Source organism: Petromyzon marinus (genome assembly GCF_048934315.1).
Source record: "Petromyzon marinus isolate PM22_M1 ecotype Great Lakes invasive population chromosome 70 unlocalized genomic scaffold, UKy_Petmar_22M1.pri1.0 chr70_unloc.1, whole genome shotgun sequence".
Classification (NCBI taxonomy): domain Eukaryota; kingdom Metazoa; phylum Chordata; class Hyperoartia; order Petromyzontiformes; family Petromyzontidae; genus Petromyzon; species Petromyzon marinus.
The window spans coordinates 1123612-1195700 of NW_027422603.1; the positions used below are offsets into that span (position 1 = coordinate 1123612).

The window sequence follows — 72089 nt, forward strand, 5'->3', positions numbered from 1 at the left end:
TAACATCTATTTTGACCACGTAGTTCGTGAAGCCTTCAATAGCTGTACCGGGGGAATCTCCATATGGGAGGCTGATCGATGCCCGCGTGCGGTCAAGGGATGGCTCCCTATTGCTCAACCACGTTATGTATGCTGATGATTTGCTAATAGCAGCTCATTCAGAGGAGGAGTTGGAGACGCTGCTGCTGAGAATGGAACGTGCCACTAAGAGGTGGGGCCTTACCATCAGCCCCACCAAAACTAAGCTCCTGCCTGGGTATTTTGTACCATCGGACACTCCACCCCCACAACTCCCAATCGGTGATGGGGCAGTTGTGGAGAGAGTGGAGAGTTTCCCATACCTGGGCAGTGTGCTTATGACTGGCTCCAGTTTAACAGCAGAGGTCTCACTCCGAATCAGTCGAGTGGCAATAACTTTTCATCGGTTGCGTAACGCTGTGTGGAAGCTACCTGGTCTGTCGCTCCGCACTCAGCTTCAGGTCTTCTCAGCCACGGTCATTCCCTCCCTTCTCTACGCTTGCGAAACGTGGACCCCCCTAATGGAACATCTTCGCCGGTTAGAAACATTTAGGCTGGCCTGCCTACGATCCATTCTGGGTTTAACCAGACTGGATTGTGTGAGGAGCTCACAAATCCTTGAAAGATCTGGGCAAGGTCCCATCGGTGAGCTCCTCCGGCGGGCAAGGCTGCAATGGCTGGGTCATGTAGCCCGTATGCCCAGCCACCGCATGCCGAAACAGCTTTTGTTCGGCCGGATCGAGGGGGCTAAACGGGCACGGCACGGACTAGAGAAGAGATGGAGTGATGTGGTACAGGAGGACGTGGAGCTGAGTGGACTTGTCGATGACCGGTACCAGCGGTGTCAAGATCGGCCTCTGTGGAGGAGGCTCGTGAAGGACGCTACTGGGCAGTTGGAGGCAGTCGCCCTCCAACAACAACGGAGGGCGGAGGAGCGACGCTCACAACAACGAGCGGAGTGCTGGGTGGCTAAAGCACAGCAGGTTGGCACAGTAGGGGGCACAGGTGGTGCATCAGCCAGTCATCTCAGTCATCTCAGTCGACCCCCTGGGTCTGCCCTGTGACCTCCTGCCAGCGTGCGTTCGACACTTCACGTGGCCTCAGGGTGCACATAGCCTGGCACAAGCGTCATGGTGACGTCACCGCCACTTAGTGGCAAATGGCGGTTGTTGTTGTGTGTGTGAGTGTGTGTGTCAGTCAGTGTGTGTGTCTGTGTGAGTGTGTGTCAGTGTGTATGTTTGTGTGAGTGTGTGTGTCAGTGTGTGTGTGTGTCAGTGTGTGTGTCTGTGAGTGTGTGTGTGTCTGTGTGTGTGTGTCAGTGTGTATGTCTGTGTGAGTGTGTGTGTGAGTGTGTGTGAGTGTATGTGTGTCAGTGTGTGTGTCAGTGTGTATGTCTGTGTGTGTAAGTCTGTGTGAGTTTATGAATATTCATGAACCTCCACTCCACGTCTCACTTCACTTCGCCAGACTCTCGGAGAGCCGCGCCTAAGGTGATGGTGGTGGTGATGGTGGTGATGGTTGTGGTGATGATGGTGATGGTGGTGATGATGGTGATGGTGGTGATGGTGATGGTGGTGATGGTGGTGGTGATGGTTGTGATTGTGGTGATGGTGGTGGTGATGATGGTGATGGTGGTGGTGGTAGTGATGATGGTGGTGGTGATGGTGATGGTGGTGATGGTGGTGGTGGTGATGATGGTGGTGGTGGTGATGGTGGTGGTGATGGTGGTAATGGTGGTGGTGATGGTGATAATGGTGTTGATAGTAGTGTTGGTGATGGTGATTAATGACGGTGGCGGTGACAGTGATGGTGGTGCTGACGATGGTGCTGATGGTGCTGATAGTAGTGTTGGTGTTGGTGGTGATGGTGGTGGTGATGGTGGTGATGGTAGTGGGGATGTTTAACACGTAAGCTTTAGCGACCAATAATATTCATTGGTTGGATTATCCAACCCAAAAATAAACTTGTGGGGAGTGGGGATTGTGATGGTGGTGATGTTTGTAATAATGGTGATGATGGTATTAATGGTAGTGGTGATGGTGGTGATGTTTGTAATAATGGTGGTGATGATGGTGGTGGTGGTGATGGTAGTGATGTTTGTAATAATGGTGATGATGATGGTATTAATGGTAGTTGTGATGGTGGTGATGTATGTAATAATGGTGATGATGATGGTATTAATGGTGATGATGATATTAATGGGAGTGGTGATGGTGGTGATGTTTGTAATGTGATGATGATGGTAATAATGGTGATGATGATGATGGTATTAATGGTAGTGGTGATTGTGGTGATGTTTGTAATAGTGGTGATGATGATGGTAATAATGGTGATGATGATGATGGTATTAATGGGAGTGGTGATGGTGGTGATGTTTGTAATAGTGGTGATGATGATTGTAATAATGGTGATGATGATGGTATTAATGGGAGTGGTGATGGTGGTGATGTTTGTAATAATGGTGATGATGATGGTAATAATGGTGATGATGATGATGATGGTGGTGATGGTGGTGGTGATGATGGTATTAATGATGGTGATGATGAAGGTAGTGATGGGAGTGGTGATAATGATAATAACCGCAACGATGATGATAGAAATAAGGGTGGTGGTGGTCGTGATGATGATGGTGGTGGTGGTGGCGATGTTGATGGTGGTGGTGGCGATGTTGATGATGGTGGTGGTGGCGATGTTGATGGTGGTGGTGATGGTGGTGTCGATGTTGATGGTGGTGGTGATGGTGGTGGTGGCGATGTTGATGATAGTGGTGGTGGCGATGTTGATGGTGGTGGTGATGGTGATGGCGATGGTGGTGGTGATGGTGGTTGCGATGTTGATGATGGTGGTGGTGGCGATGTTGTTGGTAGTGGTGATGGTGGTGGCGATGTTGATGGTGGTGGTGATGGTGGTGGCGATGTTGATGATGGTGGTGGTGGCGATGTTGTGGTAGTGGTGATGGTGGTGGCGATGTTGATGATGGTGGTGGTGGCGGCGATGTTGATGGTAGTGGTGATGGTGGTGGCGATGTTGATGGTGGTGGTGGTGGTGATGGCAAAACAACCCCCTACCTCCTTGTGGTGCCGGATGGGCAACGCTGTCGTGGTCAGTGCTGTGGTGGGAGGGCGAATTCAGATTGGCCTTTCTCCTCATGGCGCTTGTGACTACAACAGCGGCTAAATGGGGGCTCTGGACGGGTGCGTGGGGCTGGTAACCCCTCTACCTTCAATTAACTTACCGTTAAACCACGAAGACTACATTTTATTAATAAGCTTGTGCCGGAGGCCCCGGGGGGACAGGGGTCTATGATGTATCCTGGCCAAACCCCATTTGGCGGAGCCAGGAGATTGAATATCTACCCTCGGGGCTCCTCCAGAAACAACAACAAACCACTACGTGTGGCCACGTGGAATGTTCGAACGCTCACTGTGGAGGAGAGGCTGCCACTCCTCTGTCGGGAGCTGGACCGGTACTGCCTGGATCTCTGTGGCATTCAGGAGGTCCGGTGGACCGGCTCTGGCTGCTGCCACCATGAGGTGTGGACAGTTCTCTACTCGGGGCAGGAGACTGCCAAACAACTGGGAGTGTCTCTTCTTCTGAACAAAAGAATGAAGGGGGTGTGGGAGTGTGGCGGTGAGGTGTGGGAAGCTGTAAGCCCCAGGCTACTTTGGGCTCACCTTCCCATCAACCGGAGGCGAGGAGTGGTGGTCGTGGTTACTAATGCCCCCACCGAAGACGAACATCCGTGGAGGGATGCAGGCAAAGCCGATGCGTCAGATGCCTTCTATGACCTCCTGTCACAGGTGCTGGCTAAAGTGGCACCTCGGGATAGAGTCATCATGTTGGGTGACTTCAATGCCCGAGCTGGTCATGATGCTGGTACCTGGTCTGGAGTGATTGGAAAGCATGGGCCAGATCAGCTCAATAACCACGGTAGGAGGCTACTAGATTTTTGTGCAGCCCATGGGCTTGTAATTACCAACATGCTGTTCTGGCATCGGCGCATCCACACAACATCATAGATGCATGCCAGGTCCAAGCAAGAACATATGCTGGATTACATAGTGATGGAACAGCGGATGCGAACCCATGTCCTTGACACCAGGACCTACCGTGGAGCTGATCTGCCCACTGACCATCGACTAGTCATCTGTAAGATGCGCCTGCCATTCTTCCACTCCGGTGATGGGTGTACACCCAGGACTCCATTCAAACCCTTAGTGGCATGGTCTCAGCTAGCTGTTGAAAGTTGCAAGCGAGAATTTCATCATAGCTTGCGGCTGGGGTTGGCATCGTCCCCAACTCCTGCTGATGTGGAGGGGAAATGGGCGAGGTTTAGGACTGTGGCTCATGCAGCTGCAATGGCTGCTTTTGGTATACAGTTCAGACCACCCCAGAAACCCTGGCTGACAGAGGAGGTGTTCAAGCTGGCTGAGAAAAAGCGACAGGCCCACTCTCATCGGCTACAGCATCCCACGTCAGAGAATGAGGAGGCTTACCGCAGCCTTCGCTCGGAGGTTCGGAGAGCCGTGAGGCGCTGCAAGGATGGGTGGTGGTGGCGGGTTGCTGAGGAGATGGAGTCTGCCTCAGTGGCCCGCGATCACACATCGCTCTTTAATTTCATCAAATAGTCACCTGCAGCGCCACACCTATTACCATCATTAGGGGAAGGAACAGTGATCCAATCTCCGACCCCCAGGAACAGGTTTGCAGATTTGCTGAGCATTTCTGTGAGGTCCTGGGGGAGGGGACATCTTTCAGCCTGGATAACATCGTGGGACAAAATGGAGATGGCCCTGCTGAGGCTGCGGTGCCTCAAATATTGGAAGAAGTTACCCCCTGTGAGTGGCTGGCTGAGGTGCCATCTGTTGCGGAAGTACTGAAGGCGATCCAGAGTCTGAGACCAGGAAAGGCAGCGGGCAGAGATGATCTCCCAAGCAAAATTCTGAGGGAGGGTGACGTTTGTGCACAGACTGCCTTACATGGCATCATAACAAGTCTGGACCACTGGACGGGTTCCACAGGAATGGAAGGATGCCCTGGTGGTCCCCCTCTTTAACAAGGGGGACCGCACAGACTGTATCAACTATAGGGGCATCTCACTCAGTGTGCCGGGAAAGGTCCTGGCAAGAATTCTTCAACATCGCCTTGCTAGGCACGCTGAGGAGAGGCTTGCGGAGCCCCAATGCGGTTTCAGGAAAGGGCGATCCTGCACGGATGCCATATTTTCTCTCCATCTGCTACAGCAGAGGTGTAGGGAATTCCAACAAGACCTACATCTCTGCTTTATTGACCTAATCAAGGCCTATGATACCATCAGTAGGCCTGGGCTCTGGGTTGTTCTTCGTGCTTTCGGAGTTGGAGGCTGCTTAACCTGGAGCGTGCCACTAAGAGGTGGGGCCTTACCATCAGCCCCACCAAAACTAAGCACCTGCGAGGGTATTTTGTACCATCGGACACTCCACCCCCACAACTCCCAATTGGTGATGGGGCAGTTGTGGAGAGTGGAGAGTTCCCCATATCTGGGCAGTGTGCTTATGACCGGCTCCAGTTTAACAGCAGAGGTCTCACTCCGAATCAGTTGAGCGGCATTATCTTTTCATCGGTTGTATAACGCTGTGTGGAAGCTACCTGGTTTTTTGCTCTGCACGAAGCTTCAGGTCTTCTCGGCCACAGTCATTCCCTCCCTTCCCTATGCTTGCGAAATGTGGACCCCCCTAATGGAACATTTTCGCCGGATAGAAACATTTAGGCTGGCCTGGGTTTAACCAGGCTGGATTGCGTGAGGAGCTCACAAATCCTAGAAAGATCTTGGCACGGTCCCATGGGTGAGCTCCTCCAACAGGCAAGGCTGCGTTGGCTGGGTCATGTAGCCCGCATGCCCAGCCACCGCATGCCGAAACAGCTTTTGTTTGGCCGGATCGAGGGGGCTAAACGGGCGCGGCACGGGCTAGAGAAGAGATGGAGTGACGTGGTACAGGAGGACGTGGAGCTGAGTGGACTTGCCGATGATTGATACCAGCGGTGTCAAGATCGGCCTCTGTGGAGGAGGCTCGTGAAGGACGCTACTGGGCAGTTGGAGGTAGTCGCCCTCCAACAACACCGGAGGGCGGAGGAGCGACGCTCAGAACAAAGAGCGGAGCGCCGGGTGACTGAAGTACAGTGGGTTGGCACAGTAGGGTGCACAGGTGGTGCCTCAGCCAGTCATCTCAGTCATTCGACCCGTGGCACCTGGGTCTGCCCCGTGACCTCCTGCCAGCGGGCGTTCGACACTTCACGTGGCCTCAAGGTGCACATAGCCTGGCAAAAGCATGGTGGTGACGTCACCACCACTTTGTGGCAAATGGCGGTTGTTGTTGATGGCAACGATGATGTTGATGATGATGGAACTGATGATAGTGGCGATAATGATGTTAACAATAATAATGGTGGTGATGGTAACCACCTATACCCGCCCCTGCCCCTTCCACCACCCCCCAACCCCCATCTCCTCCAACCACAGCGATGGGCACCACTCGGTTCACCTCTCCTCCACGCTCTCCACCCTCGCGCGCCCGACCAGCCATGCCAACATCGCTCCTGGCAATGGTGGTGATGGTGGTGGCGGTGGTGGTGGCGTTCGGACCTCAGCCAGCCCTGGGTTACCCCTACGATGAGGACTACGACGCCTATGACGACCGTGACGGTGGCGGTGGTGGTTCCTACAACCCCTACGACCCCTACGGAGGTGGTGGAGGAGGTCACCAGTCCCACTGGACGAACGTCTACCGACAAAGGTTCTACTTCCAGTGTCCGCCCGGGCAGGTGAGGGGATGAGACTCGGGGTCGAGGGTCTGCGGTACGACAAGTGCCTCTGCACTTACAAATATCTCACACTTACGAACGTTTCACACATACGAACGTCTCGGACTTACGAACATCTCCCACTTACGAACATCTCCCACTTGCGAATGTCTCCCACTTACGAATGTCTCCAACTTAAGAACGTCTCCCACTTACGAACATCTTGCACTTACGAACGTCTTGCACTTACAAACACCTCGGACTTATGAACGTCTCACACTTACGAACGTCTCGCACTTACGAACGTCTCGCACTCACGAACGTCTCGCACTCACGAACGTCTCACACTCACGAACGTCTCACACTCACGAACGTCTCACACTCACGAACGTCTCACACTTACGAACGTCTCACACTTACGAACGTCTCGCACTCACGAACGTCTCGCACTCACGAACGTCTCGCACTTACGAATATCTTGCACTTACGAAAGTCTCACACTCACGAACATCTCACACTCACGAACGTCTCACTCTCACGAATGTCTCACACTTACGAACGTCTCACACTACGAACGTCTCACACTCACGAACGTCTCCCACTCACGAACGTCTTGCACTCACGAACGTCTCACACTTACGAACGTCTTCCACTCACGAACGTCTCGCACTCATGAACGTCTCACACTTACGAACGTCTCACACTCACAAACGTCTCACACTCACAAACGTCTCACACTTACGAACGTCTCACACTCACGAACATCTCACACTCACGAACATCTCACACTCACGAACGCCTCGCACTCATGAACGTCTCACACTCACAAACGTCTCACACTCACGAACGTCTCGCACTCACGAACGTCTCACACTCACGAACGTCTCACACTCACAAACGTCTCACACTCACGAACGACTCGCACTCACGAACGTCTCACACTCACAAAGGTCTCGCACTCACGAACGTCTCACACTCACGAACGTCTCACACTCACGAACGTCTCACACTCACGAACGTCTCACACTCACGAACGTCTCGCACTTACGAATATCTTGCACTTACGAACGTCTCACACTCACGAACGTCTCACACTCACGAACGTCTCGCACTTACAAACGTCTCACACTCACGAACGTCTCACACTCACGAACGTCTCACACTCACAAACGTCTCGCACTTACGAACGTCTCACACTCACTAACGTCTCACACTTACGTACGTCTCGCACTTACGAACATCTTGGACTTACGAACGTCTCGCACTTGTGAACGTCTTGCACTTACGAACATTTCACACTTACTAAGACTCCCACTAATGAATGTCTCACACTTATGAACGACTCGCACGTTCGAACGTTCGCAGTTACAAACATCTCCCAATTACGAACATCTCGCACTTATGAATGTCCCGCACTTAGGAACGTCCCGCACTTACAAATGTCCCGGACATACGAACATTTTGCACTTACGAATATCTCACACTTGCGAACATCTTGCACTTGCGAACTATTTTCTGTAGCACTGACACTCTGATACGACTGGCGTAGCCAAGCCAGGAGGGCTACCGCGTGGCCACGCTGACGGGAGGCTTGGCTACACCCTTCATGAGGCGTCTTCATCCCGGACCCGGGCAGCCCCGCACCTCGTGCGGAGCCTGCGAATATGCGCCTGGGCGTGGCCAGGCAACACCCAGGCCACGCCCACCTTCGCGGACCCTCGAGAAGGTGGGCGTGGCCTCGGCGTGGGCAGGCCACACCCAGGCCACACCCAGGCCACGCCCACCTTCGCGGACCCTCGAGAAGGCGGGCGTGGCCTCGGCGTGGGCAGGCCACGCCCACCTTCGCGGACCCTCGAGAGAGGTGGGCGTGGCCTCGGCGTGGGCAGGCCATGCCCAGGCCACGCCCACCTTCACGAACCCTCAAGAAGGCTCTGCTTCTGGCACGTGGCCCACCTTCGTGGACCCTCGAGAAGGTGGGCGTGGCCTCGGCGTGGGCAGGCCACGCCCAGGCCACGCCCACCTTCACGGACCCTCGAGAAGGCTCTGCTTCTGGCACGTGGCCCCCAAGGTCCCCTTGGGGCCCCCCACCTTGATCCGGTCACGTGTCTGGCCGGGTTCATCCAGAGTGCCACGGCCTCACACAACCCCCGTGGCACTGACCGACGGCGTCCAGACTCCCCGACTGTGACGTCATTCACACATCCACACGTAGAGACGTCACGTGTGTGTACAGACTCACACGGTAGTGATGTTACAAGTCACTACACGAATGTCCTGCACTTACAAATGCCCAGGACTTACAAACGTCTCACACTTACAAAAATCCCCCACTTATGAACTTCTCCCATTTACGAACATTATGCAATCACGAATATCGCCGACTTAAGAACGTCTCCCACCCATGAACGTCTCCCACCCATGAACGTCTCCCACTCATGAACATCTCACACTTGCGAACATCTCTCACTTACAAACTTCTCCTACTTGTGAACATCTCCCACTTAAGAACATCTCTCACTTACAAACATCTCACACTCATGAGCGACAGGCACTTACGAACGTCTCACACTCACGAACATTTTGCACTCACGATCGTCTCGCACTTACAAACTTCTCCCACTTACGAACATTTCCCACCCTGGACCCCCTGACCCCCTGGACCCCCTGACCCCTGTCCCCGCCGACCCCCCCTGGACCCCGCAGGTACTGAGCGAGCTGCGTAGCGAGCACAGCCCACATCGGGACCACGTGGACCGCCTTTGGGGCTTCCAGTGCCGGGTGGAGAGCCCAGCCATGGTCATGGGGGAGTGCTTCTGGGAGGAGTACAACCGGGCAGGGCTGCCCTGGTGAGGGGTGGGGCAGGGCTGGTGAAGGGGGGGGGAGGAGGGGGGGCAGGGCTGGATTCTACCGTCCGGGTCTCATCAGCAGTACAGCCAGGCTCCGCTTGAACCCATCCAGTCGGTATTTAGATTGAACTCCTTTTGCAGCCTACCGTAGCCCAACGTGCTACGGTAGGCACGGGGGTGATCTTTGTGAACTGCTCAGTCTGGAGGTGAGGACCGGTTCTTACCTTCAGTGTCTGCAGCAGAGTCAGACTTCGCTCGAACCTATGCTCCCCGGCTATTCACGGGGCGAGGGCCGGTTTTGACATTCAGCGTCTCATCCGGAGTACCACTTCAGCAAACTTTGGACAGGCTTCAACGTTCGGGGTCGCATCGGCCGCAGAGTCACACTCGGCTCGATCCGACCCCGAGGAGCTGCCCAGCTGCCGTCGAGGACCGTTTTCTACCGTCGGTGTCTCATCGGCTCCCCTCGTGTGTGGCGAGCGGCAGGTACCAGCTGTGCTCGGACGGAGCCGTGGTGGCCGGGGTGCAGAGCAACTACTTTGAGGCGGTGTTGGACCGCGAGTGGCAGTTCTACTGCTGCCGATTCCTCAAGCAATGCCCCTACGGCAGCTGGTGCGTGTACACACTCACCACACTGTGTACACACTCACCACACCGTGTACTCACTCACACATCGTGTACTCACTCACCACACCGTGTACACACTCACCACACCGTGTACACACTGACCACACCGTGTACTCACTCACCACACCGTGTACTCACTCACACACCGTGTACTCACTCACACACCGTGTACACACTCACCACACCGTGTACTTACTCACCACACTGTGTACTCACCACATCGTGTACTCACTCACCACACCGTGTACACACTCACCACACCGTGTACTCACTCATACACCGTACACTCACTCACACACCGTGTACACACTCACCACACCGTGTACTTGCTCACCACACTGTGTACTCACCACATCGTGTACTCACTCACACATCGTGTACTCACTCACCACACCGTGTACTTACTCACCACACTGTGTACTCACCACATCGTGTACTCACTCACACATCGTGTACTCACTCACCACACCATGTACACACTCACCACACTGTGTACACACTCACACATCGTGTACTCACCACATCGTGTACTCACTCACTCACACCATGTGTAAGGACAGTACGGGGTGATGAAGGGACAGTACGGCTGCCCGTGGCCATGGTTACTAATTAACGTACCGGGAACAGACAGGGACACGGTAGGGTAACGTGAGACCTAAGTGGTCGCTAATGATGATTGATGCGAGAAGCGTTGACAGGGTCACGTGAGGGGAAGCACGTGACCTAACGGTCGTCAATTGTAAGAGACAGACAGGGCCAGGTGCGGTGAGAGAGGGTTCGGGAGTAGGGGCGTGGCCGGGCGTGAGGGGGATAAGAGCCGGGCCGAACCGGGGCTCTGGGCTGCTGTAGTGGGGGCACTGCCGTCGTCACCTCGGAGCGGTCGTCTTCATCACCCTGGAGTGGGCATCTTGTAGTCTTGGAAGGCGAGAGTTACGTTGTCTCAGAATAGCGTTATCTACGTTACCCAAGTGTCTCTGCGCCTCAGCAATGACACACGTGTCGTGTGTCATTACTGAGGCGCACGCACTACTGTATTTAGCGGAGGCAACGCGTTTAATAAACAACTCACTAATCACTGTATTCTATTGCTAAGTGTGGCTATACCGTCCTAGACTGTTGACGATGTGCGTGTGAGTTAGCCAGCGAGCGGGGCTGTAGCACACATTGCTCCCTGACCCACGATTCCCAGCTCAAGCTCCACGACCAACAAAGAGCAGGCAGCGAAGAGCCCCAAAGGGAGCCCCGAATCCCCTCGGTGATCCCCCTTTAGGGGCCGTCCATAAATGACGTCACGCACCTGGGGGGCGGGGTCAGACATTTGTGACGATGTTGTGACGAGGGGGGGGGGGGGTTTGAGGAAATGTGACGTCACATCAAAATGCGCAACTTTAAATCAAAATACAAGCTTCTACTTAATTAAATAGAATTGACTTGAAGCGTTCGTGACTGCAGGGATTCATATTCTTGGGTCTCTTGGTAAAGTCACCGCCGCGTAGAAAGCTTCAAAGAAAATAAGAGAAAACTACGACTTGTCGATCGTAAGCGGTCATCTTTCCCTGAAGGCGACCGCTTGCGGTGAAACTGGCATAGTTTTCTGTTTTTATTATTTTCTTTGGACCTATCGACGTGACTTTGCCGAAAGACCCAAGAATATAAATATAATTGTTATAACGACATGAATTTGGATTTTGATTTAAAGCTTTCGTGACTGCAGTAATTCATATTCTTAGCTCTTTCGGTAAAGTCACGTTGAAGGGAAACAATAAAATAATAAAATATATATAACAACAAAAATTCTCACGACGTTTCGACCATAACACAAACGGTCGTCATCAGGTGTTGATGACGACCGTTTGTGTTTCCCTTCAACGTGACTTTACCGAAAGAACTAAGATTATAACATGAATTTGGATTAATTTTAATTATTAACTTTTTGATTATTTAAATGTGTGAAGGTCACCTTTTATTTATAGTATAGATCGTAGTATAATGTTAAACATAAGAACCGGAGGTCAAACTACATCACACTTTTATAGAGAATAATACTTCGTCAGGAAAAGGAACTGCAATTACATTTTTAAAGCAGTCGTATTAAAAACGCTTGATAGTTTCGAATAAGAATTTTAAAAACGTAAGTACTATTATTCCTGTCGTATCAATCGACATAATTTTAAATCACACACATTTGTTTATTAAATATACATTTTTCACATCAGTATTCAATTTGCATACTATTATGTTATGATAACATAATAATTTAGGGAGAAAAGTTTTTGGGGACAGATATCAAAGAGACATTTTTGAGCATGGAGGGATAATGAATGATGGAGTGCTTACTGAATGCACGTCATTCGGCAAGCGTACAATGGCCAACGCGTCCTCCATGATTCTTTATTCCCCCATTACATTTGAGTTTTTTGTACCCAGAAAATGGCATGATGCTTCTGTTCACCATTGCCCTGCTATGAACCATGAGTGACTGAATTTAACCATTTAGGATCTTTGATTTAACTACGGAGTTCCCTTATGGAAATGAAAACAAAAATATTAACCGCTCACGATTCAGTATATCGTGTGCACGATTTAGTATTTTATGTGCAAAAAATAATGAATTGTGCACAAGAACTAATCATTCGCACAAATAAAATAAATTGCGCATATAATTTAAATGTAGTTTTTTACATGTTTCCATAAAGGTGCTCCGTACTAGCTCATGTTTTTTTTTAAATACTTCGTATCAGTTTCAGTTTGAGTTAATTGAGTAATCATAGTAATCAAATAATCATAGAATAGCTAATCAAATAATTCAATAATTTAACGCGATCTATTTAGAATATTCAGGCTGGCCATTACTTTCAACTCAAATCATCATTAAAATATAAAACATTTATAAAATGTAATAATTAAAGTTTATATTACGCCAATTAAATCTAAAAAAAAATGTTGAAGCGAATTGACCGCTACGATGGATAAAAAATAAAATGTACCGGTGTCTTTTTTGACGCGCACGTGCTGGCATATCCTACAAAGAGCAGAAAGGTTTGCCAAGAAGAACTGGTTAAAAAGTGGAATGAAATAAAAAATTATACAGATTTGCAAGTTAAAGTTGATCATTGGTTGCAAGAATTAAAGGGGATTTCCAGCACAAGAAATTGAGAACTTCTTACGTTTAGGGCTAAACAAACATCATCTGCCAATAAAAAAAACCCCAAAAATGTGCCTGTCGAAATACCTCAGAATTCTGCATCGCAGTCTGATGGACAAGTGACCGATGCTCAGGCTGATGATTCAGCGCCGAGTTCGAGCAATTCAGCAACATCAAGAATTGCGACAGCCCATGCTGCATTTGTAGTCACAGATTGACATTCTGAATTCTGATCTGGCCGGCTTGTACGAACGCCAAAAACGTGGAATGCTTACATAGCGACTGGATGTGGAACTGACAGAGAAGAAGAAGAACTGAATTGGAAAACCAGTTGAAGAAGAAAAAGGGTGATCAAAAAAGAGAACAGAAAGGAAGAGATGAGAAGAAAATAAAATAAAATTATCTGTTTGAAGATAATCCAGACCTACGCACATCTCTGAACGTCAGGGCAAAGTCTGGTAGGCCGAACATTGAGGAAGATAAGCCTTCATTACTGGAAGCTATTGTGGATATTGCTATGCATGGATCGGCATCGCATGAAAGAAGGCAGAGCGATGTGTACAGAAGCATAAACACATTACATCAGCTGACTGAACAGTTGAAGATGTAAGGCTTTACAATCCGTAGAAGTGGGCTCTACCTTCGTCTTTTGCCGTCTTGAAGGGCAGCGTCACGTGTCAACGCTCCCTGTGAAACTCATTAGAACACAGAACGATCACCATGCCAAACATACCGACGGTTTGTTTTGTACGGCAACAGTACGGCACTTGGGAGAGTTGGCGTCCATGCTAGGACCGAACGATGTTTTGCTTTGTGAGTCAAGATGAAAAAGCTCGTGTTCCAACGGGGTTGACCGCTGCTAACAAGCAAAGTCCACTGTGGATGCACGTCGAGTACAGAGTCGGTCTGCCTGACCATGGCTGGGTTGTGGCCGCAGGACATAAGCTAATTCCTTCGGTCTATGCCGGAATCCAAATTCAGTCTAATGGTCTAGGAAACACACAAGTAGCTGTTGGTTATTCGGGACCGACCTACACTGCAATCAGATCTAGTAAACACTCGTCATCAACAGCTTTCAGCCATGGGTTTGATTTAGGAACATTGCTTACTCTCGAGGAGTTTGACTTCATTACAAGGAGTGGTATTGATCGATTGGTCAAACCAATTTTAGTGTCGACAGTTAATGGTGGCCCAGACCGAGAACCTGAGATACCACAAAGTGATTTCGGTTGAAGTCCACTGCTTTCTTCAGCCCAACTTCGACGCTCTATTCCTCGCTACCAACGCTCCAGGAAGAAGCGAGAAAAATGGCGCCACTCAGTAAGGAACTTACTGGATTGATATTACCGCATCACCCCTACGGTAGTCATTTGAACAAAAGAGGTATTACCCATCGACGTTGATTTAGAGAAGAAGAATTTTAAGTTTGCAGGAAACACTCCAGCCGAAATTTGGTCACAGTTGATTGTCGATAATTTTCCGACAGTGGCTGAATACATCGAGCCAACAGAGTCTGAGCGCCAGCAACAAAACCTCTTGTCCAGAGATCAGAAATGGTTCGACGTCCACGTATGAACAAGCCACCACTTGACACACATTGTAAAATGCACCGACAAGAAGTGCTGTTTGAAACCAAGAGGCTCCTATTTGAGTGTGGTAACAGACAGATTTCTTCCTCCTCCTTTACCAGTTGTTCAAACAAGCGAAGGTCTTAAAATTCCAGCTTGGACAACAGACGGAGCATCGCATAAGTTCCCATCTCTGTTTGTTGCACAAAGTTTGAAAGTGGATGGCATCCTTCCTTGCACCTTCAAATTCTCATCGGTCGATTCCATAAAACTTGTACATCATTAGACCTTATACATCAAAAACCCTATTATTATCCATATGACTTGTACATCATTAGACCATATACATCAAAAACCCAATTATTATCCATATGACTTGTACATCATTAGACCATATACATCAAAAACCCAATTATTATCCATATGACTTGTACATCATTAGACCTTATACATCAAAAACCATATTATTATCCATATGACTTGTACATCATTAGACCATATACATCAAAAACCCAATTATTATCCATATGACTTGTACATCATTAGACCTTATACATCAAAAACCATATTATTATCCATATGACTTGTACATCATTAGACCATATAAATCAAAAACCCTATTATTATCCATATGACTTGTACATCATTAGACCTTATACATCAAAAACCCTATTATTATGCATATGACTTGTACATCATTAGACCATATACATCAAAAACCATATTATTATCCATATGACTTGTACATCATTAGACCATATACATCAAAAACCCTATTATTATCCATATGACTTGTACATCATTAGACCTTATACATCAAAAACCCTATTATTATCCATATGACTTGTACATCATTAGACCATATACATCAAAAACCCTATTATTATCCATATGACTTGTACATCATTAGACCTTATTCATCAAAAACCCTATTATTATTATCCATATGACTTGTTCATCATTAGACCTTATACATCAAAAACCCTACTATTATCCATATGACTTGTACATCATTAGACCTTATACATCAAAAACCCTATTATTATCCATATGACTTGTACATCATTAGACCTTATACATCAAAAGCCCTATTATTATCCATATGACTTGTACATCATTAGACCTTATACATCAAAAACCTTATTATCCATATGACTTGTACATCATTAGACCTTATACATCAAAAACCCTATTATTATCCATATGACTTGTACATCATTAGACCTTATATATCAAAAACCCTATTATTATCCATATGACTTGTACATCATTAGACCTTATACATCAAAAACCCTATTATTATCCATATGACTTGTACATCATTAGACTTATACATCAAAACCCTATTATTATCCATATGATTTGTACATCATTAGACCTTATACATCAAAAACCCTATTATTATCCATATGACTTGTACATCATTAGACCTTATACATCAAAAACCCTATTATTATCCATATGACTTGTACATCATTAGACTTTATACATCAAAAACCCTATTATTATCCATATGACTTGTACATCATTAGACCTTATACATCAAAAACCCTATTATTATCCATATGACTTGTACATCATTAGACCTTATACATCAAAAACCCTATTATTATCCATATGACTTGTACATCATTAGACCTTATACATCAAAAACAACATTATTATCCATATGACTTGTACATCATTAGACCTTATACATCAAAAACCCTATTATTATCCATATGACTTGTACATCATTAGACCTTATACATCAAAAACCCTATTATTATCCATATGACTTGTACATCATTAGACCTTATACATCAAAAACCGTATTATTATCTATATGACTTGTACATCATTAGACCTTATACATCAAAAACCCTATTATTATCCATATGACTTGTACATCATTAGACCTTATACATCAAAAACCCTATTATTATCCATATGACTTGTACATCATTAGACCTTATACATCAAAAACCCTATTATTATCCATATGACTTGGACATCATTAGACCTCATACATCAAAAACCCTATTATTATCCATATGACTTGTACATCAATAGACCTTATACATCAAAAACCCTATTATTATCCATATGACTTGTACATCATTAGACCTTATACATCAAAAACCCTATTATTATCCATATGACTTGTACATCAGTAGACCTTATACATCAAAAACCCTATTATTATCCATATGACTTGTACATCATTAGACCTTATACATCAAAAACCCTATTATTATCCATATGACTTGTACATCAATAGACCTTATACATCAAAAACCCTATTATTATCCATATGACTTGTACATCATTAGACCTTATACATCAAAAACCCTATTATTATCCATATGACTTGTACATCAATAGACCTTATACATCAAAAACCCTATTATTATCCATATGACTTGTACATCATTAGACCTTATACATCAAAAACCCTATTATTATCCATATGACTTGTACATCAATAGACCTTATACATCAAAAACCCTATTATTATCCATATGACTTGTACATCATTAGACCTTATACATCAAAAACCCTATTATTATCCATATGACTTGTACATCAATAGACCTTATACATCAAAAACCCTATTATTATCCATATGACTTGTACATCATTAGACCTTATACATCAAAAACCCAATTATTATCCATATGATTTGTACATCATTAGACCTTATACATCAAAAACCCTATTATTATCCATATGACTTGTACATCATTATACCTTATACATCAAAAACCCTATTATTATCCATATGACTTGTACATCATTAGACCTTATACATCAAAAACCCTATTATTATCCATATGACTTGTACATCAGTAGACCTTATACATCAAAAACCCTATTATTATCCATATGACTTGTACATCATTAGACCTTATACATCAAAAACCCTATTATTATCCATATGACTTGTACATCAATAGACCTTATACATCAAAAACCCTATTATTATCCATATGACTTGTACATCATTAGACCTTATACATCAAAAACCCTATTATTATCCATATGACTTGTACATCAATAGACCTTATACATCAAAAACCCTATTATTATCCATATGACTTGTACATCATTAGACCTTATACATCAAAAACCCTATTATTATCCATATGACTTGTACATCAATAGACCTTATACATCAAAAACCCTATTATTATCCATATGATTTGTACATCATTAGACCTTATACATCAAAAACCCTATTATTATCCATATGACTTGTACATCATTAGACCTTATACATCAAAAACCCTATTATTATCCATATGACTTGTACATCAATAGACCTTATACATCAAAAACCCTATTATTATCCATATGACTTGTACATCATTAGACCTTATACATCAAAAACCCAATTATTATCCATATGATTTGTACATCATTAGACCTTATACATCAAAAACCCTATTATTATCCATATGACTTGTACATCAATAGACCTTATACATCAAAAACCCTATTATTATCCATATGACGTGTACATCATTAGACCTTATACATCAAAAACCCTATTATTATTATCCATATGACTTGTACTGTCCGTCAATACAACCCGTGCTTAGCGAGAGGATTTGCAAGAAATGTGGCGCATACTTAGCCTTGTTAGTCATGCAGTCAGTGACTCTGTAACACACAAGCGGGGATCAATTATTATTCCGCTCCAACGCATCAGGCCACAAAGAGTCGCTGCATGTCGACAACGTGAACTTACTGTTGTGTCGTGATTACATGGTCACACAGACAGGACGGGTTATCTTGGGCAGTCTGTAGTGAAAGCGAACGCTACTGTTGTAACCGCGAACGAAGAAAATGGAGATTAGCTAGACGAAGAGGAGCTTTTTCTGAATAGAATATCCATTCCACAGGATGAAGAGATCCATGATCTCCCTATTCATCCCCTGAAGGAGCATTTTGCTTCTCCATGGGAGGACGGAGAAGCATACATTTTGGTAATTTTTTTGAACGATTGTCATTGAGCATTTTGATTCTAATGATTCTACCAGGGCTTTTCATTCTGTGGAATGAATATGTGATCGTTATAATTGTACTCTTCATTTTGCTTCGTTCGACTACAGAGTTTAAAGTAAATTGTTTATATAGTTGTAATTACTTTTAATATGTTGATTTCAAGCTTCCGTGACTGCAGGAATCCAAACTCTTTGGTTCTTTGGGTAAAGTCACCACGTGGGCAGAAAAATTCATAATAGATCTCGACATTTCAATCGCAACGCAAGCAATCGTCATCAGGCGGAAGAAAGAAGAATTAATAACTTTTAATATTTGATAATTATGAGAGAATTTCAATATAATATTCTGAAGTTATACAGTTTTAGTTAGACGATTAATATTTTCAAGTGAATTGAATGCTAAATTTCAACTTTCCAACGCCTCATTTTTAATACATGTTGTCTACTACAACATCAGAGTGCAGAGCCACGTGAAATATGCACTGCTATGTACCAGCAGGTAGCTGTGTGTAGCTGTGTGTAGCTGTAGGTACTGCTATGTACCAGCAGGTAGCTGTGTGTAGCTGTGTGTAGCTGTAGGTACTGCTATGTACCAGCAGGTAGCTGTGTGTAGCTGTGTGTAGATGTGTGTGTAGCTGTAGGTTACCTGTAGGTACTGCTATGTACCAGCAGGTAGCTGTGTGTAGCTATGTGTAGCTGTGTGTAGCTGTAGGTTACCTGTAGGTACTGCAATGTACCAGCAGGTAGCTGTGTGTAGCTGTGTGTAGCTGTAGGTTACCTGTAGGTACTGCTATGTACCAGCAGGTAGCTGTGTGTAGCTGTGTGTAGCTGTAGGCACTGCATGTACCAGCAGGTAGCTGTGTGTAGCTGTGTGTAGCTGTAGGTACTGCTATGTACCAGCAGGTAGCTGTGTGTAGCTGTAGGTACTGCTATGTACCAGCAGGTAGCTGTGTGTAGCTGTGTGTAGCTGTAGGTACTGCAATGTACCAGCAGGTAGCTGTGTGTAGCTGTGTGTAGCTGTATGTACCTGTCGGTACTGCTATGTACCAGCAGGTAGCTGTGTGTAGCTGTAGGTTACCTGTAGGTACTGCTATGTACCAGCAGGTAGCTGTGTGTAGCTGTGTGTGTAGCTGTGTGTGTGGCTGTGTGTAGCTGTGTGTAGCTGTAGGTTACCTGTAGGTACTGCTATGCACCAGCAGGTAGCTGTGTGTAGCTGTGTGTAGATGTGTGTGTAGCTGTAGGTACTGCTATGTAACAGCAGGTAGCTGTGTGTAGCTGTGTGTAGCTGTAGGTTACCTGTAGGTACTGCTATGTACCAGCAGGTAGCTGTGTGTAGCTGTGTGTAGCTGTAGGTACTGCTATGTACCAGCAGGTAGCTGTGTGTAGCTGTGTGTAGCTGTAGGTACTGCTATGTAACAGCAGGTAGCTGTGTGTAGCTGTGTGTAGCTGTAGGTTACCTGTAGGTACTGCTATGTACCAGCAGGTAGCTGTGTGTAGCTGTGTGTAGCTGTAGGTACTGCTATGTACCAGCAGGTAGCTGTGTGTAGCTGTGTGTGTAGCTGTAGGTTACCTGTAGGTACTGCTACGTACCAGCAGGTAGCTGTGTGTAGCTGTGTGTGTAGCTGTGTGTGTGACTGTGTGTGTAGCTGTGTGTGTGGCTGTGTGTAGCTGTGTGTAGCTGTAGGTTACCTGTAGGTACTGCTATGTACCAGCAGGTAGCTGTGTGTAGCTGTGTGTAGCTGTATGTTACCTGTAGGTACTGCTATGTACCAGCAGGTAGCTGTGTGTAGCTGTGTGTAGCTGTAGGTTACCTGTACAATGAGGGAAAAAAGTATTTGATCCCCTGCTGATTTTGTACGTTTGCCCACTGACAAATAAAAGATCAGTCTATAATTTTAATGGTAGGTTTATTTGAACAGTGAGAGACAGAATAACAACAACAAAATCCAGAAAAACGCATGTCAAAAATGTGATAAATTGATTTGCATTTTAATGAGGGAAATAAGTATTTGACCCCTCTGCAAAACATGACTTAGTACTTGGTGGCAAAACCCTTGGTGGCAATCACAGAGGTCAGACGTTTCTTGTAGTTGGCCACCAGGTTTGCACACATCTCAGGAGGGATTTTGTCCCACTCCTCTTTGCAGATCTTCTCCAAGTCATTAAGGTTTCGAGGCTGACGTTTGGCAACTCGAACCTTCAGCTCCCTCCACAGATTTAACATGGGATTAAGGTCTGGAGACTGGCTAGGCCACTCCAGGACCTTAATGTGCTTCTTCTTGAGCCACTCTTTTGTTGCCTTGGCCGTGTGTTTTTGGTCATTGTCATGCTGGAATACCCATCCACGACCCATTTTCAATGCCCTGGCTGAGGGAAGGAGGTTCTCACCCAAGATTTGACGGTACATGGCCCCGTCCATCGTCCCTTTGATGCGGTGAAGTTGTCCTGTCCCCTTAGCAGAAAAAACACCCCCAAAGCATAATGTTTCCACCTCCATGTTTGACGGTGGGGATGGTTTTCTTGGGGTCATAGGCAGCATTCCTCATCCTCCAAACACGGCGAGTTCAGTTGATGCCAAAGAGCTCCATTTTGGTCTCATCTGACCACAACACTTTCACCCAGTTGTCCTCTGAATCATTCAGATGTTCATTGGCAAACTTCAGACGGGCATGTATATGTGCTTTCTTGAGCAGGGGGACCTTGCGGGCGCTGCAGGATTTCAGTCCTTCACAGCGTAGTGTGTTACCAATTGTATTCTTGGTGACTATGGTCCCAGCAGCCTTGAGATCATTGACAAGATCCTCCCGTGTAGTTCTGGGCTGATTTCTCACCGTTCTCATGATCATTGCAACTCCACGAGGTGAGATCTTGCATGGAGCCCCAGGTCGACGGAAATGGACAGTTCTTTTGTGTTTCTTCCATTTGCAAATAATCGCACCAACTGTTGTCACCTTCTTACCAAGCTGCTTGGCAATGGTCTTGTAGCCCATTCCAGCCTTGTGTAGGTCTACAATCTTGTCCCTGACATCCTTGGAGATCTCTTTGGTCTTGGCCATGGTGGAGAGTTTGGAATCGGATTGATTGATTGCTTCTGTGGACAGGTGTCTTTTATACAGGTAACAAGCTGAGATTAGGAGCACTCCCTTAAAGAGTGTGCTCCTAATCTCAGCTCGATACCTGTATAAAAGACACATGGGAGCCAGAAATCTTTCTGATTGAGAGGGGGTCAAATACTTATTTCCCTCATTAAAATGCAAATCAATTTATAACATTTTTGACATGCGTTTTTCTGGATTTTTTTGTTGGTATTCTGTGTCTCACTGTTCAAATAAACCTACCATCAAAATTATAGACTGATAATTTCTTTGTCAGTGGGCAAACGTACAAAATCAGCAGGGGATCAAATACTTTTTTTCCCTCACTGTAGGTACTGCTATGTTCCAACAGGTAGCTGTGTGTAGCTGTGTGTAGCTGTATGTACCTGTCGGTACTGCTATGTACTAGCAGGTAGCTGTGTGTAGCTGTGTGTAGCTGTAGGTACTGCTATGTACCAGCAGGTAGCTGTATGTAGCTGTGTGTGTAGCTGTGTGTGTGGCTGTGTGCGTAGCTGTGTGTGTAGCTGTGTGTAGCTGTGTGTAGCTGTAGGTTACCTGTAGGTACTGCTACGTACCAGCAGGTAGCTGTGTGTAGCTGTGTGTGTAGCTGTGTGTGTGGCTGTGTGTGTAGCTGTGTGTAGCTGTAGGTTACCTGTAGGTACTGCTACGTACCAGCAGGTAGCTGTGTGTGTAGCTGTGTGTGTAGCTGTATGTGTGGCTGTGTGTAGCTGTGTGTAGCTGTGTGTAGATGTGTGTAGCTGTAGGTACTGCTATGTACCAGCAGGTAGCTGTGTGTAGGTGTGTGTAGCTGTAAGTACTGCTATGTACCAGCAGGTAGCTGTGTGTAGCTGTTGGTTACCTGTAGGTTACCTGTAGGTACTGCTACGTACCAGCAGGTAGCTGTTTGTAGCTGTGTGTAGCTGTGTGTGTAGCTGTGTGTAGCTGTTTGTAGCTGTAGGTTACCCGTAGGTACTACTATGTACCAGCAGGTAGCTGTGTGTGTAGCTGTGTGTGTAGCTGTGTGTAGCTGTGTCTGGCTGTGTGTAGCTGTATGTACCTGTAGGTACTGCTATGTACCAGCAGGTAGCTGTGTGTGTAGCTGTGTGTGCGGCTGTGTGTGTAGCTGTGTGTAGCTGTGTGTAGCTGTAGGTTACCTGTAGGTACTGCTATGTACCAGCAGGTAGCTGTGTGTGTAGCTGTGTGTGTAGCTGTGTGTGTGGCTGTGTGTAGCTGTGTGTAGCTGTGTGTGTAGCTGTGTGTGTAGCTGTGTGTAGCTGTGTGTGTAGCTGTGTGTGGCTGTGTGTAGGGCTGTGTGTGGCTGTGTGTGGCTGTGTGTAGGGCTGTGTGTGGCTGTGTGTAGCTGTGTGTAGCTGTGTGTGTAGCTGTGTGTAGCTGTGTGTGTAGCTGTGTGTGTAGCTGTGTGTGTGGCTGTGTGTAGCTGTGTGTGTAGCTGTGTGTAGCTGTGTGTGTAGCTGTGTGTGTAGCTGTGTGTGTGGCTGTGTGTGTGGCTGTGTGTGTAGGTGTGTGTGTAGCTGTGTGTGTAGCTGTGTGTGTAGCTGCGTGTAGCTGTGTGTGTAGCTGTGTGTGTAGCTGTGTGTAGCTGTGTGTAGCTGTGTGTGTAGCTGTGTGTAGCTGTGTGTGTGGCTGTGTGTGTAGCTGTGTGTAGCTGTGTGTGTAGCTGTGTGTAGCTGTGTGTAGCTGTGTGTGGCTGTGTGTGTAGCTGTGTGTAGCTGTGTGTGTGGCTGTGTGTAGCTGTGTGTAGCTGTGTGTGTGGCTGTGTGTGTAGCTGTGTGTAGCTGTGTGTGTGGCTGTGTGTGTAGCTGTGTGTAGCTGTGTGTGTGGCTGTGTGTAGCTGTGTGTAGCTGTGTGTGTGGCTGTGTGTGTAGCTGTGTGTAGCTGTGTGTGTGGCTGTGTGTGTAGCTGTGTGTGTGGCTGTGTGTGTAGCTGTGTGTGTGGCTGTGTGTGGCTGTGTGTAGCTGTGTGTGTGGCTGTGTGTGTAGCTGTGTGTGTGGCTGTGTGTGTGGCTGTGTGTAGCTGTGTGTGTGGCTGTGTATAGCTGTGTGTGTAGCTGTGTGTGTAGCTGTGTGTAGCTGTGTGTGTAGCTGTGTGTGTAGCTGTGTGTGTAGCTGTGTGTGTGGCTGTGTGTAGCTGTGTGTGTGGCTGTGTGTGTAGCTGTGTGTGTAGCTGTGTGTGTGGCTGTGTGTAGCTGTGTGTGTAGCTGTGTGTGTAGCTGTGTGTGTAGCTGTGTGTGTGGCTGTGTGTAGCTGTGTGTGTAGCTGTGTGTGTAGCTGTGTGTAGCTGTGTGTGTAGCTGTGTGTGTGGCTGTGTGTAGCTGTGTGTGTGGCTGTGTGTGTAGCTGTGTGTGTAGCTGTGTGTGTGGCTGTGTGTAGCTGTAGGCGACCTGTATCTGGCATGAGGCTCGCCCGTGCCCTTTCCTTTAGTGGCAAGGGCGGGGGAGGGGGTGGGGGGGACTCCCCCCCACCCCCTCGTGTCGGTGACCTCTCGTCCCAAGGTGACTCGAGACCCCATGAAGCCCCTCCCCTCCGTGTAGCCCCTCCCCTCCGTGTAGCCCCTCCCCTCCCCACCGTGTAACCCCTCCCCGCCGTGTAGCCCCTCCCCCCCCCCACCGTGTAGCCCCTCCCCTCCCCACCGTGTAGCCCCTCCCCACTGTGTAGCCCCTCCCCACCGTGTAGCCCCTCCCCACAGTGTAGCCCCCCCCCCCCACCGTGTAGCACCCCCCCCACCCTGTAACCCCCACCCCTCCCCACCCTATAGCCCCCCCCCCACCGTGTGACCTCTGTGGCCCAGCAGCCCCCCACCACCCGACGGGTCTCCTTGCGTCCCCTCCCCCCTCCGTGTCCCTCCCCCCCCCGTGCCCCCCGTGCCCCCCCTGCCCCTCCCCCCTGCCCCTCCCCCCTGCCCCCCCTGCCCCCCCCGTGCCCCCCCCCGTGCCCCCCAGGATGACCCAGGACGTCCCTGACTACCCGGGCCAGGAGCTGAGATTTTCCCTCCTTCCGGAGTTTTACATCCGGGGTGCGGCCACGACCTTCAGCCCCGTCGAGAGGTCAGAGTGTGTGTGTGTGTACACGTGTGTGTGTACACGTGTGTGTGTACACGTGTGTGTGTACACGTGTGTGTGTACACGTGTGTGTGTACACGTGTGTGTGTACACGTGTGTGTGTACACGTGTGTGTGTACACGTGTGTGTGTACACGTGTGTGTGTACACGTGTGTGTGTACACGTGTGTGTGTACACGTGTGTGTGTACACGTGTGTGTGTACACGTGTGTGTGTACACGTGTGTGTGTACACGTGTGTGTGTGTGTACACGTGTGTGTACACGTGTGTACACGTGTGTGTGTGTACACGTGTGTACACGTGTGTGTGTGTACACGTGTGTACACGTGTGTGTGTGTACACGTGTGTACACGTGTGTGTGTGTACACGTGTGTACACGTGTGTGTGTGTGTACACGTGTGTACACGTGTGTGTGTGTACGTGTGTGTGTTTACACGTGTGTACACGTGTGTGTGTACACGTGTGTGTGTACACGTGTGTGTGTGTACACGTGTGTGTGTACACGTGTGTGTGTGTACACGTGTGTGTGTACACGTGTGTGTGTGTACACGTGTGTGTGTACACGTGTGTGTGTACACGTGTGTGTGTGTACACGTGTGTGTGTACACTGTGTGTGTGTACAATGTGTGTGTACACGTGTGTGTGTGTACACGTGTGTGTGTGTACACTGTGTGTGTACACGTGTGTGTGTACACTGTGTGTGTGTACACGTGTGTGTGTACACGTGTGTGTGTGTGCACGTGTGTGTGTACACGTGTGTGTGTGTGCACGTGAGTGTGTGTGTACACGTGTGTGTGTGTACACGTGTGTGTACACGTGTGTGTGTGTGTGTACACACACACACACGTGTACACTGTGTGTGTGTGTGCACGTGTGTGTGTACACACGTGTGTGTGTACACGTGTGTGTGTACACACGTGTGTGTGTACACGTGTGTGTGTGTGTGTACACGTGTGTGTGTGTACACTGTGTGTGTGTGTACACGTGTGTGTGTGTACACGTGTGTGTGTGTGTACACTGTGTGTGTTTGTACACGTGTGTGTGTGTACACTGTGTTTGTGTACACGTGTGTGTGTACACTGTGTGTGTGTGTACACTGTGTGTGTACACGTGTGTGTGTGTACACTGTGTGTGTACACGTGTGTGTGTACACTGTGTGTGTACACGTGTGTGTGTGTACACTGTGTGTGTGTGTACACTGTGTGTGTGTACACTGTGTGTGTGTACACTGTGTGTGTACACGTGTGTACACGTGTGTACACGTGTGTGTGTGTACACGTGTGTACACGTGTGTGTGTGTACACGTGTGTACACGTGTGTGTGTGTACACGTGTGTACACGTGTGTGTGTGTACACGTGTGTACACGTGTGTGTGTGTACACGTGTGTACACGTGTGTGTGTACACGTGTGTACACGTGTGTGTGTGTACACGTGTGTGTGTACACGTGTGTGTGTGTACACGTGTGTGTGTACACGTGTGTGTGTGTACACGTGTGTGTGTACACGTGGGTGTGTACACGTGTGTGTGTGTGTACACGTGAGTGTGTGTACGTGTGTGTGTACACGTGTGTGTGTACACGTGTGTGTGTGTACACGTGGGTGTGTACACGTGTGTGTGTGTATACACGGTGTGTGTGTACACGTGTGTGTGTACACGTGTGTGTGTGTGTACACGTGTGTGTGTACACGTGTGTGTGTGTACACGTGAGTGTGTCTACACTGTGTGTGTACACGTGTGTGTGTGTACACGTGTGTGTGTACGTGAGTGTGTGTACACGTGTGTGTGTATGTGTGTGTGTACACGTGTGTGTGTACACGTGTGTATGTACGTGAGTGTGTGTGTACACGTGTGTGTGTGTACACGTGTGTGTGTGTGTGTACACACGTGTGTGTGTGTACACGTGTGTGTGTACACGTGTGTGTGCACACGTGTGTGTGTGTTTACACTGTGTGTGTACACTGTGTGTGTACACGTGTGTGTGTGTACACGTGTGTACACGTGTGTGTGTGTACACGTGTGTGTGTACACGTGTGTGTGTGTGTACACTGTGTGTGTGTACACGTGTGTGTGTACACGTGTGTGTGTGTACACGTGGGTGTGTACACGTGTGTGTATACACGGTGTGTGTGTACACGTGTGTGTGTACACGTGTGTGTGTACACGTGTGTGTGTGTACACTGAGTGTGTGTACACGTGTGTGTGTGTACACGTGAGTGTGTCTACACTGTGTGTACACGTGTGTGTGTGTGTACACGTGTGTGTGTACGTGAGTGTGTGTACACGTGTGTGTGTATGTACACGTGTGTGTGTACACGTGTGTGTGTACACGTGTGTATGTACGTGAGTGTGTGTACACGTGTGTGTGTACACGTGTGTGTGTGTACACGTGTGTGTGTGTACACACGTGTGTGTGTGTGTGTACACGTGTGTGTGTACACGTGTGTGTGTACGTGAGTGTGTGTGTACACGTGTGTTTGTGCAGGTGAGTGTGTGTGTACACGTGTGTGTTTGTACACGTGTGTGTACACGTGTGTGTGTGTGTACACGTGTGTGTGTACACGTGTGTGTGTGTACGTGAGTATGTACACGTGTGTGTGTACACGTGTGTGTGTACACGTGTGTGTGTGTACACGTGTGTGTGTGTACACTGAGTGTGTGTGTACACGTGTGTGTGTACACGTGCGTGTGTACACGTGTGTGTGTACACGGCACAAGCTTATTAGTTAGATATTTTAACTTATTTTAGTCGTGGGCAAAGTCCCATCGGTGAGCTCCTCCGGCGGGCAAGGCTGCGATGGCTGGGTCATGTAGCCCGCATGCCCAGCCACCGCATGCCGAAACAGCTTTTGTTTGGCCGGATTGAGGGGGCTAAGCGGGCGCGGCACGGGCTAGAGAAGAGATGGAGTGATGTGGTACAGGAGGACGTGGAGCTGAGTGGACTTGCCGATGACTGGTACCAGCGGTGTCAAGATCGGCCTCTGTGGAGGAGGCTCGTGAAGGACGCTACTGGGCAGTTGGAGGTAGTCGCCCTCCAACAACAACGGAGGGCGGAGGAGCGACGCTCAGAACAACGAGCGGAGCACCGGGTGGCTAAAGCACAGCAGGTTGGCACAGTAGGGGGCACAGGTGGTGCATCAGCCAGTCATCTCAGTCAGTCGACCCGTGGCACCTGGGTCTGCCCCGTGACCTCCTGCCAGCGGGCGTTCGACACTTCACGTGGCCGCAGGGTGCACATAGCCTGGCACAAGCGTCGTGGTGACGTCACCGCCACTCAGTGGCGAATGGCGGTTGTTGTTGTTGATGTATGTGTATGTATGTGTATGTATGTGTGTATGTGTATGTGTGTATGTGTGTGTATGTGTGTATGTATGTGTATGTATGTATATGTGTGTGTGTATGTGTGTATGTGTGTGTATGTGTGTATGTATGTGTATGTATGTATATGTGTGTGTGTATGTGTGTATGTGTGTGTATGTATGTGTATGTATGTGTGTGTATGTGTGTGTGTATGTGTGTGTATGTGTGTATGTATGTATATGTATGTATGTGTATGTGTGTGTATGTGTGTATGTATGTATATGTATGTATGTGTATGTATGTGTGTGTATGTGTGTGTGTATGTGCGTACACGTGAGTGTGTACACACACGCGTGTGTACCTCTGTGTGAAGGGGACCCCTGTGGAGGGGATCACCCCCTGTGTGTAGGGGATCACCCCCCGTGTGTAGGGGATCACCCCCTGTGTGTAGGGGATCACCCCCTGTGTGAAGGGGATCACCCCCTGTGTGTAGGGGATCACCCCCTGTGTGTAGGGGATCACCCCCTGTGTGTAGGGGATCACCCCCTGTGTGAAGGGGATAACGGTTGTCGCCGTTCTCCCACAGGGACCGGCAGTGGAAATTCGTGGTTGCTCGCCTCGGCGCCTGCCCCGACTACTGAAGACGTCCGCACTTACACACACAGGGGGCACGTGCTGTAGTACACAACCTCTCTCACAGGCTGACAGGGGGCACGTGCTGTAGTACACAAAGCTCCCCCGTGTCGCCTCTCCCACAGGCTGACAGGGGGCACGTGCTGTAGTACACAAAGCCCCCCCGTGTAGCCTCTCTCACAGGCTGACAGGGGGCACGTGCTGTAGTACACAAAGCTCCCCCGTGTAGCCTCTCCCACAGGCTGACAGGGGGCACGTGCTGTAGTACACAAAGCTCCCCCGTGTAGCCTCTCTCACAGGCTGACAGGGGGCACGTGCTGTTAGTACACAAAGCTCCCCCGTGTAGCCTCTCCCACAGGCTGACAGGGGGCACGTGCTGTAGTACACAAAGCTCCCCCGTGTCGCCTCTCCCACAGGCTGACAGGGGGCACGTGCTGTTAGTACACAAAGCTCCCCCGTGTAGCCTCTCTCACAGGCTGACAGGGGGCACGTGCTGTTAGTACACAAAGCTCCCCCGTGTAGCCTCTCCCACAGGCTGACAGGGGGCACGTGCTGTAGTACACAAAGCTCCCCCGTGTCGCCTCTCTCACAGGCTGATAGGGGGCACGTGCTGTAGTACACAATGCTCCCCCGTGTCGCCTCTCTCACAGGCTGACAGGGGGCACGTGCTGTTAGTAGCGAGCAGCAGACTGTGGTATAGCAGGGGGTGGTGGATAGGTCAGCACCACGCACGCCCGCCCGGCCGCCTTTGTCTTCCCCATTGCTTCATGTTTCACACACGCACCGCCCTCGCCACGTACTCATTTAAAGGCTGAGTCGACGTATCACCCCTACACTCACCCCTACAATCACATAGACTCACCCCTACACTCACCTACACTCACCCACACTCACCCACACCCCTACACTCACATAGACTCACCCCTACACTCACCTACACTCACCCACACTCACCCACACCCCTACAATCACATAGACTCACCCCTACACTCACATAGATTCACCCCTACACTCACCTACACTCAACCACACTCACGCACACCCCTACACTCACATAGACTCACCCCTACACTCACCCCTACAATCACCCCTACAATCACCCCTACACTCACCCCTACACTCACCCACACCCCTACAATCACATAGACTCACCCCTACACTCACCTACACTCACCCACACTCACCCACACCCCTACACTCACATAGACTCACCCCTACACTCACTCCTACAATCACCCCTACACTCACCCACACACCCCTACAATCACATAGACTCACCCCTACACTCACCTACACTCACCCACACTCACCCACATCCCTACACTCACCCCTACAATCACCTCTACACTCACCCCTACACTCACCCCTACACTCACTCCTACACTCACCCCTACACTCACCCCTACACTCACCCCTACACTCACCTCTACACTCACCTCTACACTCACCTCTACACTCACCCCTACACTCACCACTACACTCACCACCTCTACACTCACCACTACACTCACCACTACACTCACCCCTACACTCACCCCTACACTCACCTCTACACTCACCACTACACTCACCCCTACACTCACCCCTACACTCACCCCTACACTCACCTCTACACTCACCTCTACACTCACCCCTACACTCACCCCTACACTCACCACTACACTCACCCCTACACTCACCCCTACACTCACCCCTACACTCACCTCTACACTCACCCCTACACTCACCCCTACACTCACCCCTACACTCACCCCTACACTCACCCCTACACTCACCTCTACACTCACCCCTACACTCACCCCTACACTCACCACTACACTCACCCCTACACTCACCCCTACACTCACCCCTACACTCACCTCTACACTCACCCCTACACTCACCCCTACACTCACCCCTACACTCACCCCTACACTCACCCCTACACTCACCCCTACACTCACCCCTACACTCACCCCTACACTCACCTCTACACTCACCCCTACACTCACCCCTACACTCACCCCTACACTCACCCCTACACTCACCTCTACACTCACCCCTACACTCACCCCTACACTCACCCCTACACTCACCTCTACACTCACCCCTACACTCACCCCTACACTCACCCCTACACTCACCTCTACACTCACCCCTACACTCACCCCTACACTCACCTCTACACTCACCACTACACTCACCCCTACACTCACCCCTACACTTACCCCTACACTCACCCCTACAATCACATAGACTGAACCCTACACCCACCTCTACACTCACCCCTACACTCACCTTTACACTCACCCCTACACTCACCCCTACACTCACCCCTACACTCACCACTCACCTCTACACTCACCACTACACTCACCCCTACACTCACCCCTACACTCACCCCTACACTCACCTCTACACTTACCCCTACACTCACCACCACTACACTCACCCCTACACTCACCTCTACACTTACCTCTACACTCACCACTACACTCACCACTACACTCACCCCTACACTCACCCCTAAACTCACCTCTACACTCACCACTACACTCACCCCTACACTCACCTCTACACTCACCACTACACTCACCCCTACACTCACCTCTACACTCACCCCTACACTCACCCCTACACTCACTTCTACACTCACCTCTACACTTACCTCTACACTCACTCCTACACTCACCCCTACACTCACCCCTACACTTACCCCTACACTCACCACTACACTCACCTCTACACTCACCCCTACACTCACCTCTACACTCACCTCTACATTCACCCCTACACTCACCCCTACACTCACCCCTACACTCACCCCTACACTTACCCCTACACTCATCTCTACACTCACCTCTACACTCACCCCTACACTCACCTCTACACTCACCCCTACACTCACCCCTACACTTAACCCTACACTCACCCCTACACTCACCACTACACTCACCTCTACACTCACCACTACACTCACCCCTACACTCACCCCTACACTCACCTCTACACTTACCTCCACCACTCACCCCCTCTATAGAATCCGAGTCCCCCTCCACCTGCAGACGCGGAGGGTGGGGGCATTGGGGGGGTGTTACCTTTCGCCGCGTTGCCGTGGTTACGTATATATAAAATTATATATAATTATATAATAATATAATCATTGTGGTCGTGGTGAATTCACCTGTATTTGTACCTGCTGTCTTACACACGAGTAACCACGCCCACTCGGGGAGTAACCCCGCCCATCCCGACAGTGACCCCGCCCACTCGGGGAGTAACCCCCGCCCATCCCGATAATGACCCCGCCCACTCGGTGAGTGGCCCGCCCACCCTGGCAGTGCCCCCGCTCACTCAGTGCGTAGTCCCGCCCACCAAGTGCGTGGCCCCGCCCTTCCGGAGAGTGTTATAGTTATAGTTTATTTATTTGGTATCGCCCTGTGAGCCATTCGGCTCTTGAATCGGGTGCAACCGCAACAAACAAAAAACACGAACAAGAAAAACATCTTAAAGTGATTATGTGACTGTGCAAACAGAAAATACAGGAAAAAATATCAAAATATTCCTGAAATAGCACCGTACACCAACGCTGTGTGCAAAAATCCCAGTGGGATGCAAGTCAAACAACAACAACAACCACAAGACAACTAAGATTAAAGCCATCAGTCTAACTCCGTACTACAATCAACAAAAACATTGCCAAAAGAAAAAAAAACCTTTTCGAAATCACCAAAATAAAAGCCATAAATCCAATGTAACAGTGATCATAGGGACTGTCACCGAATTGTTTACAATAAACTACGTAAATAAATTATAACACCAAAATCTAGAGCCATATTTTAGGCCACTGAATAGCAGTGGCAGCTAGGGTTGTACAACTCCTCTAGAGCAGTTTTGAGTGAAGATCTCATAGGTAGTGATTCAAGTTGCAGTTTATTGGCAATAGCATTCCAGACCCTGGGGGCATCAATAGCAAAGGCCCTTCCTCCAGTTTTTGTACGGCAATAGGGAATGTGAAGCTGGTAGATGAGCGAAGACCTGAGGTCAAATTTGTTCTTTAAAACAGAGAGGAGATCCAGCAGGTAGTCTGCGGAATTTTTTGTAAGTACATCGTGAATAAATAAGATCTGGTGCACAAGCCGTCGATCGTTAAGAGATGTTAAGTTTGACCCAATGTAGAGAGTGGTCCCGCCCACCCGCATTCGCCCCAAGACGACGATTCCGCCTTCGTCTCCCTCGTGGCGATGTTTACTCACCGTACCAGGTTACTCATTTGAGGCTGAGTCGACCTAGGGGAGGCCCAGGTTCGCGGTTCAAATATTCGCCACTCTTTTTGGTCATGAGCGAGACTCGAACGCTGCGTGGCCCGGGTTCGTTGTGGCTCAATCGGAGCCTTCTTGCGAGCGCGTGGCGCCCTCTCGAGTCTGGAGAGAGGAACAGGTTGAGTAGGAACAGGTTGAGTAGGAACACGTGGGTTAGGAACACGTTGAGTAGGAACACGTTGAGTGGGAACACGTTGAGTAGGAACACGTTGAGTAGGAACACGTTGAGTGGGAACACGTTGAGTAGAAACACGTTGAGTAGGAACACGTTGAGTGGGAACACGTTGAGTAGGAACACGTTGAGTGGGAACACGTTGAGTAGAAACACGTGGGTTAGGAACACGTTGAGTAGGAACACGTTGAGTGGGAACACGTTGAGTAGGAACACGTTGAGTAGGAACACGATGAGTAGGAACACGTTGAGTAGGAACACGTTGAGTGGGAACACGTTGAGTGGGAACACGTTGAGTAGGAACACGTTGAGTGGGAACACGTTGAGTAGAAACACGTGGGTTAGGAACACGTTGAGTAGGAACACGTTGAGTGGGAACACGTTGAGTAGGAACACGTTGAGTAGGAACACGTTGAGTAGGAACACGTGGGTTAGGAACACGTTGAGTAGGAACACGTTGAGTAGAAACACGTTGAGTAGGAACACGTTGAGTAGGAACACGTTGAGTAGGAACACGTTGAGTAGGAACACGTTGAGTAGTAACACGTTGAGTAGGAACACGTGGGTTAGGAACACGTTGAGTAGGAACACGTTGAGTAGGAACACGTTGAGTAGGAACACGTGGGTTAGGAACACGTTGAGTAGGAACACGTTGAGTAGAAACACGTTGAGTAGGAACACGTGGGTTAGGAACACGTTGAGTAGGAACACGTTGAGTAGGAACACGTTGAGTGGGAACACGTTGAGTAGGAACACGTTGAGTAGGAACACGTTGAGTGGGAACACGTTGAGTGGGAACACGTTGAGTAGGAACACGATGAGTAGGAACACGATGAGTAGGAACACGTTGAGTAGGAACACGTTGAGTAGGAACACGTTGAGTAGGAACACGTTGAGTAGGAACACGTGGGTTAGGAACACGTTGAGTGGGAACACGTTGAGTGGGAACACGTTGAGTGGGAACACGTTGAGTGGGAACACGTTGAGTGGGAACACGTTGAGTAGGAACACGTTGAGTAGGAACACGTTGAGTAGGAACACGTGGGTTAGGAACACGTTGAGTAGGAACACGTTGAGTAGAAACACGTTGAGTAGGAACACGTTGAGTAGGAACACGTTGAGTAGGAACACGTTGAGTAGGAACACGTTGAGTAGTAACACGTTGAGTAGGAACACGTGGGTTAGGAACACGTTGAGTAGGAACACGTTGAGTAGGAACACGTTGAGTAGGAACACGTTGAGTAGGAACACGTGGGTTAGGAACACGTTGAGTAGGAACACGTTGAGTAGAAACACGTTGAGTAGGAACACGTGGGTTAGGAACACGTTGAGTAGGAACACGTTGAGTAGGAACACGTTGAGTAGGAACACGTTGAGTAGAAACACGTTAAGTAGGAACACGTGGGTTAGGAACACGTTGAGTAGGAACACGTTGAGTAGGAACACGTTGAGTAGGAACACGTTGAGTAGGAACACGTTGAGTAGGAACACGATGAGTAGGAACACGTTGAGTAGGAACACGTTGAGTAGGAACACGTTGATTAGGAACGTGGGTTAGGAACACGTGGGTCAGTGTCAAGGACAATGCATCTATTATCAGATAATGTTTTCTGTTTGCATTCTGACCACAAGTGTTGTGGTTGATGCAGACATGATTACTTGTAAAAGGTTTCAGTTTGGTGTTTTAACATCTCAACGCCTGTTTTGTTGCCAGAAAAAAAGGTGAAAACCTCTTCTCACGTGGATTAGAGATCACGCAGGGTAGAGACATTATCACCGTAACATGAATTTCCATCCAGCAGTGGAGAGACCGTGGTGGTGGTGATTACACTGAGATACAGAGAAAAGAACACGCAGGGCAGGCATCACCACCACTCTGATCTCCATCCAGCAGTGGAGAGATCATGGTGGATTAGAGGAAACACAGAGGGTAGAGACATGATCACTATCACATTGATCTCCATCCAGCAGTGGAGAGATCTTGGTGATGGTGATTACAATGAGAGGCTGAGAGAGGAGCACGTGCAGGCGAGAGACATCGCCACCACCACCACCACACCCCTTCTCGTCTCACGTCTCTGCACTGGCTGAGAGTCAATTATGGAGTGAGTGTACGAGCAGAACCCGCTGGCTGATTGCTGCTGCTGCTGCTACTGCTGGTGACCTTACAAGGCTCTCAATGGATTTGCGACCCCGCGATATCGACAAGAAGTCCGGGCCGTGTTCACTCCCCAGCGAGGTCAAGGCTCTTTTAACTGGCATGGGGGCTTGTCGGTTCAGTGGGTGGGTGAGTGTGTGGGTGAGTGTGTGGGTGAGCGAGTGAGCGAGTGAGTGGGTCGGTGAGCGAGTGGGTGAGTAAGTGGGTGCCGCTGGCTAGACGTCATGGTGAAACAGGAAGCTGAATGCGTAAGTCTTCCTTGCCAGTATAGCTCCTCTCCATCACCAACCCTCCTACTGTGCCTCCCTGTTGACAGCCCACGGTAGGTAGCTGGTGTCTCGCGACATCAGGCCAAACCTGTAGGGGATCTCGGAGCTGCAGTGGTCCCCAGAGGCATCTCCAACTTGCCAACCACTGCCCCACTGCCTTGTGGGTAAACTTTGGCAAGGGGAGAAAGCTCCAAATCTGTGGTGGGGACCCACAGCTGCAGGTCAAGGACGCGACTGGGAACATCTAGCCAAACTCTGTACGTAAGCAGCGATGGAGTGTAAGTCGCGAGACAGAATTGGGCAACATTGTGTCTCCATGGCAGCTTCCATCGCATCTGAGCAGCCCCGCACTGCTCACCCCTGACGGGGAAGGACCACTCACTCTGGGTGGTTAACCGCTACCACAAAAGCAATCCTCATTCAGCGGCCGAAACTCAAGTAAATCCAAAACTCGTTTACACCTTCAAATTGCTTCACAGAACGTCCGCACTCTTTTCGCAACGAAAAAACTGACAGCGCTCACAGAAGGACCTCACAGAAGGACCTCACACAAGGACCTCACAGAAGGACAGCGCTCACAGAAGGACCTCACAGAAGGACCTCACAGAAGGACCTCACAGAAGGAGCTCACAGGACAGCCCTCACAGAAGGACCTGACAGAAGGACCTGACAGAAGGACCTGACAGAAGGACCTGACAGAAGGACCTCACAGAAGGACCTGACAGAAGGACCTCACAGAAGGACCTCACAGAAGGACCTGACAGAAGGACCTGACAGAAGGACCTCACAGAAGGAGCTCACAGAAGGACAGCCCTCACAGAAGGACCTCACAGAAGGACCTCACAGAAGGACCTCACAGAAGGACCTGACAGAAGGACCTCACAGAAGGACCTCACAGAAGGACCTGACAGAAGGACCTCACAGAAGGACCTCACAGAAGGACCTGACAGAAGGACCTGACAGAAGGACCTCACAGAAGGAGCTCACAGAAGGACAGCCCTCACAGAAGGACAGCCCTCATGGCCCATGAACTCAAGAAATATAACATCAGCATTGCAGCACTCAGTGGAACCTGCTCATATGGAGAAGACTCTCACAGAGGTTGGTGAGGGCTACACTTGTTTCTGGACAGGTCTTGCGGAAGATGCTCGCCGCCTCCATGGAGTGGGTTTTGCTGTGAAAGCCTCAATCCTCCAGCACGTCCCTGAATCCCTTGTTGGAATTCTTGAGCGGCTGATGACGTGGCGCATACCCTGCGTGGGTGACGCTCTGCCACGTCCATCAGTGCTGATTTGCCAACACTGGACGCAGACAATGGCACCAAGGGGGCCTTCTATAAAGCTCTCGACACTGCCATGAAGAACGCACCACAGACCGACAAACTACTCCTGATGGGAGACTTCAACGCCAAAGTGGGCTTCAAACACCGGAGCGTGTACTCGGCCGGCATGGGGTTGGTAAAGCAGAACAGCAATGGGCTGCGGCTACTCTCCCTATGCTCCATACACCACTTAGTGATCACCAAAACCCATTGACAATTGATGGACAAACACACAAGACCTCGGGGCAAAACCCCTGCTCCAAACACTGACACTTCCTAGAGGACATCATCGTCCGTCAGTGTGACCAAAAGGAGATGCTAGTGACCAGAGCTATATGTGGGGTGGAATGTTGGACTGATCACTATATGATCAAAGCCAAGCTCCGCATTGAGAACCGTCCACGCCATCCAAGTAAGGCCCAAAATAAGAGACTTCACTGCAATTCCCTCAAAATCAGTCGAGTTACTAAAAAGTGTCACCAAGACTGGTTGGCCGAGAACGCTGCCAACATCCACACATTGCTACAGAACAAACGCCAAGCCCACAAAGCCGTCCCAGTGTGCTCTCCGCACCATGGAAGAGGCAGATGAGATCCAAAATCCTCACGGACGCAAACACCCAAGTGCTTTCTGATGCCACCAAAGAAAGCTCTCTAAGACCCCTGAAAGCAAGTCATCACCCCGGTGAGCCCTGCTGATGGCAACACGATTTCCGAGGACCACCAAAAGAGCCGGAGAGATGGGCAGACAATCTCCTCAAGCACACCAACCCCAGAGACATGCTCATCCTCGACGCCAATTCGTCAACTTGACACCCCATCACAGTTTTCTGAGGTCCACCAGGCGGTCAAAGACCTGGAAAACAACAACAAAGTGCTGGACCCGACGTCATCCCAGCTGAGGTCCTGAAGCACGGAGGCTGCCTCCTTCTCCTCCTCCTCCTGCGCCACTTGCACCTTCTCATCAAGTCCATCTGGCTGTCCCAAACCATTGCATAGGAATGGAAGAGTGCAAATGTTGTAGTCATCTACAAGAAGAAGTGTAACAAAGCGGCTTGCGGCGACAGCAGAGGGATCTCTCGCCTTTCAGCCGCCAGGGAGGTCCTTGCCAGGATAATGCCCTACCAGCTCGCAGCGCAGCGATCCATAAACATCCTCCCAGAATGGCAGTGCGGCTTCAGGAAAGGCAGATCGGCCTCTGTGGAGGAGGCTCGTGAAGGACACTGCTGCTGGGCAGTTGGAGGCAGTCGCCCTCCAACAACGACAGAGGGCGGAGGAGCGATGCTCACGACAACGAGCGGAGCTCCGGGTGGCTAAAGCACAGGCGGGTTGGCACAGTAGGGGGCACAGGTGGTGCATCAGCCAGTCATCTCAGTCAGTCGACCCGTGGCACCTGCTGGGTCTGCCCCGTGACCTCCTGCCAGCGGGCGTTGACACTTCGCGTGGCATCAGCATGCACCTAGCCTGGCACAAGCGCCATGGTGACATCACCGCCACTTAGTGGCGAATGGCCCTTGTTGTTGTTGGGTGGGTGGGTGAGAAGTGTTCATTCGTCTGTCAACGGTTTTACTTGATTCCTTTGTTTGTCTGGGTCAAATCTTGTAATCAAAATTTCGTCCCTTTCCCGTTGTCCAATCAATTCCACACTTTTCACAGCTACTCAGATCCGGTGACAATGCATGCCTGTATCAACATCGGCATCAATTCGCTACTTTAAACAAATTTACATTTTGATTGGACGCCTTATTATTTGTATATATTTGTGGAGGTAAAAAACGCCACGGCCCCCTAAACTCTGGAATCAAGAAGCGGGTGTCACGTGCCTCAGGCGAGCTGCTGGCACCCTCACTCCACACACACAAAGTTGTACATCGAAGTTTCAAGTTTCACTTATTAGGTACAGCCCTGTGAGCCATGCGGCTCTTAAGTCGGGTGCAACCACAACAAACACAATTTGAACACAGAGAACATCTTGAAGCGACAACGCGTAACAGAAACATTCTGGAATAAGCCAGAAAATATTCCACGCAAAAAAACATTATTAAAATGCTGTGTGCAAAAATTAATGTGGTGCAAGCCAACAACAACAACCATAAGACAAATAATAACGTTTTTCCCCTTTTTTCTGGCAACAAAACCGAAACCTTTTTTTACGAGGATTCATGTCTGCATTAACCACAATACCTGCAGTCAAAATGCAAACAATAAACATACTATGATAATATGATGCATTGTCCTTGAAAGATTCACTTATAAAGTAATCAATTAATTAAAGTGAGCGTTGATGTGGGAGCAGGCGCCCCATCATTGACGTACTTCTCGACCGTGAGTTAATAGAAATTGTTAATAAAAGCGTTGTTTTAAAAAAAACTTGTTTTAAGGCGTTTATTTTGGATGACTTTCGAGCGCAGGAATCGATAAATGTTGACTCGTTTTAACAACTCTATGCCGAATCGATTCTCGCCACGTGTTCATTCACGGTCCGGGGTTCCCCCCGCCCCCCCCAACAAGCGCCCGCAATTCAGATGCCGGGCGCCGGTCCCCTCCACCCCCGCCCCCTCAAGTCACGGGCTCCCACGATTCAGGTTCCGGGGCTCCCGACACCCCATCCACTAATTCAGGCTCCGGGGCCCCCGACACCCTATCAGCTAATTCAGGTTCCGGGGCTCCCGACACCCCATCCGCTAATTCAGGCTCTGGGGCCGCCGGAAGCGGAAACTGCAAACCGGTGACCCCTGACCCGGCGCGCGGGAGACGGAGTGAGCGAGGTGAGGAGGTGGCGAGGGGAGACGGAGTGAGGAGGTGGTGAGGAGGTGGTGAGGGGAGACGGAGTGAGGAGGTGGTGAGGAGGTGGTGAGGGGAGGTGAGGAGGTGGTGAGGAGGTGGTGAGGGGAGACGAAGTGAGGAGGTGGTGAGGAGGTGGTGAGGGGAGACGGAGTGAGGAGGTGGTGAGGAGGTGGTGAGGGGAGGTGAGGAGGTGGTGAGGAGGTGGTGAGGGGAGGTGGTGAGGGGAGGCGAAGTGGGGAGGTGCTGAGGAGGTGGTGAGGAGGTGGTGAGGGGAGACGGAGTGAGGAGGTGGTGAGGAGGTGGTGAGGGGAGGTGAGGAGGTGGTGAGGAGGTGGTGAGGGGAGGCGAGGGGAGACGAAGTGAGGAGGTGGTGAGGAGAGGCGAAGTGAGGAGGTGGTGAGGGGAGGTGAGGAGGTGGTGAGGGGAGGCGGTGGTGAGGGGAGACGAGGTGAGGAGGTGGTGAGGAGGTGGTGAGGGAAGACGGAGTGAGGAGGTGGTGAGGAGGTGGTGAGGAGGTGGTGAGGGGAGGCGAGGGGAGACGAAGTGGGGAGGTGGTGAGGAGGTGGTGAGGAGGTGGTGAGGGGAGGCGAAGTGAGGAGGTGGTGAGGGGAGGTGAGGAGGTGGTGAGGGGAGGCGGTGGTGAGGGGAGACGAGGTGAGGAGGTGGTGAGGAGAGACGAAGTGAGGAGGTGATGAGGGGAGGTGAGGGGAGACGGAGTGAGCGAGGTGAGGAGGGGAGACGAGGAGGTGGTGAGGAGGTGGTGAGGGGAGGTGAGGGGAGGTGAGGGGAGGCGAGGTGAGGAGGTGGTGAGACGAGGTGAGGAGGTGGTGAGGGGAGACGGAGTGAGGAGGTGGTGAGGAGGTGGTGAGGGGAGACGAGGTGAGCGAGGTGAGGAGGGGAGACGAGGGGGTGGTGAGGAGGTGGTGAGGGGAGGTGAGGCGAGGTGAGGAGGTGGTGAGACGAGGTGAGGAGGTGGTGAGGGGAGACGAAGTGAGCGAGTGATCGGAATGATTGTGAGTACCTGGTGCGGCTGGCACCAGCGTGAGAAGGCTAATCTCCATGTGTGGACTAATTTTTATCTGTTACATCTCACTCCTACAGCAGTGTGTGTGGACTAATCTCCATCTGTTACATCTCAATCACTCCTACAGCAGAGTGTGTGGACTAATCTCCATCTGTTACATCTCAATCACTCCTACAGCAGAGTGTGTGGACTAATCTCCATCTGTTACATCTCACTCCTACAGCAGAGTGTGTGGACTAATCTCCATCTGTTACATCTCAATCACTCCTACAGCAGAGAATGTGGACTAATCTCCATCTGTTACATCTCACTCCTACAGCAGAGTGTGTGGACTAATCTCCATCTGTTACATCTCAATCACTCCTACAGCAGAGAGTGTGGACTAATCTCCATCTGTTACATCTCACTCCTACAGCAGAGTGTGTGGACTAATCTCCATCTGTTACATCTCAATCACTCCTACAGCAGAGTGTGTGGACTAATCTCCATCTGTTACATCTCACTCCTACAGCAGAGTGTGTGGACTAATCTCCATCTGTTACATCTGAATCACTCCTACAGCAGAGTGTGTGGACTAATCTCCATCTGTTACATCTCAATCACTCCTACAGCAGAGTGTGTGGACTAATCTCCATCTGTTACATCTCAATCACTCCTACAGCAGAGTGTGTGGACTAATCTCCATCTGTTACATCTCAATCACTCCTACAGCAGAGTGTGTGGACTAATCTCCATCTGTTACATCTCACTCCTACAGCAGAGTGTGTGGACTAATCTCCATCTGGTACATCTCACTTCTACAGCAGAGTGTGTGGACTAATCTCCATCTGTTACATCTCAATCACTCCTACAGCAGAGTGTGTGGACTAATCTCCATCTGTTACATCTCAATCACTCCTACAGCAGAGTGTGTGGACTAATCTCCATCTGTTACATCTCTATCACTCCTACAGCAGAGTGTGTGGACCAATCTCCATCTGTTACATCTCAATCACTCCTACAGCAGAGTGTGTGGACTAATCTCCATCTGTTACATCTCAGTCACTCCTACAGCAGAGTGTGTGGACTAATCTCCATCTGTTACATCTCACACCTACAGCAGTGTGTGTGGACTAATCTCCATCTGTTACATCTCAGTCACTCCTACAGCAGAGTGTGTGGACTAATCTCCATCTGTTACATCTCAATCACTCCTACAGCAGAGTGTGTGGACTAATCTCCATCTGTTACATCTCAATCACTCCTACAGCAGTGTGTGTGGACTAATCTCCATCTGTTACATCTCAATCACTCCTACAGCAGAGAATGTGGACTAATCTCCATCTGTTACATCTCAATCACTCCTACAGCAGAGTGTGTGGACTAATCTCCATCTGTTACATCTCAATCACTCCTACAGCAGAGTGTGTGGACTAATCTCCATCTGTTACATCTCAATCACTCCTACAGCAGAGTGTGTGGACTAATCTCCATCTGTTACATCTCAATCACTCCTACAGCAGTGTGTGTGGACTAATCTCCAGCTGTTACATCTCAATCACTCCTACAGCAGAGAGTGTGGACTAATCTCCATCTGTTACATCTCAGCCACTCCTACAGCAGAGTGTGTGGACTAATCTCCATCTGTTACATCTCAATCACTCCTACAGCAGAGTGTGTGGACTAATCTCCATCTGTTACATCTCAATCACTCCTACAGCAGAGTGTGTGGACTAATCTCCATCTGTTACATCTCACTCCTACAGCAGAGTGTGTGGACTAATCTCCATCTGTTACATCTCACTCCTACAGCAGAGTGTGTGGACTAATCTTTATCTGTTACATCTCAATCACTCCTACAGCAGAGTGTGTGGACTAATCTCCATCTGTTCCATCTCACTCCCTGGAACACGTTGTCCACTTCTCTACGGATTCGGCAACCGCTGTTGATGTTGTTGATTCTGATATTGGCGGTGATGTTGATACAGTTATTGTTAATATTGTTAATATTGTGGTAATGCTATTAATAATCTTAATGTTGATAATGCAGATTTTGTTATGTTGATAGTGTTGGTTATGTTGTTGATCCTGCGATTGTTTATGTTGATGATGTTGATATTACTATTGTTGATGTTTATATTTCTGTTGTTTATTTTGATATTTATATTGTTATTGATGTTGTGTTGTTCACAGGAGGGATAGGAGGAGGAGGATCAGCGAGCGATGGCGCTGGTCCAGGCTGACCCCGCTCAGCTGGTGGTTGGCGGTGGTGCGGGCGGCCCCGGGCACGTGTCCCTCAGCCTCCTCATGGACTTCCTGCTCCAGAAGACTTACCACGAGCTGCTGGTGCTAGCAGAGCTGTGAGGGGCGCTCCCAGACACACTACACACACTACACACACACACATTACACACAGACACACTACACACACTACACACAGACACACTACACACAGACACACTACACACAGACACACTACACACACTACACACACACACATTACACACAGACACACTACACACACATTACACACAGACACATTACACACAGACACACTACACACAGACACACTACACACACGCTACACACAGACACATTACACACAGACACACTACACACAGACACACTACACACACTACACACTACACACAGACACACTACACACACTACACACTACACACAGACACACTACACACACTACACACACTACACACAGACACACTACACACACTACACACACACACACATTACACACAGACACACTACACACACATTACACACAGACACATTACACACAGACACACTACACACAGACACACTACACACACACTACACACAGACACATTACACACAGACACACAGACACACTACACACACTACACACTACACACAGACACACTACACACACTACACACTCTACACACAGACACACTACACACACTACACACAGACACACTACACACAGACACACTACACACAGACACACTACACACAGACACACTACACACACACTACACACAGACACACTACACACACACACTACACACAGACACACCACGAGCTGCTGCTGCTAGCAGAGCTGTGAGGGGCGCTCACACACACACTACACACAGACACACAGACACACTACACACAGACACACAGACACACTACACACAGACACACTACACACAGACACACTACACACAGACACACAGACACACTACACACAGACACACTACACACACACTACACACAGACACATTACACACAGACACACAGACACACTACACACAGACACACTACACACACAATACACACAGACACACTACACACAGACACACTACACACACACTACACACAGACACATTACACACAGACACACTACACACAGACACACAGACACACTACACCCAGACACACTACACACAGACACACTACACACAGACACACAGACACACTACACCCAGACACACTACACACACACTACACACAGACACACTACACACAGACACTACACACAGACACACTACACACGGACACACTGTACACAGACACACTACACACAGACACACTACACACAGACACACTACACAGACACACTACACACAGACACACTACACACAGACACACAGACACACAGACACACTACACACAGACACACTACACACACTACACACAGACACACTACACACAGACACACTACACACAGACACACTACACACTACACACAGACACACCACACACACAGACACACTACACACACACTACACACAGACACAGTACACACACACTACACCCAGACACACCACACACACTGTACACAGACACACTACATACACTGTACACACACACTACACACAGACACACTACACACAGACACACTACACACAGACACACTACACACAGACACACTAAACACAGACACACTACACACAGACACACTACACACAGACACACTACACACAGACACACTACACACACACTACACACAGACACACTCCACACACACTACACAGACACACTACACACACACTACACACAGACACATTACACACAGACACACAACACACAGACACACTACACACACACTACACACAGACACACTACACACACACACTACACACAGACACACTACACACACACTACACACAGACACACTACACACAGACACACTACACACAGACACACTACACACAGACACACAGACACACTACACACACACACACACTACACACAGACACACTACACACAGACACACTACACACAGACACACTACACACAGACACACTACACACAGACACACAGACACACTACACACAGACACACAGACACACTACACCCAGACACACTACACACAGACACACTACACACAGACACACAGACACACTACACCCAGACACACTACACACACACTACACACAGACACACTACACACAGACACTACACACAGACACTACACACAGACACACTACACACGGACACACTGTACACAGACACACTACACACAGACACACTACACACAGACACACTACACAGACACACTACACACAGACACACTACACACAGACACACAGACACACTACACACAGACACACTACACACACACACTAAACACAGACACACTACACACAGACACACTACACACAGACACACTACACACAGACACACTACACACTACACACAGACACACCACACACACAGACACACTACACACACACTACACACAGACACACTACACACACACTACACACAGACACACTACACACACACTGCACACAGACACACTACACCCAGACACACCACACACACTGTACACAGACACACTACATACACTGTACACACACACTACACACAGACACACTTCACACAGACACACTACACACAGACACACTACACACAGACACACTACACACAGACACACTACACACAGACACACTACACACAGACACACTACACACAGACACACTACACACAGACACACTACACACAGACACACTACACACACACTACACACAGACACACTCCACACACACTACACAGACACACTACACACACACTATACACAGACACATTACACACAGACACACAACACACAGACACACTACACACACACTACACACAGACACACTACACACACACACTACACACAGACACACTACACACACACACTACACACAGACACTACACACAGACACACTACACACAGACACACTACACACAGACACACTACACACAGACACACTACACACACTGTACACAGACACACTACATACACTGTACACAGACACATTACACACAGACACACTACACACAGACACACTACACATGGACACACTGTACACAGACACACTACACACAGACACACTACACACAGACACACAGACACACTACACACACACACACTACACACAGACACACTACACACAGACACACTACACACAGACACACTACACACAGACACACTACACACAGACACACTACACACAGACACACAGACACACTACACACAGACACACCACGAGCTGCTGGTGCTAGCAGAGCTGTGAGGGGCGCTCACAGACACACTGTACACAGACACACTACACACACACTACACACAGAAACACTACACACACTACACACACAGACACACTACACACAGACACACTACACACAGACACACTACACACAGACACACTACACACAGACACACTACACACACACTACACACAGACACACTACACACAGACACTACACACAGACACACTACACACAGACACACTACACACAGACACACTACACACACTACACACAGACACACTACACACACTACACACAGACACTACACACAGACACACTACACACAGACACACTACACACAGACACACTACACACACACCACACTACACACAGACACACCACGAGCTGCTGGTGCTAGCAGAGCTCTGAGGGGCACTCCCAGACACACTACACACAGGCACACAGACACACTGTACACAGACACACTACACACAGACACACAGACACACTGTGCACAGACACACTACACACAGACACATTACACACACTACACACAGACACACTACACACAGGCACACAGACACACTGTACACAGACACATTACACACAGACACACTACACACTACACACACAGACACACTACACACACAGACACACTACACACAGACTCACCACACCGAGACTCGCCACACCGAGACTCGCCACACCGAGACTCACCACACCGAGACTCACCACACTGAGACTCACCACACTGAGACTCACCACACCGAGACTCACCACACTGAGACTCACCACACTGAGACTCACCACACCGAGACTCACCACACCGAGACTCACCACACCGAGACTCACCACACCGAGACTCACCACACCGAGACTCACCACACCGAGACTCACCACACTGAGACTCACCACACTGAGACTCACCACATTGAGACTCACCACACTGAGACTCACCACACTGAGACTCACCACACCGAGACTCACCACACCGAGACTCACCACACTGAGACTCACCACACTGAGACTCACCACATTGAGACTCACCACACTGAGACTCACCACACTGAGACTCACCACACCGAGACTCACCACACCGAGACTCACCACACCGAGACTCACCACACCGAGACTCACCACACTGAGACTCACCACACCGAGACTCACCACACCGAGACTCACCACACTGAGACTCACCACACCGAGACTCACCGCACTGAGACTCACCACACCGAGACAACACACTGCACCACACTGTACCTCACTTGAGGCACGTCCTGGTTACTCACTGTGATGATGCTATTGCCGTTACAGACTCCCACGCAAGACCGACATGGAGAGGTGAGGGGCGTGGGTGGGTAGCTGTGTGGGTAGGTGTGTGTGAGTGTGTGTGTGGTGTAGCGGTTTAACAGCAGAGGTCTCACTCCGAATCAGTCGAGCGGCAATATATTTTCATCGGTTGCGTAATGCTGTGTGGAAGCTACCTGGTCTGTCGCTCCGCACTAAGCTTCAGGTCTTCTCGGCCACGGTCATTCCCTCCCTTCTCTACGCTTGCGAAACGTGGACCCCCCTAATGGAACATCTTTGCCGGTTAGAAACATTTAGGCTGGCCTGCCTACGATCCATCCTGGGTTTAACCAGACTGGATTGTGTGAGGAGCTCACAAATCCTTGAAAGATCTGGGCAAGGTCCCATCGGTGAGCTCTTCCGGCGGGGAAGGCTGCGATGGCTGGGTCATGTAGCCCGCATGCCCAGCCACCGCATGCCGAAACAGCTTTTGTTCGGCCGGATTGAGGGGGCTAAGCGGGCGCGGCACGGGCTAGAGAAGAGATTGAGTGATGTGGTGCAGGAGGACGTGGAGCTGAGTGGACTTGCCGATGACCGGTACCAGCGGTGTCAAGATCGGCCTCTGTGGAGGTGGCTCGTGAAGGACGCTACTGGGCAGTTGGAGGCAGTCGCCCTCCAACAACAACGGAGGGCGGAGGAGCGACGCTCACAACAACGAGCAGAGCACTGGGCAGATATAACACGGAATTGGCACAGTAGGAGGCACCTCCTGCTAGCAGCGAGCCTTCGACACTTTAACGTGGCCTCAAAGTGCACCTAGCCTGGCACAAGCACAATGGTGATGTCACCCCTGCTTAGTGGTGAACAGCAGTTGTTGGTGAGCATGTGGTGAGTGGGGAGGAATAGGTATGTGCCGTAGTGAGGCTGTGGTGGTGGTGAGCGGTGGTGAGTCTAAGAGTGTGGGAGTCTAGGATTGTCTCCGCGTCACTACCCGCGTGTCTCAACGTGTCTCTGTGTCTCACCATGTGTCTCACCGCCTGTCTCACCATGTGCCTCACCATGTGTCTCACCATGTGTCTCACCGCCTGTCTCACCGCCTGTCTCACCGTGTGTCTCACCGTGTGTCTCACCGCCTGTCTCACCATGTGTCTCACCGCGTGTCTCACCGCCTGTCTCACCATGTGTCTCACCGCCTGTCTCACCGCCTGTCTCACCATGTGTCTCACCATGTGTCTCACCGCCTGTCTCACCGTGTGTCTCACCGCCTGTCTCACCTTGTGCCTCACCTTGTGTCTCACCGCGTGTCTCACCGCCTGTCTCACCATGTGTCTCACCGTGTGTCTCACCGCCTGTCTCACCGCCTGTCTCACCGTGTGTCTCACCGTGTGTCTCACCGCCTGTCTCACCATGTGTCTCACTTTGTGTCTCACCGCCTGTCTCACCATGTGTCTCACCATGTGCCTCACCGCCTGTCTCACCATGTGTCTCACCGCCTGTCTCACCATGTGCCTCACCATGTGTCTCACCGCGTGTCTCACCTTGTGTCTCACCGTGTGTCTCACCGCGTGTCTCACCGCCTGTCTCACCATGTGTCTCACCGTGTGTCTCACCGCCTGTCTCACCATGTGTCTCACCGTGTGTCTCACCGTGTGTCTCACCGTGTGTCTCACCGTGTGTCTCACCGCCTGTCTCACCACCTGTCTCACCATGTGTCTCACCGCCTGTCTCACCATGTGTCTCACCGCCTGTCTCACCTTGTGTCTCACCTTGTGTCTCACCATGTGTCTCACCGCGTGTCTCACCGTGTGTCTCACCGCCTGTCTCACCGTAGTCTTCCCGTGTCTCCGCGCATGTCCCCGTGCCTCACCGCGTGTCTCCGTCTCCGCGTGTCTCCCCTGCCTCCCGCAGGAAGATGGAGATCGTGCAGTTTGCGACGCGCACGCGACAGCTGTTCGTGCGTCTCCTGGCGCTCGTCAAGTGGGCAGGGAACGCGGGCAAGGTCGACAAGTGTGCGGTGAGACCACGACCCCCCACGTGCCCTCCTCCGCATCTCCTCCCCCCCCATCCGTGCCCCAGCCGATGGCGGCTTTCCTCGAGCAAGGCCCAATCCTCCCTCTCCCCGTCTCTCCTCCCCGTCTCCTCCCCGTCTCCCTCTCCCCGTCTCTCCTCCCCGTCTCCTCCCCGTCTCCCTCTCCCCGTCTCTCCTCCACGCGTCTCTCCTCCCCGTCTCCCTCTCCCCGTCTCTCCTCCACGCGTCTCTCCTCCCCGTCTCCCTCTCCCCGTCTCTCCTCCCCGTCTCCCTCTCCCCGTCTCTCCTCCACGCGTCTCCTCCCCGTCTCCCTCTCCCCGTCTCTCCTCCACGCGTCTCTCCTCCCCGTCTCCCTCCACGCGTCTCTCCCTCCCCCCGTGCACGTCCCAGCTGATCTCCGGCTTCCTGGAGCAAGGCACGCTGCTGTTTGTGGATTCTGCGGATCGGCTGGCGGCGCTGGCGCGCGATGCGCTCGTTCACGCGCGCCTCCCCGCCTTCTCCATCCACTGCGCCATCGACACGCTCACCACGGGCACCTACCCACGCCTCCCCACCTGCATCCGGGTGAGGCTCGCTCATCATCGCCGCACGCTCACTGCCACCACCACCACTGCCGCACGCTCGCCACCACCGCAGCGTGTATTGTATAGTGTAGCGTACGTAGCCAGCCAGGCTAATCGACGGATTTCCATGGGCGTCTCTGAGTCTTGGGTGTCTGTGGGTCTCTGTGCATCTGTAGCGAGTCCAACTGAGCCGCGGACGTAGTCTTGGGAGCAACACGTTTTTATTACAACACAACATCACGCAACCTGCACTCGGGGGGTCGAACGCCCATCTCGCCACGCTACGGCAGAACTGGGCACGACGGTTCGCTATCCCGGTCCGGACCACGAGCTGGGCCCCGGGCCGCGTGGCCAGAGGCTTCTTCTCCCCAACGTGGATCTTCTTGACACCAGCAACACGAAGAACCCCGAGCCCCTCACGGGGCCCCCCCCCCCGTTATATCCCCCCCGGGCTGGGGCCGGCTCCGTCCTTCGTCCCCGCCCCCCTTCCGCATCCCTCCGGCTCTTTCCCGAAGGACTCCCGAGAGCTCCTTTAGACCACGTGACCGCCCAGCGGCCCCCCCCGTCCACCGGTTGGCCCCCCTCCAATATCGTCCGGCCACGTGTCGGCAGGTCAAGCGGCGCGTCGTGCCCCAACGTAACCCTGGCTGGCCGACGCTCTCTCTCGCTCAGCCAAGCCCCGCTAGGGCCGGTGGTACTACGCCCAGTGAGCGGGCTGCACTTTAAAGTCAACGCGTTCACCGCCGTGGCCTCGTAAGCCCGGCACCACACAGTGACAATCGCAGTCGCCACATCTGTATCTTGGACTTATTCCGCATCGCACATAGCCAACGGTGCTCATTGTGGAGCGTTGCAGCACGCTAACTGCGCCAACGCTTCCCAACATAGACACTGAAACTCACCAACTACACGCTCGCCATCGCACACTCGCCACGCACACACAGCCCTTAGACACGTACACACACACACTCTCACTACACCCTCACCACACCATCACCATACACACTCTCCCTTGTGATCGCATTGTTGTTGAGTTGTTGTTATTGTGGCTTGCCGGGTGTTGTAGGATAAGATCATCCCGCCGGACCCGATCACCCGAGCGGAGAAGTTGTCAACTCTGGTGCACCTCAACCACATCCTGCAGCACCGACTCATCAGCACTCACCTGCCTCCACGCCTTGCCTCACTCACCGTGGGTCAGTTACTCACCCACCCACCAACTCACTCACTCACTCACCCACTCATCTAGTCACACACCAACTTACCCACCCTCTCAATCACCCATCCACCCACCCAACCTCTCACTCACCCACCCACTCACTCACCCACTCATCTCGTCACCCATCCACATACCCACCCTCTCACTCAACCACTCACTCACCCACTCACCCACCCACACACACACCCACCCTCTCACTCACTCACCCTCTCACTCACTCACCCATCCACCCACCCACTCACCCACCCACTCACCCACCCACTTACTCACCCACTTACTCACCCACTCACTCACCCACTCACTCACCCACCCACTCACTCACTCACCCACCCACTCACTCATGTCTTGACTTATATCACCCTTGTCTCCCCTTGTCTCAACCGTGTCCCCATGTGGCTCACCCCCCGTGTTTCCGCATATCCCCACATGCCCCCCCCCGTGTCCCCCTTGTCCCTCCCATGTCCCACTCGTGTCTCACCCGTGTCCCCCTCATGTCCACCCCCGTGTCCACCCCCGTCTCACCGGTGTCCCCCTCATGTCCACCCCCGTGTCCACCCCCGTCTCACCGGTGTCCCCCTCATGTCCACCCCCGTGTCCACCCCCGTCTCACCGGTGTCCCCCTCATGTCCACCCCCGTGTCCACCCCGTATCCCCCGTGTCCCCTGCCACGTCTCCCCTTGTCCCTCCCATGTCCCACTCGTGTCTCACCCGTGTCCCCCTCATGTCCACCCCCGTGTCCACCCCCGTCTCACCGGTGTCCCCCTCATGTCCACCCCCGTGTCCACCCCCGTCTCACCGGTGTCCCCCTCATGTCCACCCCCGTGTCCATCCCCGTCTCACCGGTGTCCCCCTCATGTCCACCCCCGGGTCCATCCCCATATCCCAGAGCGGGGCCGGGTGAGGCTGTGCGTGGACGGTGAGTTTGAGGCGGTCCTGACCGTCATGGGGGACGACCCGGACATCCCCTGGAGACTCCTCAAGCTGCGCATCCTGGTGCAGGACAGAGACACGGGTGGTGAGTGTAGGCTCACCAACACCACCACCGACACGCTCACCAACACCACCACACTCACCGCCACACGCTCACCACCGTCACCACCACACGCTCACCACCACGACCACACGCTCACCAACACCACCACGCTCACCGCCACAGCACGCTCACCGCCACACGCTCACCACCGTCACCACCACACGCTCACCACCACGACCACACGCTCACCACCACGACCACACGCTCACCACCACGACCACACGCTCACCACTACCACACGCTCACCACTACCACACGCTCACCAACACCACCACCAACACGCTCACCAACACCACCACGCTCACCGCCACATGCTCACCACCACGACCACACGCTCACCACCACGACCACACGCTCACCACCACGACCACACGCTCACCACCACTACCACACGCTCACCACCACAACCACACGCTCACCATTACCACACGCTCACTGTCACCACCATATGTTGCATGTTCATCACATGTGCGTGTGTGGTTAATGAGACTCGATCCTTTGCAAAAGGTGTTTGAACATCTTAACACAACTGTTTTATTATTGCCCAAAGGGTAAACACTTATTAAACACCTATTAAACACCTATTAAACGCCTATTAAATGCCTATAAAACACCTATTAAACACCTATTAAACGCCTATTAAACACCTATTAAACGCCTATTAAACGCCTATTAAACGCATATTAAACGCCTATTAAACGCCTATTCAACGCCTATTAAACGCCTATTAAACGCCTATTAAGCTCCTATTAAACGCCTATTAAACGCCTATTAAACGCTTATTAAACACCTATTAAGCTCCTATTAAACGCCTATTAAGCTCCTATTAAACGCCTATTAAACGCCTATTAAACGCCTATTAAACGCCTATTAAGCTCCTATTAAACGCCTATTAAACGCCTATTAAACGCCTATTAAGCTCCTATTAAACGCCTATTAAACGCCTATTAAATGCCTATAAAACACCTATTAAACGCCTATTAAACGCCTATTAAACACCTATTAAACGCCTATTAAGCTCCTATTAAACGCCTATTAAACGCCTATTAAGCTCCTATTAAACACCTATTAAACACCTATTAAACGCCTATTAAACGCCTATTAAACGCCTATTCAACACCTATTAAGCCCCTATTAAACACCTATTAAACACCTATTAAACGCCTATTAAACACCTATTAAAGACCTATTAAACGCCTATTAAACACCTATTAAACGCCTATTAAACGCCTATTAAACGCCTATTAAACGCCTATTAAACGCCTATTAAACGCCTATTATGCTCCTATTAAACGCCTATTAAACGCCTATTAAACGCTTATTAAACACCTATTAAACGCCTATTAAACGCCTATTAAACACTTATTAAACACCTATTAAACACCTATTAAATGCCTATTAAACGCGTATTAAACGCCTATTAAACGCCTATTAAACGCCTATTAAACACCTATTAAACGCCTATTAAACGCCTATTAAACGCCTATTAAACGCCTATTAAGCTCCTATTAAACGCCTATTAAACGCCTATTAAACACCTATTAAACGCGTATTAAACGCCTATTAAACGCCTATTAAACGCCTATTAAACACCTATTAAACACCTATTAAACGCCTATTAAACGCCTATTAAACGCCTATTAAACACTTATTAAACACCTATTAAACACTTATTAAAGACCTATTAAACGCCTATTAAACGCCTATTAAACGCCTATTAAACGCCTATTAAACGCCTATTAAATGCCTATGAAACGCCTATGAAACGCCTATTAAACGCCTATTAAACGCCTATTAAACGCCTATTAAACGCCTATTAAACGCCTATTAAACGCCTATTAAACGCTTATTAAACACCTATTAAGCTCCTATTAAACGCCTATTAAGCTCCTATTAAACGCCTATTAAACGCCTATTAAACGCCTATTAAACGCCTATTAAGCTCCTATTAAACGCCTATTAAACGCCTATTAAACGCCTATTAAGCTCCTATTAAACACCTATTAAACGCCTATTAAATGCCTATAAAACACCTATTAAACGCCTATTAAACGCCTATTAAACGCCTATTAAACGCCTATTAAACGCCTATTAAACGCCTATTAAACGCCTATTAAGCTCCTATTAAACGCCTATTAAACGCTTATTAAACGCTTATTAAACACCTATTAAACGCCTATTAAACGCCTATTAAACACTTATTAAACACCTATTAAACACCTATTAAATGCCTATTAAACGCGTATTAAACGCCTATTAAACGCCTATTAAACACTTATTAAACACCTATTAAACACTTATTAAAGACCTATTCAACGCCTATTAAACGCCTATTAAACGCCTATTAAACGCCTATTAAACGCCTATGAAACGCCTATTAAACGCCTATTAAACGCCTATTAAACGCCTATTAAACGCCTATTAAACACCTATTAAACGCCTATTAAACACCTATGAAACGCCTATGAAACGCCTATTAAACGCCTATTAAACGCCTATTAAACGCCTATTAAACGCCTATTAAACGCCTATTAAGCTCCTATTAAACGCCTATTAAACGCCTATTAAACGCTTATTAAACACCGATTAAGCGCCTATTAAGCTCCTATTAAACGCCTATTAAGCTCCTATTAAACGCCTATTAAACGCCTATTAAGCTCCTATTAAACACCTATTAAACGCCTATTAAATGCCTATAAAACACCTATTAAACGCCTATTAAACACCTATTAAACACCTATTAAACGCCTATTAAACACCTATTAAACGCATATTAAACGCCTATTAAACGCCTATTAAACGCCTATTAAACGCCTATTAAACGCCTATTAAACGCCTATTAAGCTCCTATTAAACGCCTATTAAACGCCTATTAAACGCTTATTAAACACCTATTAAACGCCTATTAAACGCCTATTAAACACTTATTAAACGCCTATTAAACACTTATTAAACACCTGTTAAACACCTATTAAATGCCTATTAAACACCTATTAAACGCCTACGCCTATTAAACACTTATTAAAGACCTATTAAACACTTATTAAAGACCTATTAAACACTTATTAAAGACCTATTAAACGCCTATTAAACGCCTATTAAACGCCTATGAAACGCCTATGAAACGCCTATGAAACGCCTATTAAACGCCTATTAAACGCCTATTAAACACCTATTAAACACCTATTAAACACCTATTAAACACCAATTTTTATTTTAACACCTCCTGTATTCTGGCCGGAAAGAATAAATCCTATTTTGTTTTTCATCATCTTGATATTGGCTTCTAGGGTGTCAATGGCTGGGGAGGCACGTGCGAGTGTCAGAGCCAGATTCACACACTGAGGTGGGGGAGGCGTGGCCTCACTGAGGGGGCGTGGCCTCGTGGAGGGGGCGTGGCCTTACGGAGGGGCGTGGCCTCATGGAGGGGCGTGGCGTCACTGAGGGGGGCGTGTCTGACATAAATATCTTTACTCTGGTTTTTTCGGTAAAGTCACGTATTTAGAAATACAATAAAATTATATTAAAACAATCACGACGTTTCGATCGCAACACAAGCGCTCTTCATCAGGTGTCAAGAACAAATCACGGAGGTAAATACAACAAGAAGAGAATTCAACAAACCTAAGAAACATTATGTGAAGCACATCCAGTCAGGCCAACAACACAGTTAGACACTTCCTGGCGGGCCACGAATTTCAGAAGTGTTAAATTTCAATATAATTTTATTGTATTTCTACATACGTGACTTTACCGAAAAAAAAACCAATGAGTAATTTTGTGCATTCACGAAAGCTTTAATACTTTATAAATATCTTTATACTCAAACGTGAAATAAGTTACCTGGCGTATGGAAGGCGAGGAGATGTAATGAAGGGGTCTACAAACATCACGTTGGTGACACAGAGAGACAGTAACAGGCACGCTCTTATTGCCCGTGCTCCATCCAGTTTCTGAGGGGTTGCGCAATCAGAGGGGAGGCTGAGCCTCTCGCTGTCTCACCCCCCTCGTCCCTTCCGCTATTTGCAGCGGAGCGCCGCAAATTTGCCGATTTTGACTCTAAAAATGATTGGAATCGTAGAGAAATTTACAACACGGATCAGTGGAAAAATCTTGATACTGATTTTATTTGATTCTTTATTTTTTACTTTTCGTAACAGCAATTTTCATTGGAGTTAGTCAGGCGATTCTCTGCCTCTCCTGACCGCACGTCCCTGATGGATTCGCCTGCTCCACCCTCCCTCCGGGTTATTGTGTCTAGTGGTGTTTGAACATCTGTTAACGGCAGAATGTACACACTACATACATACAACTTAAACAATGAAACTACTACACATATAGAAACCCTCTTAAGGACCACCCCGTTAACGACTAATTGATTTTTATTTAAAGCTTTCGTGACTGCAGTAATTCATATTCTTAGCTTTTTCGGTAAAGTCACGTTGAAGGGAAACAATAAAATAATAAAATATATATAAAACAATAAAAAACCAACACACCTGATGACGACCGTTTGTGTTATGGTCGAAACGTCGTGAGAATTTTTTATTGTTTTATATATTTTTTATTATTTTATTGTTTCCCTTCAACGTGACTTTACCGAAAGAGCTAAGAATATGACTAATTGATTAATGATGTGCCTCCGTAAAGCCCAATGTGTAGTTTATAGTGTAGTGTATAGTAGGGTAGTGTAGAGTGTAGTGTCTAGGGTAGTGTAGTGTCTAGGGTAGTGTAGTGTATAGGGTAGTGTATAGGGTAGTGTATAGGGTAGTGTCTAGGGTAGTGTAGTGTATAGGGTAGTGTAGAGTGTAGTGTATAGGGTAGTGTATAGGGTAGTGTATAGGGTAGTGTAGAGTGTAGTGTATAGGGTAGTGTAGAGTGTAGTGTATAAGGTAGTGTCTAGGGTAGTGTCTAGGGTAGTGTAGAGTATAGGGTAGTGTCTAGGGTAGTGTAGTGTATAAGGTAGTGTCTAGGGTAGTGTCTAGGGTAGTGTAGAGTGTAGTGTAGAGTGTAGTGTATAGGGTAGTGTAGAGTGTAGTGTAGAGTGTAGTGTAGAGTGTAGTGTATAAGGTAGTGTCTAGGGTAGTGTAGAGTATAGGGTAGTATAGAGTGTAGTGTATATGGTAGTGTAGAGTGTAGTTTATATGGTAGTGTAGTGTATAGGGTAGTGTAGAGTGTAGTGTATAGGGTAGTGTATAGGGTAGTGTATAGGGTAGTGTCTAGGGTAGTGTAGAGTAGAACCCCTCTTACCGAGCACCCCTATTAACAACTAATCGCTTAACGGCGTGCCTCCATAGAGGCCAATGTCTTCGCTTACTGACTATTCCCCTGCTAACGATGGGCTGTTGTAAGTACAGTACATCTTAATTAATGCATTGCTTAACCATGATATTATGTGTTTACAATGTTAGTATCTTTTTGTATTCATATCCATTGCTTAGATATTAAAAAGTTTGTGTTTTGGGTGAAAAAGGGGTAACGTTTGCTGCTACGAGTCTGCTGAAGGCTCCCCGTGCGTGCGTGTGTGTGTGTGTGTGCGTGCGTGCGTGTGTGTGTGCGCGTGTGTGTGTGCGCGTGCGTGGGTGTGTGTGCCTGGGTGTGTGTGTGTGTGCGCGCGCGTGTGTGTGTGTGTGCGCGCGTGTGTGTGTGTGTGCGCGTGTATGCGCGCGTGTGCGTGTGTGTGTGCGTGCGCGCGTGCGTGTGTGTGCGTGGGTGTGTGTGCGTGGGTGTGTGTGCGTGCGTGGGTGTGTGTGGGTGTGCCTGGGTGTGCGTGTGTGTGCGTTCGCGCGTGTGTGCGTGGGTGTGTGCCTGGGTGTGCGTGTGTGTGTGCGTGCGCGCGTGCGTGTGTGTATGCGTGGGTGTGCCTGGGTGTGCGTGTGTGCGTGCGTGTGCGTGGGTGTGTGTGGGTGTGCCTGGGTATGTGTGTGTGTGCGCGCGTGTGTGCGTGTGTGTGTGCGTGCGCGCGTGCGTGTGTGTATGCGTGGGTTTGCCTGGGTGTGCGTGCGTGGGTGTGCGTGGGTGTGTGGGGGTGTGCCTGGGTGTGCGTGTGTGTGTGGGTGTGCCTCGGTGTGTGTGTGTGTGTGTGCGTTGTTGTCTCCGTGCAGACGGTCGTGCGCTGGTGCACGCGGTCCAGGTGGACTTTCTGCACCAGCTGGTGCAGAGCCGCCTCTTCTGTGACGAGCGCCCGCTGCAGGACATGTACAGCTGCCTGCGTATCCTCTCCCCACTGCTGCTGCTGCTGCCCCTCCTGCTGCCGCCGCTTCACCCGGACCGAATATCGGTGCGAGGAGCTGATGACAGCTCCTCGCAAGATCTGGGTAACGGCTCATAGCAAAAGTATTTTTAGTTTACCACGCAAGGCCCACTGAGCTATGTAGCTGTTTTTTTTCGCAGGAGCGACCTGGCCATCTCTAATGATCGCTCAACAAAGCGGATTATTATCACGAGGAAATTTTAGTAGCCAAAGAACTCTAAAATGCATAACGTCAAATCTCAAAGTGGAGGGAAAAACCGGAGGACTCGGAGAATAATCCACGCAGTGACCACCATACCAGGCGAGGTAGTTAACATCTCATAGCCACTGTGATGATGAGAGAGAGAGGGACATGGACTCTATACAGCGTCAAGCGTTAAGATCCGGGGTCGAACCCACGACCTCCTGCATACCCCCCTTGTGCCTTCCTTGACTCGTCCCCTACCCCCAGACTCGTTCTGCCTCTCACTGCAGCTGGAGGTACTTCACTCGCAGGCTCGGTCGCTGATCCGCGAGCGCTGGGGCGAGCTGGTGCTGGTGGAGCACTACTTACCAGGACATAGCCTCACGCTGTTAGTGTGGAAGTGAGTGTGGTGAGGGAGACAGCTGGTGCTGGTGAGCACTACTCACCAGGACATAGCCTCACGCTGTTAGTGTGGAAGTGAGTGTGGTGAGGGAGAGAGCTAGTGCTGGTGAGCACTACTCACCAGGACATAGCCTCACGCTGTTAGTGTGGAAGTGAGTGTGGTGAGGGAGAGAGCTGGTGCTGGTGGAGCACTACTCACCAGGACATAGCCTCACGCTGTTAGTGTGGAAGTGAGTGTGGTGAGGGAGACAGCTGGTGCTGGTGAGCACTACTCACCAGGACACAGCCTCACGCTGTTAGTGTGGAAGTGAGTGTGGTGAGGGAGACAGCTGGTGCTGGTGAGCACTACTCACCAGGACACAGCCTCACGCTGTTAGTGTGGAAGTGAGTTTGGTGAGGGAGAGAGCTGGTGCTGGTGGAGCACTATTCACCAGGACACAGCCTCACGCTGTTACTGTGGAAGTGAGTGTGGTGAGGGAGAGAGCTGGTGCTGGTGAGCACTACTCACCAGGACACAGCCTCACGCTGTTAGTGTGGAAGTGAGTGTGGTGAGGGAGACAGCTGGTGCTGGTGAGCACTACTCACCAGGACACAGCCTCACGCTGTTAGTGTGGAAGTGAGTTTGGTGAGAGAGACAGCTGGTGTTGGTGAGCACTACTCACCAGGACACAGCCTCACGCTGTTAGTGTTATGTCGGAGACAGCTGGTGCTGGTGAGCACTGTTCACCAGGACACAGCCTCACGCTGTTAGTGTGGAAGTGAGTGTGGTGAGGGAGACAGCTGTTGCTGGTGAGCACTACTCACCAGGACACAGCCTCACACTGCTAGTGTGGTGGTGAGTAGCGGATGGGGGGAGCGGTGGTGCAGCGGTTAGCGCTGCGCTTGCGCTGGGAGCCCGGCAGAGAACCCGAGTTCGATTCTCGCTCAAGACGACCACCACCAACACCGGTGACTTATCTGAACCCGATTTTGGGCCTCCCCTAGGTCGACTCGGCCTTTAAATTGGCACGTAGTGGCAGTGTGCGTAGTAAACGTAGCAGCAGTGGGGAGACAAAGGTGGCCGGGCGTGGTGCTGGCCACCCACCCCTTCGTGAGCCACAGTGCCGGTGGCCTTCACAGGTGCTGCTACTCGCTACTAACAACACTTGCCACCGACAGCCTGTGTGAGGCTACACGGCGGATCTTCATGGGTGTTTGGGCTCCCTCTAGGTGGACTCGGCCCGTAATCACGCGTCCGTGCGTCTGCCCATGCGATCATGCAGTCAACAGATCCTGGCCCGCCGTTCTGGCTCCGCCCCCGTGTACAAGGTGCTGGTGCAGATCGACCAATCGGACGCCTCCAAGCCCCTGCAGGTGTCACATGACCCCCCACTGCCGCCTATCGACAACCACCTGGTTCAGAGGGCGATGCAGGTGAGGGGCGGCACTGCACAGCGAGAGTACACGGACAGTACACACACAGTACACACAGAGTACACTCACAGTACACACAGTACACACAGAGTACACACAGAGTACACACAGTACACACAGAGTACACTCAGAGTACACACAGAGTACACACAGTACACGCAGAGTACACACAGAGTACACACAGAGTACACTCACAGTACACTCAGAGTACGTGGAGAGAGTACACTCAGAGTACACACAGTACACTCAGAGTACACACAGAGTACACACAGAGTACACACAGAGTACACTCAGAGTACACTCACAGTACACACAGAGTACACACAGTACACACAGAGTACACACAGAGTACACACAGTACACACAGAGTACACTCAGAGTACACACAGAGTACACACAGTACACGCAGAGTACACTCACAGTACACACAGTACACACAGAGTACACACAGAGTACACACAGAGTACACACAGAGTACACTCAGAGTACACACAGAGTACACACAGTACACGCAGAGTACACACAGAGTACACACAGAGTACACTCACAGTACACTCAGAGTACGTGGAGAGAGTACACTCAGAGTACACACAGTACACTCAGAGTACACACAGAGTACACACAGAGTACACACAGAGTACACTCAGAGTACACTCACAGTACACACAGAGTACACACAGTACACACAGAGTACACTCACAGTACACTCAGAGTACATGGAGAGAGTACACACAGAGTACACTCAGAGTACACTCAGAGTACACACAGAGTACACACAGAGTACACGCAGAGTACATGGAGAGAGTACACTCAGAGTACACACAGTACACTCAGAGTACACACAGAGTACACACAGAGTACACACAGAGTACACTCAGAGTACACACAGAGTACACACAGAGTACACGCAGAGTACACACAGAGTACACACAGTACACACAGAGTACACACAGAGTACGTGGAGAGAGTACACTCAGAGTACACACAGTACACGCAGAGTACGTGGAGAGAGTACACACAGAGTACACACACAGTACACTCAGAGTACACACAGTACACACAGAGTACACTCAGAGTACACTCAGAGTACACACAGTACACGCAGAGTACACTCAGAGTACACACAGTACACACAGAGTACGTGGAGAGAGTACACTCAGAGTACACTCAGAGTACACTCAGAGTACATGCAGAGTACATGGAGAGAGTACACACAGAGTACACACAGAGTACACTCAGAGTACGTGGAGAGAGTACACACAGAGTACACTCAGAGTACACTCACAGTACACACAGTACACACAGAGTACACACAGTACATGGAGAGAGTACACGCAGAGTACACACAGAGTACACACAGAGTACGTGGAGAGAGTACACGCAGAGTACACACAGTACACGCAGTACACGCAGAGTACACGCAGAGTACGTGGAGAGAGTACACACAGATTACACTCAGAGTACACACAGTACACGCAGAGTACATGGAGAGAGTACACTCAGCACACACAGTACACGCAGAGTACACACAGTACACGCATAGTACACACAGAGTACATGGAGAGAGTACACGCAGAGTACACTCAGAGTACACTCAGAGTACACTCAGAGTACACACAGAGTACACGCAGAGTACGTGGAGAGAGTACACGCAGAGTACACTCAGAGTACACACAGAGTACATGGAGAGTACATGGAGAGAGTACACACAGTACACGCAGAGTACGTGGAGAGAGTACACACAGATTACACACAGTACACGCAGAGTACATGGAGAGAGTACACACAGAGTACACACAGAGTACACTCAGTACACGCAGAGTACGTGGAGAGAGTACACGCAGAGTACACACAGAGTACATGGAGAGAGTACACACAGAGTACATGGAGAGAGTACACGCAGAGTACACACAGAGTACACGCAGAGTACGTGGAGAGAGTACACGCAGAGTACACACAGAGTACACGCAGAGTACGTGGAGAGAGTACACTCAGAGTACACACAGAGTACACACAGAGTACACACAGAGTACACGCAGAGTACATGGAGAGAGTACACACAGAGTACATGGAGAGAGTACACACAGAGTACATGGAGAGAGTACACACAGTACACTCAGAGTACACGCAGAGTATGTGGAGAGAGTACACTCAGAGTACACACAGAGTACACGCAGAGTACGTGGAGAGAGTACACTCAGAGTACACACAGTACACGCAGAGTATGTGGAGAGAGTACACACAGATTACACTCAGAGTACGTGGAGAGAGTACACTCAGAGTACACGCAGAGTACGTGGAGAGAGTACACTCAGAGTACACTCACAGTACACGCAGAGTACATGGAGAGAGTACACTCAGAGTACATGGAGAGAGTACACTCAGAGTACATGGAGAGAGTACACACAGAGTACACACAGAGTACACGCAGAGTACATGGAGAGAGTACACACAGATTACACTCAGAGTACACGCAGAGTATGTGGAGAGAGTACACACAGAGTACACTCACAGTACACGCAGAGTACATACAGAGTACATGGAGAGAGTACACTCAGAGTACATGGAGAGAATACACGCAGAGTACACACAGAGTACACACAGAGTACATGGAGAGAGTACACGCAGAGTACACACAGTACACGCAGAGTACACGCAGAGTACATGGAGAGAGTACACGCAGAGTACACTCAGAGTACACGCAGAGTACATGGAGAGAGTACACACAGAGTACATGGAGAGAGTACACACAGAGTACACACAGAGTACATGGAGAGAGTACACGCAGAGTACACGCAGCACACACAGAGTACATGGAGAGAGTACACACAGAGTACACACAGAGTACGTGGAGAGAGTACACTCAGAGTACACACAGAGTACACACAGAGTACACACAGAGTACACGCAGAGTACATGGAGAGAGTACACACAGAGTACATGGAGAGAGTACACACAGAGTACATGGAGAGAGTACACACAGTACACTCAGAGTACACGCAGAGTATGTGGAGAGAGTACACTCAGAGTACACACAGAGTACACGCAGAGTACGTGGAGAGAGTACACTCAGAGTACACACAGTACACGCAGAGTATGTGGAGAGAGTACACACAGATTACACTCAGAGTACGTGGAGAGAGTACACTCAGAGTACACGCAGAGTACGTGGAGAGAGTACACTCAGAGTACACTCACAGTACACGCAGAGTACATGGAGAGAGTACACTCAGAGTACATGGAGAGAGTACACTCAGAGTACATGGAGAGAGTACACACAGAGTACACACAGAGTACACGCAGAGTACATGGAGAGAGTACACACAGATTACACTCAGAGTACACGCAGAGTATGTGGAGAGAGTACACACAGAGTACACTCACAGTACACGCAGAGTACATACAGAGTACATGGAGAGAGTACACTCAGAGTACATGGAGAGAATACACGCAGAGTACACACAGAGTACACACAGAGTACATGGAGAGAGTACACGCAGAGTACACACAGTACACGCAGAGTACACGCAGAGTACATGGAGAGAGTACACGCAGAGTACACTCAGAGTACACGCAGAGTACATGGAGAGAGTACACACAGAGTACATGGAGAGAGTACACACAGAGTACACACAGAGTACATGGAGAGAGTACACGCAGAGTACACGCAGCACACACAGAGTACATGGAGAGAGTACACACAGAGTACACACAGAGTACATGGAGAGAGTACACGCAGCACACGCAGAGTACATGGAGAGAGTACACGCAGAGTACACGCAGCACACACAGAGTACACTCACCTGTTCACTCACACGGCACCAGATTGCCCATTCACCCACTTGCTCTTACAATCACCCACACACCCGCTCACTCACACGCTCATCTGTTCACTCACACACATGAAGCCACGATCATGCCCCTCCCTTCTCTGTGCTTGCGAAACGTTGACCATCTTGGCTGGTTAGAAACATTCAGGCTGTCCTGCCTACGATCCATCCTGGTTTTAACCAGACTGGATTGTGTGAGGAGCTCACAGATCCTTGAAAGATCTGCAGTCCCATCAGTGAGCTACTCCAGTGGGCTGGGTCACGTAGCTCGCATGCGCAGCCACCGCATGTCCAAACGGCTTCTGTTTGGGGTCTAAATGGGCACGACACGGGCTGGAAAGGAGATGGATTGATGCAGTCAAGAAGGATGTGGAGCTGAATGGACTTGCCGAAGACTGGTACCAGCAGTGTCAAGATCGGCCTCTGTGAAGGAGGCTCGTGAAGTACGCTGCTACTGGGCAGTTCGTAGGCAGTCTCCAGCAACAATGGACGGTGGTGGGAGTGACGCTCACAACAACGAGCGGAGTGCCGGGTGGCTAAAATGCAGCAAGTCTGCACAGGTGGTACATCTGCCGGTCATCTCTGCCAGTCGACCCATGGCACCTGCGGTCTGTCCCGTGACCTCCTGCCACTTGACGTGACCTGTAAGTGCACCTGGCCTGGCACAGGTGCCGTGGTGACCTGACTGCTACTTAGCGGCCAATCGCGGGTATTGGTATTGGTGTGTGTGTCTGTTAAGGTTACACGGGGGATCTTTGTGTGCCTTGGTGTGTATGTGTGGGAGGTAGTGCTGGCCACCCACCACCCCCTCGTGTTGCTCCAGTTGCCGGCCTTCATAGGCGCTACTGGCCACTAACAGCGCTTGCACGCAGCTGTCTGTTGAGGCTACACGGGGGATCTTTTCATAATAAAGGTTTTTGGTCTTCTCTGGTTCTTTCGGTAAAGTCACGTAGAATGAGAATAAAATAATAAATTGATAAAATAAAATAACACAATAATATTCTCACAACGTTTCGGCCACAACACAAGCGGCCTTCATCAGGTGAAGGGACGAGACTGTCTGGTAGGACAGCGCTGGAGTGATAGAGCCACGTTCAGATCACGGCCTTTAAGCTGTGTGAGAGGAACAAAGCGCCTTGACAAAGGAATTAGCATATAATTTAGCATTGAAATGGCTGAATGATTAGCTTGTGACTGGTCACAGAAATAGTTATGTTAAAAGTTAAAGCATACACATCCGCAAAAAAAAAAGGTTTTTGGGTTAGATCGCGTTATTTATAAATGTGTCGTAACCCTCCACCACCCGACACGGCCAAGCAGCAAAAAAGTGTCACGTTGACAAAAGACAAATAATTCACTACTTTAGCCCACCGGTGTTTTGAAGAGTGAATCCACAACATTTACAGGTTGAGTACGACGTTTCGCTGGTAATTACATCCAGCATCATCGGGCAATTCGCCAGAATGGTAAAGCCCTTGCTTGGCTACAATAATGCTCAAATTAACAGAGCACTGAATGCCAAATCACGATCGCAAAGCAATACTGCTGAAAGCGATCAGATTGTTAAAACAATAAAATTCCATATATCTCAGGAGTAACTGACAAATTAGCCCGTGTTTTGCAAAAGCAACACATTACAGTAAGATTTGGTACAGTACACAAAATTCAAAAACTAGTATCTTACACTAAAGACGCATTACCTAAATTATCAACAGAAGGTGTATATCGGATTAATTGTTTATGTGGCAGATGCTATATTGGACAGACAGAACGTAACATCAGCATAAGACTAAAAGAACATCAAAGAAATATTAAATTATCTCAAACACAACTGTTGGCAGTGGCAGAACATGCTTGTCAACAAGGACACTCAATTGATTTTGATAACGTTGAAGTGTTGTGTTAAACTAATTATTACTGGCAAAGACTAATTAGAGAATCCAATGAAATTGAGAGCAATAGAAATAACTATAATAGCTCTGATAGCTACAGGCTTAGTGCGGCCTGGAAGCGTATTATTAAATAATACATATTACAATTCCTTATAGGGGAAACACACACTAATTAACGGATTACTAACGTAGCATATAATCACAATAACACACATTACAACTAATTACTAATCTACAACTCATTACTAACCATAACCAATGACTGATTACTAATAGATTATATAATTACAATTCCCCCCCTCCGCATCAAATCACTGCACCTGAAATGAGTTAAGTGATGACGTCACCCTGCTGCTCTATATAAAACCGGGAGCAAGCGAGGGCTTTACCATTCTGGCGAATTGTCCGATGATGCTGGATGTAATTACCAGCGAAACGTCGTACTCAAACTGTAAATGTTGTGGATTCACTCTTCAACACACCGGTGGGCTAAAGTCGTGAACTATTTGTCTTTTGTCAACGTGACACTTTTTTTGCTGATTGGCCGTGTCGGGTGGTGGAGGGTTACGACACATTTATAAATAACGCGATCTAACCCAAAAACCTTTATTATGAATAATATTGGTCGGGAAAGCCTGCTACGTGTTAAACTGACGGGGGATCTTTCTCTGTGTGCTGCTGCTGCGGTGGTGGTGGTGGTGCTGCTCAGATTGGCCACCTGTCTCTGGAGAAGCTGCTGATTGACAGCGTCCACGCTCGCGCTCACCAGAAGCTGCAAGAGCTGAAGACCCTGCTCAGGGCACACAACCCCAACGAGAACTGTGAGTGGTGGATGCGCGCTGGGGCGGGAGGGCACAGGGGGGTGGTGGTGTGTTGTGGGGGAGGCTGCTACAGAGCCACTCGGTGGGGCCTCACACCTGGTGAAGTAAGTAAATAAATAAATAAATGGTGCCTAGTTTTGATCCACAACCTTGTGTCCCCTACTGCGGTTTAACCTCCCCGGCGCTCGGTCCGTTGTTGTGAGCGTCGCTTATCGAACCCTGCCCCCCTCCTCCCCCTCCTCCTCCTCCCTCTCCCTCCTCCACCCCCTCCTCCTCGCCCTCCTCATTACCCCTTGGCCTCCACCGCTCCCCCTTCTCCACCTCCTCCTCCCCCTTTTTCCCCTCCTCTCCCTCCTCTTCCTCTCCCTCCTCCTCCTCCTCCCTCTCCCTCCTCTCCCTCCTCTTCCTCTCCCTCCTCCTCCCTCTCCCTCCTCCACCTCCTCCTCCTCTTCCTCGCCCTCCTCCTCCACCCCCTCCTCCTCTCCCTCCTCCTCCACCCCCTCCTCCTCTCCCTCCTCCTCGCCCTCCTCCTCCACCCCCTCCTCCTCGCCCTCCTCCACCTCCTACTCCCTCCTCCTCCACCCCCTCCCCCTCGCCCTCCTCATTACCCCTCGGCCTCCACCGCTCCCCCTTCTCACCCTCCTCCTTCCCCTCCTCCTCCTCCCCCCATCTCCTCCTCACCCTCCTCCTCCCCCCCCTTCGTCTTCCTCTCCCTCTTCCCCCTCCTCCTCCCCCTCCTCCTCCATCTCCCCCTCCTCCTCCATCTCTCCCTCTTGCTCCACCTCCTATCCCCTCCTCACCCTTCTCTCTCTCCTCCTCCCCCTCCTCCTCCCCTGTCCCCCCTCTGCTGTGTGTGTGCCAGCGTTTGTGGAGCTGGCAGTGCCCACGCTGGTGGTGCCGGTGCTGGAACCCTGCGGGCGCTCCGAGTGCCTCCACCTCTTCGTGGACCTGCACTCGGGAGCCTTCCAGCCACTTCTCTATGGCCTGGGTGAGGGCACAGCCACCATCACCATCACCACCACCACCACCGCCACACCGCCACCACCGCACTGCCGCCACCACCACCACACTGCCACCACCACCACACCACCATCACCACCACCGCCACCACCGCCACACCGCCACCACCGCACTGCCGCCACCACCACCACACTGCCACCACCACCACACCACCATCACCACCACCGCCACCACCGCACTGCCGCCACCACCACCACACTGCCACCACCACTACACTGCCACCACCACCACACTGCCACCACCACCACACTGCCACCACCACCACACCGCCACCACCACCGCCACACTGCCACCACCACCACACTGCCACCACCACCACCACACTGCCACCACCACCACACCACCATCACCACCACCGCCACCACCGCATTGCCGCCACCACCACCACACTGCCACCACCACCACACCGCCACCACCACCACCACACCGCCACCACCACCACACTGCCATCACCACCACCACACTGCCACCACCACCACACCACCACCACCACCACACTGCCACCACCACCACACCGCCACCACCACCACACTGCCACCACCACCACCACCACACTGCCACCACCACCACACTGCCACCACCACACCGCCACCACCACCACACTGCCACCACCACCACCACCACACTGCCACCACCACCACACCACCATCACCACCACCGCCAACACCGCACTGCCGCCACCACCACCACACTGCCGCCACCACCACCACACTGCCACCACCACCACACCATCACCACCACCACCGCCACCACCGCACTGCCACCACCACCACCACACCGCCACCACCACCACACTGCCACCACCACACTGCCACCACCACACCGCCACCACCACCACACTGCCACCACCACCACCACACCGCCACCACCACCACACTGCCACCACCACCACACTGCCACCACCACCACACTGCCACCACCACCACACTGCCACCACCACCACACCGCCACCACCACCACACCGCCACCACCACCGCCACACTGCCACCACCACCACACTGCCACCACCACCACCACACTGCCACCACCACCACACTGCCACCACCACCACACTGCCACCACCACCACACTGCCACCACCACCACACCGCCACCACCACCGCCACACTGCCACCACCACCACACTGCCACCACCACCACCACACTGCCACCACCACCACACCACCATCACCACCACCGCCACCACCGCATTGCCGCCACCACCACCACACTGCCACCACCACCACACCGCCACCACCACCACCACACCGCCACCACCACCACACTGCCATCACCACCACCACACTGCCACCACCACCACACTGCCACCACCACCACACCACCACCACCACCACACTGCCACCACCACCACACCGCCACCACCACCACACTGCCACCACCACCACCACCACACTGCCACCACCACCACACTGCCACCACCACACCGCCACCACCACCACACTGCCACCACCACCACCACCACACTGCCACCACCACCACACCACCATCACCACCACCGCCAACACCGCACTGCCGCCACCACCACCACACTGCCGCCACCACCACCACACTGCCACCACCACCACACCATCACCACCACCACCGCCACCACCGCACTGCCACCACCACCACCACACCGCCACCACCACCACACTGCCACCACCACACTGCCACCACCACACCGCCACCACCACCACACTGCCACCACCACCACCACACCGCCACCACCACCACACTGCCACCACCACCACACTGCCACCACCACCACACTGCCACCACCACCACACTGCCACCACCACCACACCGCCACCACCACCACACCGCCACCACCACCGCCACACTGCCACCACCACCACACTGCCACCACCACCACCACACTGCCACCACCACCACACTGCCACCACCACCACACTGCCACCACCACCACACCGCCACCACCGCACTGCCGCCACCACCGCCACACTGCCACCGCCACCACCACCACCACCACCGCCTCCTCCTCGCAACGGGGAGACCTGGGTTCAATTCCAAACTGGGGCCCCGCTGCTGCCGCTGTCCGGCACCTGCAGGGTCTGTCCCATGACCTCCTCCTGCACCTAGCCTGGCACGGCAGTGCAACCTATGGCACCTGCAGGGTCTGTCCCGTGACCTCCTCCTGCACCTAGCCTGGCACGGCAGTGCAACCCATGGCACCTGCTGGGTCTGTCCCGTGACCTCCTCCTGCACCTAGCCTGGCACGGCAGTACAACCCATGGCACCTGCTGGGTCTGTCCCGTGACCTCCTCCTGCACCTAGCCTGGCACAGCAGTACAACCTATGGCACCTGCTGAGTCTGTCCCGTGACCTCCTCCTGCACCTAGCCTGGCACAAGTGCCGTGGTGATGTCACCACCACTTAGTGGCGAATGGCGGTGTTTGTGAGAGTGAGGAGTGTTTGTGAGAGTGAGGAGTGTTTGTGAGAGTGAGGAGTGTTTGTGAGAGTGAGGAGTGTTTGTGAGAGTGAGGAGTGTTTGTGAGAGTGAGGAGTGAGTGAGGAGTGTTTGTGAGAGTGAGGAGTGTTTGTGAGAGTGAGGAGTGTTTGTGAGAGTGAGGAGTGAGTGAGGAGTGTTTGTGAGAGTGAGGAGTGTTTGTGAGAGTGAGGAGTGTTTGTGAGAGTGAGGAGTGTTTGTGAGGAGTGTTTGTGAGAGTGAGGAGTGTTTGTGAGAGTGAGGAGTGTTTGAGAGTGAGGTGTAACTGAGAGTGAAGAGTGTTTGTGAGTGTGAGGAGTGTTTGTGAGAGTGAGGAGTGTTTGTGAGAGAGTGTTTGTGAGAGTGAGGAGTGTTTGAGAGTGAGGAGTAACTGAGAGTGAGGAGTGTTTGTGAGAGTGAGGAGTGTTTGTGAGAGTGAGGAGTGTTTGTGAGTGTGAGGAGTTTTTGTGAGAGTGAGTGTGAGAGTGAGGAGTGTTTGTGAGAGTGAGGAGTGTTTGTGAGAGTGAGGAGTGTTTGTGAGAGTGAGGAGTGTTTGTGAGTGTGAGGAGTGTTTGTGAGAGAGAGGAGTGTTTGTGAGAGAGAGGAGTGTTTGTGAGTGTGAGGAGTGTTTGCGAGAGAGAGGAGTGTTTGTGAGAGTGAGGAGTGAGAGTGATGAGTTTTGTGAGAGTGAGGAGTGTTTGTGAGAGTGAGGAGTGTTTGTGAGTGTGAGGAGTGTTTGTGAGAGTGAGGAGTGTTTGTGAGAGTGAGGAGTGTTTGTGAGTGTGAGGAGTGTTTGTGAGAGTGAGGAGTGAGAGTGAGGAGTGTTTGTGAGAGTGAGGAGTGTTTGTGAGTGTGAGGAGTGTTTGTGAGAGTGAGGAGTGAGAGTGAGGAGTGTTTGTGAGAGTGAGGAGTGTTTGTGAGTGTGAGGAGTGTTTGTGAGAGTCAGGAGTGTTTGTGAGACTGAGGAGTGAGAGTGAGGAGTGTTTGTGAGAGTGAGGAGTGTTTGTGAGAGTGAGGAGTGTTTGTGAGAGTGAGGAGTGTTTGTGAGACTGAGGAGTGAGAGTGAGGAGTGTTTGTGAGAGAGAGGAGTGTTTGTGAGAGTGAGGAGTGTTTGTGAGAGTGAGGAGTGTTTGTGAGTGTGAGGAGTGGTTGT

At 50.2% G+C, this 72089-nt stretch overlaps 2 protein-coding genes across 2 annotated transcripts in view; both read left to right on the top strand.

The window, feature by feature from the left end:
* Positions 1 to 1378: 1378 nt before the first annotated feature.
* On the top strand, positions 1379 to 32214 carry DPT (dermatopontin). Its single transcript, XM_032945127.2, has 6 exons — positions 1379 to 1508; positions 6518 to 6819; positions 9502 to 9644; positions 10131 to 10256; positions 25025 to 25129; positions 29029 to 32214. The coding sequence occupies exons 2-6, from the start codon at positions 6520 to 6522 to the stop codon at positions 29081 to 29083; spliced, it is 729 nt and encodes a 242-aa protein (XP_032801018.1). The 5' UTR covers positions 1379 to 1508; positions 6518 to 6519; the 3' UTR covers positions 29084 to 32214.
* A 7741-nt stretch (positions 32215 to 39955) lies between these two features.
* MED14 (mediator complex subunit 14) overlaps positions 39956 to 72089 on the top strand; it is a 106198-nt gene continuing 74064 nt past the window's right edge. Inside the window, exons 1-12 of the mRNA XM_076058293.1 lie at positions 39956 to 40063; positions 43279 to 43445; positions 47881 to 47907; positions 49762 to 49867; positions 50273 to 50446; positions 51512 to 51641; positions 52551 to 52679; positions 58802 to 58909; positions 59402 to 59534; positions 60799 to 60949; positions 67381 to 67492; positions 68355 to 68480. Coding sequence (XP_075914408.1) covers positions 43309 to 43445; positions 47881 to 47907; positions 49762 to 49867; positions 50273 to 50446; positions 51512 to 51641; positions 52551 to 52679; positions 58802 to 58909; positions 59402 to 59534; positions 60799 to 60949; positions 67381 to 67492; positions 68355 to 68480 — 1333 coding nt within the window. The 5' untranslated portion in view covers positions 39956 to 40063; positions 43279 to 43308. The remainder of the gene's footprint in view (positions 40064 to 43278; positions 43446 to 47880; positions 47908 to 49761; positions 49868 to 50272; positions 50447 to 51511; positions 51642 to 52550; positions 52680 to 58801; positions 58910 to 59401; positions 59535 to 60798; positions 60950 to 67380; positions 67493 to 68354; positions 68481 to 72089) is intronic.

Coding starts and splice junctions, on each gene's coding strand:
- DPT (XM_032945127.2), top strand. CDS start 6,520: ATGGGCACCACTCGGTTCACCTCTCCTCCACGCTCTCCACCCTCGCGC. Junction 6,820..9,501: donor TCCAGTGTCCGCCCGGGCAG/GTGAGGGGATGA, acceptor TGGACCCCGCAG/GTACTGAGCGAGCTGCGTAG. Junction 10,257..25,024: donor CAATGCCCCTACGGCAGCTG/GTGCGTGTACAC, acceptor CGTGCCCCCCAG/GATGACCCAGGACGTCCCTG.